Raw genomic sequence first — 72,089 nt, 5'->3', positions numbered from 1 at the left:
CCACGCTTACCATGCCTGGTTGAGACGATCGTTCTCCCGATGCTGCTAGAACTACATTATCTAGCAACGTCGGGAGCGCGCACAAACAGAGCAGAGCGGCTTGATTGACATCGAGCCGCTCGCGCCCCCTTTTAGGAAAGATAACCAGCACTAGCTGTGTTATCTAGTTGGAAAAAAAGGTAGTTAGGGAAGGAATTTTTTTTACAAATGTTTACATCCCTAGATTTAGAATTTTATTTAGGTTTAGGATGCGTTTAAAAAAAAATATGACTCAACTTGGGAATAACCCTTTAAGAGTGCAAGATGCAAATAAGTGTTTAGTTGACTGTGTACAATACATTCTAATTTGAGTGATGGAACGAAGTTATTCTCCGTATTTCAGTATATTTTTATTCTACAGTAAAGTGAGACCTTACTCCCAAACTACAAATGATACCAGTGCCTACTCTCTAGATGTATTTGTACTACGTTATCAGTGTACAGGCATACTTTACCCTCACTATGTGGAACTGATTGAAGGACAATGGAAAAATATATTTTTTAGTAACGTGTTTCTTGTTTTTCCTTAGCATACACATTACCCTCAGTTTGCAAGTGCTCGGTATACAGGACATTCCCGAAGGGGAAAATATGGAGATGCTCTGCTGGAATTGGATGGAACTGTGGGTGAGCTGGCGAAGTCTGTGTGGGAAATGGGTATTCAGGACAACACACTGATCATCTTTACTTCTGACAATGGGTAATGTCATCGAATCGTATGAAGTACTAACGTTCCCAACCACTGTGAAGGTGGTAAAGCTTTGTGTGACGAGGAGTTATGGTTCTTGTGCATTCTAAGTCGTATTCGTTTTTGCGATTTTGTATTCTTAGAATATGGAGCCTTTGAAACTGAACAACCTAAACCAGACCATACACAGAAACATGTCTTTGCCATCCTCATACCCTCCTAACAGACACACACCTCCCCGCAGCTGCACTGTAACCCCAGGAATATGATACTTCTCTCATCTAAGAGGAAATGGCACAAACACATGGAGGTTTTCCGATATTTCTGAAAATCTCTGCAATATCGCCCATTGAGATTGTTAGACGCGCTTCATAGTTCCCCATACATGGCCAGATTCCCTGCTTTAGTCCTCACATCAAGGCTCAAGTATTGAACACTATATCCAAAGCATTTGATATACATATAAAGACTGTATTTACCCTTTGGCCATTTATAGTAGAGAATATTTTAGTTTTATTTCTTTTGTTTTTAAAGCAGGCCTCTCAGCACAAAAGCATGTTTCAGCATTTGCAATGATACCTTAAAAGGGTTGTCTCATGATGGCAAGCCCTTCTGTAAAGATAGCCACCTTGGTGATCAAGTAATCTCTGCGGTTCTGGCTCCTGTAACCCCTGCATTTAGTCATACATTCCCCTGCATTGGAGCAAAGGAATGGCCAACCATGTAATACATGGACAGCCCAGGTCCATCTGAACAGGAGCTGCTCTTTCATAGCTGGTATATATGCTTTAAGAGGGCATATGGGCAGAGCTGGTCTTTAGGAGACATCCCATTTAAATTGCAATGAAAATATGCATGGCCCACAGAATAAATGCTTGTGTTATCTTAAGATATAGGGTATTCTTTTCACATGGATAATTGTATCCAAGTTTTCTGATAATAGTGTAAAGACCATTAAGTAAGGTATTTCATATTGAAGGTAGGAATAACTTGCTGAATAGTTATTTTCAACGTCTCATCTATATGTAAGTGAATAAAAACAATAATATATATAATCTAGATCTATCATATGTATGCATAGCGTTTTCTCCAAAAATCTTCTATTCTTTCTGTTTTTCTGAATGCTTTTGGGAGTAATCATTTATTTTTTTTCCCTCTACATCAGACCTGAGACCATGCGTAAGGAGAGAGGGGGTAGCTCTGGGCACCTAAAATGTGGCAAAAGTACAACTTATGAGGGAGGCTTACGAGAACCTGCTATTATGTACTGGGAAGGGAAGATAAAGCCAGGTAACACCAAAGCATATCTAGAAGTATATTGACAAAAAGGGAAAGAGTTATATCATGATTAAACGTAATTTATTTCTAAATACAAGGTATGTAGAATAAGAACACTTTGACTTCTAGGGCTCATTCAGACGAGCGTGATTCTCATCCGTGTGCTGTGCATTGAAACAAAGCACACGGACCCATTGATTTCAATGGGGCCATTCACACATGCGCAAGTTTTCACGTAGCGAGTTTCCATTGCATGACACTCACTGCATGTCCTATATTAGTGTTTTCACCATGGGACACCGTGTGCTGTCCGTGTTTCACGCATCAATTACATTGGAAAATAAAAGTGTTTGCACGTGCGTGTAAAACACATGCCACACGCAAAGCACACCGATGCAAAAACGCATGCACATTGACAGGTTTAACGTGCTTTTTTTTTAAGCGCGTAAATCTGTCACGCTTGTGTGACTGTAGCCTTCGGCTACATGCACACGTTGCATAATTCGATGCGGCAAATACGCTCGTAATACGCAACGTGTGCATTGAGCCTTAGGGTCAATGCACACGTTGCGTATTACCTGCGAATTTGCCACTTGTAATTTAATGCGGCAAATCCACAGCGTAATACAGTACCAGCGAAGTAAATGAGATTTCAAGAAATCTCATCTACACGGTGCAGCTTTTTTCTGCACGTAAATTGACAGCATGTCGCTTTTATCGTGTTTCCGCTTGCGAATTGTATCTGACTAATGCTACAGAAAAACGCACCAAAATCCGCACCGATTTCTGCATCAAAATGTAAAAAAACGCATCAAAAGACGCACCATTATATGCAGTTTTAGCTGCGAAATTGCATGCGTATACCTGCGGATTTTCCACATCAAATTACACAACTTGTGCATTTAGCCGAAGGGTAGGAACACACACAGCATAAACACTGTTGATTAATTGCGGAAAATCCGCAGCGTATTACAGTAGCAGCAGTGTGGGTGAGATTTCAACAAATCTCGTCCCCAAACTGCGGTAAATATCCGCTGAAAAAAATGCACATAAATTGACCTGCGGTGGGGTTACTTCAACTCAGCATGACAATTCTGCGGATACGCAACTCTTCTGTTGCGGGTTTACCCATTGAATTCAATGGGGTGCTTAAACCCGCAACAAAGCAGTGTGTGTGTTGTGATGTTTGCGGCAGAATCACCGTGATGCGCCACAAACATCGCAAGTTATAATAAAGTTATACTTACCCTGCTTCTGCTCCAGTCCGACCTCCCTGGAAGATGTTGCAGGCCATGTGACCGCTGCAGCCAATCACAAGCTGCAGTATCACATGGCCTGCAATGTAATCCCAGGAGGCCGGACTATGCGCAGAGTATGAACGGATTATTTTTTTTCCAGCGCGGCTTCGCAGCAGAAATTCTGCCGGAAAAACGCATCACAATGTGGTGCTATTTGCCAGACGGCATTCCCTGCGTTGTTCAGGGCGGATACGCTGCGCAGCCTAACGCAGTGTATCCGTACTGCATACGTTGGGTGTGTTCCTACCATTAAGGTGCAGTCACATGTGGGAAAATTGTGTTGCAGTAATTTCTACTGCTACAAAAACGCACCATTTCCTGCAGTTTTTACGGCAGAAGATGGTGCGCATTTTGCTGCGTTCACAACGTTAGGAGATGAAGACACTTGGCCACTTTCCGCAGCAGGAATTGACATGCTGTGGTCCGAAAAAAGCGCACCGCAGGTTAATGTCTGCACAGAATTTTTACGCAGCTTGTGGATGTGATTTGTTAAATCTCATCCACTATGCTGCTACTGTATTCTGCTGCGTTTTTTCAGTCGGAAATTCCGGCTGGAAAAAAACGCGGCAATTCCGCAGCATGTGGATGAGCCCTTAGGGTACGATCCCATGTAGCAACAACTGCATGTGGGTGAAACCTGATCACTTGCAGTGGCTGTATGAATTTACTGTTACTACCCTGCAAAATCGTGCATCCATTGGCCATCACAAGTGAGCAGGTTTTTGGCCACATGCGTACGCCGCTATGTTACAATCAAAATAGTTTGACTACTTCCAAGGGTCTATTTGCAAGCTGTAGTCATTTGACCCCACCTTGTGAATATATCTTAATGCAGAAAAAAAACTGCGCATAGACATGAGTATGTATTGTTGTCCTAATCTGTAAAATTCTAACTCCCAAATGTCACCCAATGGGCTCATCCACACGCTTCAGAATTGCCGCGGTTTTTCTGTCCGGATTTTCGGACGGAAAAAACGTAGCGGAATACAGTAGCAGCATAGTGGATGAGATTTAACAAATCCACATGCTGCGTAAAAATTCTAAGCAGAAATTGACTTGCGGTGCCACATGGACCACAGCATGTCAATTCCCGCTGTGGAAAGTGGCCAGAATTGCTGCGTTTTTCAGAGGAGATGTCACCATCACATTGGAAAAAACGCAACAATTTACGCACTATTTTCATGCTGTAAAAAAACCGCAGGAAATGATGCATTTTTGCCACAGCGGAATGTCTGCGTCTTTCAACGAAATTGCTGCAGAAATTTTCTGCAGCAATTCCGTTGAGTGGACAAGCCCAATAAGTGGTCACATTCTGTTGTACAGCATATTGTCTGCTGATGGATCTGTGATCTATAAATGTGTGATGAATGTCCGTTATCTAAAATGTATGTTACAAATGTACGATTGATAAAACCGCACACACAGCTTTGTTTCATTTTGTTTGTGTGTAATATTTTGCCTGTGTTCACTTGTCTTTTAACTTGCATGAGTGACCTCTGAGCTGGCCAGCACTCTGGACATTCTGCCTACCGTAGCATCTTTAGCCGGTGCCCCTCTTCCCAAAGTCACATTGGATGGATATGATCTAAGTAAACTTCTTCTTAATGGTGAAAAGGTAAGTAGTGGAAAACTGTGTATTCAGACCGCTTTCCATATTTTATCATGATACAGCCTTATTCTTAAATGGATAGTATTTATTTCCGATTGCCTCTTGCTTGGAGTTCGCCTAAAGGCACTTTAAAAGACTCTTCGGCCATGAGAAACCAGATCCCCCTGGTCTTATGAAACCATGACGGAACTTTTCTGCTTTAAGGGGGATTTCCACCGTCGACATTGATGGTATATCCACAGGATATGCCATCAATGTCTGATAGATGCAGGTCCCAGTTCTGGCATACAGATACAATTATAATCTGTGGTGACTGATGCCATTGTTGGGCATCCGTCACATCCTTCGTTTAACGTATACGTCGGGTGCTTTTCCCAGGGTATACGTCAGAGACTATAAAACGCAGTGTGAAAGGGGGCTAAGATGCTATTGAAAGGCTTTAATAAACCAATGTCTCACACATTCTGTGAACATCTTGTACGTCATTTACAATAGGCAATCATTCAGCTTGTATTCTAATTATGGGTTTTGTTAAAGTTGAGCTTCTATTTCATTGACTGAAATTCGACTGAACAGCATTTCTAATGCATTAGGAAAGATTCTCCCCCTTCTGGGATCCGTTCGACTGTTTTTTTTTTTTTCTTTTAGAAAAGGGCAAATTAAAACCACGCTATGGTATTTTTATTTTTGCCTTTTCTGTTTTGGCGCATAGCTCTTTTTCGCTCCTCTAATGGGTTTTTCCCTTGCACTGTACATTTAAATGGAAATGACTTGGGAAGAGTTGCTGAATCATTACTGATAATGTAGGTTACATTGTGCTAATGTTCTTTTCCAGTTCTTTACAGTTACTTTGACAGTATACTTGCAAATAAACAATTATCTCCCAGTTGGACTTCTGTCCTGTAACTAAGAACGCAAGATGCCTACTGCGTCTGCAACAGTTCTCTGAGCAGTGAAGATATCTTAAATTATACTGCGCTATCATCCCACAGCTAGCACGAAGGCAGTTTTATGTGGTCATAAACTATATAGACCATAAACCTCTTATTGATTGCCTTGTCCTGTTTATTACTGGTAATATATACATATATCAATCGGCATTTCCACCAAAAAAGAAAATATGTAAATATAAATCCTTTGTCATCTGGGCTGAAGTCTTTTAAAAAAATATTTAACTGCACACTAATAATAATCTGGTTAAAAAGCCGATCTAGACCTGCGGAAGCTCACTTTGTTCAATCTAAAATATATATTCTGTTTGTATGTCTTATTCTACTGGCTATATATATATATATTTATTTTTTTTGGTGAAAGTATCACAAGTGCTGATGTGCAATACTGGTTCTCTATGGGTACATTCACACGCAAATGAAAAATCCTTTCTATGCATCTGAATGGTGTTTCTGCAGCATGGTCATTTCTGCAAGCCTCATTTAGGCTATGTTCACACGGAGTATTTTGGGGGAGGAATATCTGCCTCAAAATTCAGTTTGGAACTTTGAGGCAGATTTTCCTCTCCCTGCACGCCGATTTTCGCGCCGTTTTTCGTCCGCGGCCATTGAGCGCCGCGGGCATAAAACAGCGCGAAATACGCTTTCTCTGCCTCCCATTGAAGTCAATGGGAGGTCAGAGGCGGAAGCGCCCGAAGATAGGGCATGTCGCTTCTTTTTCCCGCGAGGCAGTTTTACTGCTCGCGGGGAAAAAGACGCCGACGCCTCCCATTGAAATCAATGGGAGGCGTTCTCGGGCCGTTTTTGTCGAGTTTTGCGACGCGGTTTCCGCGTCAAAACTCGGCAAAATACCCCGTGTGAACATAGCCTAAGATGTATGGAATGGATTTTTCACCTGAAATTTCTGAAATGAATTTACTGCATTTGAATATACTCTAAAAGCTACAGGGGTCATTACGAATATTCATAGAATTATTGTTTCTTTATATAAAGCTATGTTTAGGCAATTGTAGCTTTTCTCCTTCTTTTTTTATTTTTTTTCCATTTTGTTTAAGCTTTACAAATGTGTCTTTAATTCTGTGCAAAGTCTAACCATGTGTTTTTAATGTCCTCTAGAGTCCAAGGAGCAATTTTTACTATTATCCTCCATCTATTGATCCAACCAGAGGGATCCACGCCCTGAGGATGGGAAAATACAAGGCTCATTTCTATACACAAGGTAATTACTGATCTCTGTACACAACAGTTATGGAATTTCTGATTCATAGATCCTCTATGTTTATGGCTTTTGATAAAAAAAAAATATTTTTTTGTTACATTAATGTTAATGGACATCACATCAGTTGTCTATTACGCTTGTTTACAAAAGAGACCAACTGGGGAAATCAAATTCCACATGCCCCTTCACCCGGGTGCCATCAGCAGAATATATATATATATATATATATATATATATATATATATATAATATTTTTTCTTTTACATGGCAGTCAATAAACGCAGACAAATGTAGTGGATGAAAAAAGCCATAGCGCAAATAATCACTTTACAAAATGTCCAAGAGATATAGAAGTAATAAGGAATACAATAGAATGACTTTGTAAGCAAAAAAAATACTATTGTAAAAGAAAAGAAAATGTATTAATCACGACTCCTGCATCAGCTTGAATAAGCTTTTTAATGATTTCAGCAAAATATCAAAACCGCACCTCTGTCTCCGTCTAGCTCCTCAGATGCTGTGGTCGCCATTGACCACACTATCTAAGGGGTTGAATGGCTGGTATCAGACATTTATTTGTTACAGCAGGAGCCCGGTTGTCAATCCCTGCCAGGCTCCTGATGTTGATTTGCATGGGCACAGCTGCTGCGCCAGTATGATCTACCAGATGTAAGTGTAAGTCATCGAGCCCTTAGGCAAGGAAAACTATGATGTGCACCAAGGATTGAATACTACTACAGGTCATTGAGCCTAAAAAACTGGTGGAATGTTTCTTGTAAATATTAGTTCATCCAAAAGGTGACTTAACTTATTGTTAACCTATTTTAAACTGTACATCCACCTTTGCAACCAATTAAATTTTCTCTAATGCATCTAAAATAAAAAATGAGTAACTTTGTAAATAGTGCTGGTTAAAAAATCTCTGTCGCATTTTTCCAGGGGAGTCTAGTTGAAGTGCTGTGGTGGGCAACAAAGTCACATTTTCTCTGAGACTGTTTTGATTACCTGAGGTCTGGTGTCTTATTCCTTTGAACCTATCCTTAACTTGTCTTACCATGTTTTACATATCCCCAAAGGAGCATTTCACAGTGAGACCACTCCAGATCCAGACTGCCACATTACTGCGCTGCTGACTGAACGTAACCCGCCTCTGCTGTTTGACCTTGACACAGATCCTGCTGAGAACTACAACTTGCTGGAACGATTTATCCCTAAAGAGCTAGAACCAATTGTAAACGCAATCCAGAATGAGCGTGAAAGATTTCTACAAAATATGACTTATGCAGAAAGTGAGATTAACAAAGGCAAGGACCCATCCTTGAGACCATGTTGCAACCCAGCATGCACTCCTAAGCCAAAATGTTGCCGCTGTTAATTCTGCGGTAAACCTCAGTTGATTTTCTGAATGTGCTTAAGGTCGTGTGTCTGTTTGAAATCCAGATGTCTTGGGAAGCCTGCAATCCTAAGAAGTTATGGTTGAGGATGCGACTCAATCTCTTTTTCTGTTCTCCAGTGCTCCAATCAGTTTTTACTATTTCTTAGAGGTTTTCCAAGCGAAGACTTTTATAATGTGCCTAGCAGCGAGCAGTCATATGTTAATGTAACTCCCATTCATTTCAGTAGAGAGTCATTTTGACTGTGTGGCCACCTCCGCATCGAAAACTGAATTGGACTTACTCGTACTTGAGATTGGTGAGACTCCCAGCTGGCAAATCATCACAAGTATGACTTAGGACTCCTTCACACACACATTTTTTTTTTTTTTTTCAGTGTTTTAAAAAGCATGTAAAAAACGCCAAGCATCTTTTTAAATGCGCTTTTTATGGCATTTTTATTTTGTACAGTTATTTTTCCCTGACATTTTTAAAGTCTTATAGAGAATCGCATAGGTGAAATCAAACCTAACTAGAGCATGCTGCATTTTTAGAAAAAAAAAAAGACTGAAAAGACGCTACAAAAACACCACAAATCAAAGGGCTATGTATGTAGGCTTTCTCATATTTTACTATAGACTTTAAACATACATCTGGCCGCTGTATTTTTGGACAGAAAAAAGCCACTGAAAACGCCAGTGAACGATGTGCTTGAATCCAGCCTTAACGTGTCGGAGTCTGCCTTGAGAAAAGCCCTTTAACTTATCTTTGTACTCCTAATACGCTTCATGAACATCTCCCACCAATTTCTTAAAGAAAAAGAACATAGGTGAGAAAGCAGGTCCTCCAAGCAATACTAATGTTGTTCGGTTTTGAAGCGTACCTGTCATCCATCAATGCTACCCTGTTTTAAGGGCAGCATAGTATGGGGACAGATCCACTGCGCTACTACCCAACACGGAGCAAAAAGTGGTACAAAATAGAGGCTACAAAAACAGAATACAGCAAACTCCTAGTTATGTGTCTACTGTATTCGCGAGTAGAGCGCTCCTCCTCTCACACTCTCCCCCTCACTGGTGACTGACAGGTTGTCGTATATACATGCAGCGGTCAGTCACTGGTGAGAGGGTCAGGAGGAGTGCTCCCCTAATGAATACATGCTGGCTGTATTCTTTGCTAGCTGCTATTACTCAAACGGCACAATATTATTATTTTTTTTTATATAGTTTGATAACATATTAACTTTTAGTTGGTGTACGTGCAGTCAGTGCCCAGATATCTTTCCTGACAAGAATGCAAATTGGACCGAGAAGTGACATGTTTTTCTGGTTTGTAGCCAATCACATCATAAGTAAGCATCTCTATTTGCTATTTGATTGGATAATTACATTAAGGACTCTACTCTGGGACTCTGAAAATTTGCTCCGGTGGCCTGAATCGCACACAGTGTCTACTTGCATTCTTCACAGCATTTTTTGTGGGGTTTTTTTTTTCCTCAAAAATGCTGCGGCAAGATGTCACTTTGTAGGTGCTCATATTTTATTATAGGGTTCACTGAAGTGACAACTGAGTAAAATATACCTTTTAATAGTAACTCATTTTAAAAACAGGGGGGGGGGGGACGGGGGGGTTAGTGGTGTTTTTGTACCATGTTCTGGGTGTGGTGGTTTTTTTCTGTCATTTTTTTTTTCCCCATAGGCTTCTCTATAGGACTTCAAAAACACCAGAAAAAAACGCATGTACAAGATGTTACAAAATAAGAAACGCATGTAAAAAAACATCTTTAAAAAAACATCTTTAAAAACACTTGAAACTCATGGCATTTTTTACGTGTGTTTTAAAGATGCTGAAAGTGTGTGTGAAGGAAGTCTTAAAGGGGTTGTCCGAGATATCATCATATTTTCAAAAACCCCTTTAATGCATGTAATTTATAAATGCAAATACATTTGTAATATACTTACATTTCCAAAGTGGCCCCGTTTCCAGATCCTGCCGTGGAGAACTTGACTGGTGACGTCACTCTCTGCACTGGCTCCGCCGCTTTGTTGATCTTGAATTCTTTGCCGGGTATACGACACGTCACTTGTGACGTGGTGTATATCGGCTTGTTCTGCTTCACAGCCCGTAACGCGCATGCGCTGTCACTGTTGTTCTCGCGGTCCCTGCTGTTCTCGAGATAACAGCAGAGGCCGCGCATGCGCGTTACAACAGAACAAGCCGATATACACCAAGTGGCGTGTCGTATACCCGGCAAAGAATTCAAGATCAAGAAAGCGGCAGAGCCAGAGCAGAGAGTGACGTCACCAGTCAAGTACCCCACAGCAGCATCTGGAAACGGGGCCACTTTGGGAAAATGTAAGTATTTATAAATTACATGAATTAAAGGGGTCTTTGAAAATATGATGGTATCTCGGACAACCCCTTTAAGCTGAGTTTACACGCCACAGATTTGTTGTGGATTTTCATCGCAGATTTTACCCTTTGCAATGCAACAGAGTAACGTGTGTAAAATCCGCGACATGTGAATTCAGCCTTAGGCCTCATGCACATGACCGTAAATTATTATGGATCAGTAATTGCGGCTAAAAATACTGATCCATTCATTTCTATGGATATATTTACTGATAAGTGTCTGGGCCGTAGAAATGACCTGCAAAAAATAGATGTCCTATTTTTTTTGCATTTACGGACCATGCTACTATACTTATTACTGTGAGCATGGTCCACAAGTGCGTATGACACTCCGCGGCCCGTTCATGCAGTATTTACTGAACGTAAATACTGTACGAACATGTGCATGAGGCTTTACTGTTGGCTAGGAGGCTGTACACTCTGAGAAATACCAGTCTGAGAAATAACCAATTTCCTGTACAATGATTTACACTTTATTAATCAATAAAATCTTCTGTACAGTGGAGAGCACCGCCATCTAACTCATTAACACTAGGCATCTAAAGATCATCTTGAAATTTGTGACATTCAAGACCTTATGCCCAAAGCTATTACAGTAATAACAATAAAAGCTAAAAATGCTGCTATGATTATTGGGTCATGTACTCACATCTTTAATGTCAACGGTTTTTTGGTGACAACAATAACTAATAAAACTGGATATCTTGTGTATTTTCAGTGTTCTTCTTTCACCAAACTAGAATATCTATATAAAGATCATTTATCTGCTTTTAAATAGAAAATCTTCTGGTTACATTTTTCACTTTTTTTTTTTTTATTAACCCCTTAATGTCCAGGCCTATTTCTTCCTTAAAGGGGTTTTCCCATCAGGGACATTTGACATATCCACAGGATATGTCATAAATGTCAGATAGATGCGGGTCCCACCTCTGGAACCCGCACCTATCACTAGAATAGGGCCCCCTAGACCCGGTTCTAGCTTTTTGTGCTCACGCTGACCCCTGGCCACTTCCTGATTACGCGGTCGGGAGTTACGGAAACCGTGTAACACTCTGAGCTACGCTGTTTCCGTACCTCCCATAGTAGTGAATGCCCGTTACGGAAGCAGAGTAGCATGCGAGCTACGCTGCTGTTTTCTCCTTCATGGTCGGAAATCAGCTGAAACACAGAGGTAGAATGGGGTTTAGGGGCCCCGTCCTAGAGAAAGGTGCGGGTCCCAGAAGTGACACCACCCTTAACCACTTCCCTCCGCAGCCATATTTTTGGTTTTTCATTTTCGCTTGTTCCTCCCCACCTTTCAAAAGCCATCTTTTTTTTTGTCTATTTATAGCCGTATGAGGGCTTGCTTTTCGCAGGATGAGTTTTAGTTTTTTACAGCACCATTTATCATAAGGCTGGGTTCACACGACCATGTTACGTCCGTAATGTACGGAACGTATTTCGGCCGGAAGACCCGGACCGAACACAGTGCAGGGAGCCGGGCTCCTAGCATCATAGTGATGTACGATGCTAGGAGTCCCTGCCTCGCTGCAGGACAACTGTCCCGTACTGTAATCATGATTACAGTACGGGACAGTAGTTCCACGCAGAGGCAGGGACTCCTAGCGTCATACATCACTATGATGCTAGGAGCCCGGCTCCCTGCACTGTGTTCGGTCCGGGTCTTCCGGCCGAAATACGTTCCGTACATTACGGACGTAACCTGGTCGTGTGAACCCAGCCTAACATATAATGTACTAGGAAGATGGCAAAATGGGAAAAAAAACAACTATTTCCCCATTGATTTTTGGGTTTTGTTTTTATTGCGTTCACCGTTCGGTAAAAGCAACACCCTAACTTTATTGTGCGGGTCAATGTGATTAAGTGATACCAATTTAACTTTTTTTTTTTAATGTTTTACTACTTTTACAAGGGAAAAACTAATTGTTAAAAATAAAATTTGTTTTGTCGCCGTATTCTGAGAGCCTTAACTTTTTTCTGTCGCAGGAGCGCTGTGTGGGCTTGTTTTCTGTGGGACGAGCTGTAGTTTTTGTAGGTACAGTTTTGAGGTGCATACGACTTTTTTTTATTTTTATTTTCCCACTCCGTTCATCATGTGGGTTTTGTTTTTTGTTTTTTTTTCTTTTGGGATGAGGGGGGGGGGGGGGTTTGGACTGTAACATTTTCTATCTATCGTGGGGAACGTGCGGGCCGTGTAAGGCCCGTGAGATCATTTGGTCCGGACCGACCTCACTCAGACCAGGCTGCCGCTGCGTCATTCGCTACTTGGCTCCGTCCCCCTACTCACTCACATTTTGGAGAAGGGCGGACGGAGCGGCGGTCCGAGTGAGGCTGATCGGACTGGTCCACTCTTGGGCCAGCATGCGTCACCTGACTGGACCACTCCCGTCACAGCATGGCCTGACCTCACTCTGACCGCCGCTGCTGCCGTGTACATTTAGGAACAGGAGGAGGGCGGTGGTCTGAGCCAAGTATGGCGGCGGTCTCAGTGAGGCCAGTGCGTGCCGGTCCGGGAGTGGACAGTCCAGTCACCTGACGTGAGGTCAGGTGACTCAGGTCAAGTGACTGGACTGGTCCACCCCTGAGTCGGCACGCATTGACCTCCTCACTCAGACTGCCACATGCTCATTTATTAGTAATGAACGACATTACTTGGCTCCCTCCTCCTGCTCCTGACCTAAAATTTAGAAACTTACCTGAGGCTGGGTTCACACACCCTATTTACGGATGTAATTCGGGCGTTTTAACCTCGAATTACGTCCGAAAATACGGCTCCAATGCGCCGGCAAACATCTGCCCATTCATTTGAATGAGCTTTGCGATGTTCTGTGCCGACGGTCATTTTTTTTACGCACCGCTGTCAAACGACGGCGCGTAAAAAAGACGCCCGCTTCAAAGAAGTGCCTGTCACTTCTTGGGACGTAATTGGAGCCGTTTTCCATTGACTCCATAGAAAAACAGCTCCAATTATGTCCGTAATGGACGCTGCGAAAAACGCGAGTACATGCCATTACGTCTGAAATTCAGGAGCTCTTTTCTCCTGAAAACAGCACCGTCATTTCAGCCGTAATGGACGCTGCCGTGTGAACATACCCTCAATGTAGCTGTAGTGTAGACATAGGACCTGTCCTAAAGGCATGAAGTGAGGTCAGGTGACTTAAAGGGTCTTTTTTCCATCAATTACATTTTATGATATCCACAGGAAATGTCAGATAGATGCGGGTCCCATCTAAACCCCGTTCTACCTCTGTTGTGGCTAACTTGTGTAATTTCCGACCATGAAGAAAGAAACAATGTAGCTCGGTGAGCTACGCTGTTTCCGTAAACCCCCTAGAACTGTTACGGAAACAGCGTAAATCGCATGCTACACTGATTCCGTAACTGCCATTCACTACTATGGGAGCTACGGAAACAGCTCAGCGAGTTACGCTCTTCTTCTTGGTAGGAAATCAGCTGGAAACACAGAGGTAGAATGAGGTTTAGGGGCCCGTTCTAGAGATAGGTGCCAGCATCTATCTGACATTAAAGAAAAGACTGATGCAACTTTTTTCTTTTGTGTCCACTCCTGTGTTTGGCTCAAAAACAGAACCAAAATCTGCCACAAAACGACATAAAAAAAAATGTGTGTGATCCTGGCCTTAAAATGACAGGCAGTCTAATAGGACATGCCTCTTGCACTGCCTAATAGGCATACAGTTGTGGCAGGCCTGAAACCTTATGTTTGCCCCCCCGTGGCCATGGCAACCCTTTGGTAGTCGATGACAGAGGGAGCCCCTCACTCTGTCAAACTTCTTAAATGCCATGGTCATTATTCACCGCAGCGTTTAAAAGGTTAATAGCGGTTACAGCATCGGTGTCAGTCACAACCGGGCTCCCGTAGTGCTTGCGCAGGCACAACTTCCATGCCTGCACGATCACCGTCACATGTACAGCAGCACCTTCCTGTGACGTGCATGTATGTGAAAATGCGGTAAAGGGTTAAAAAATATCCAACAGGATGCCTATACTATTATAATTGACTTATATGGTAAAATAACTAGGATCTCTTTGGATCCTGTTTTTCAATAGGACAGAAAAATAAGACAGGCTGTTTTTCTTGAAAAAACTGATCCAGACGTAAACCTGTCAAATGGATTATAACAGGACGCTTTTCAAATAGATGCTTTTCCCACATAAAACTGAGTCCTGTATAGGATATCAGTTCATAAAAAAAAAACAACTGGGCGTCCTAACAGGAGCTATAAACGTGGTATGAACTAAGCCTAAATAAGATTTTTCTGTGGTAACATTATTTCCCACTTTAAGGCTGGATTCACACGAGCGTGTGCGTTTTGCGCGCGCAAAAGGTACATAACCGCTCCGTGTGTCATCACCATATGATGCGCGGCTGCGTGATTTTTGCGCAGCCGCCATCATTATGACACTCTCTTTGTATGTTTGTAAACAGAAAAGCACGTGGTGCTTTTCCGTTTTCATTCATAGTTTTTACTGCTTCCGTATGCTGCGCGTGATTTTCACGCACCCATTGACTTCAATGGGTGCGTGATGAGCGAGAAACGCACAAATATAAGACATGTCGTGAGTTTTACGCAGCGGACACACTCTGCGTAAAAATCACTGACTGTCTGAACGGCCCCATTGACTAACATAGGTCCGTGCGGGTCGCGTGGAAATCACGCGCGTAGCACGGATGTATATCACGTTCGTCTGAATAAGCCCTCAGGCTGGGTGAATTAAAGTTGAATGGGAATGACATGAAAGTCACGGTTGCAATGCAACATCTAATTTTCTATATGGAAAAAAGTCCATTCCAAAATGGTTGGAAACATTACCCTAGTCACAAGGTCCCATGCAACTTTTTCTCCTGAGGAAACTGAGGTTGCTTTACAACCATGACTTTAAGTCGCCGTATAGTCCCATCCTAAAAGACGATCCTAATTGAGCGTTTATACAGCATGTTGTTGTACCTAGCCTTGGCTCTGGCCACACAGGAAAGGCGAAAACGCATCGAAGCACTTGTACTATTGCAGACAATTTTCTGGTGTAAATCTGGATTGGTCAATGGCACGTGCATCATGTTTCTTCAAGTTTGTGCAACATTTTTAATGTCATAAAACTTTGGATAGCCTACGTCTGATCAGACCAGAGGATACATGTTCAAAAAGTCATAGATGCAACATTTCATTTATTTTGTGACCGGTTTCGGTGAGCATGCTTCGAAAATATATACTAATTTTACTTGCAGCTATGCGATATTGAGAATTTGGCACACTTCCAACTTTGTGTTGGCACAAAACCGCTTTTAATACATGGGCCCCTTGTGTGTATGAGAGAATTTTCATATGTGGATTGCCAACTATGTGTTCAGAAAGAAAATAAATTCACGTATCAAGAGTTATTCTATTATTAAAACAATCAACATAATGATTGTGCTTGGACAATCCAGAAATATTGTATGCGCATAAATATTTCATTCATTCTTTCTCCGGAAAAGCCAGTTTATCCCATATAAAAACAGCGTCTGAGTAAGTTGAAACATGAAAATTGTTTTGTAATTTGACTACGAAATAAAACAAAAATATACAGTAGGTTTAACTTGGTTTCTAAGTGCGTTTTACCATAAACCTCTCTGAGGGCCTTAATTCCATTATTATGTCATGCTATAGAACAGGAGCTTCAACAATGACAATTCACCGATATGTCACAATACCACCACATCCATCATTCTGAACGGACTCCTACTTACAGTGATTTTCCTTCCTATCATGCGGAAAGACACAAAGTGGCAATGAAGCTCCAGGTGTTTATACATGTCACCACCATTCTACTGTGGCATTTTATGGATTATGCCACTGCCTTTCCCTACCCTGCCAGTAAGTTTGCGTGTATATAACTAAACATGGGAAAAAATTACAAGTGGGTTCAGAGCGCACTGATCATGTTATATCTTAGTCCAAACCTGCTGACACATCGATAGGGCAAACATTGGGGGACGCATATCAAAACTTGTACAAAGGAAAAGTGAAGTAGTTTACAATGGCAACCAATCAGGTTGCTGCTTTCGTTTTCCTAAAGGCCCTTGAAAAATGAGAGGTAAGGTCTGATTGGTTTCCATGGGCAACTGCTCCACTTTGTATCAGTTTTGATATATCTACTCCATTGTTTCAAATCTCACATGTGGCTCAGTGCATACTAAACAGACAGACAATATCAATGTAAGATAAACTAGTTTGGCATCCAAACACATATGTAGCAACATATGTAACGTGAATATACACATTCTTAAAAACAAGTGAGTTTGCTTCAATCACGTAAATCACAAAAATAATCCACTGAGATCAGCGACAGGTAGCTATTTCTAGCTTGTGTATTCAGACTTCTTAGGTGTAATAACATATCAAGTGTGATACAGTATATTCTAGTTATTGGTTTTGTGTTTCAATTATTGTCTTCTCAGTATTTATAAACTTTATCTAGGTGTACAATTTGCATATCTCTGCCCTCTGTCCCTAAATGAGGATTAACTGCCTTGTATTTTGGTTGCATATGGGACTAAACTATCCAAATATCTCGGAAAAAGTTGCCCATGGCAACTAATCAGGTCACTGTTTTCCTTTTCAAAGACCCTCTGAAAAATTAAAGGTGGAATCTGATTGGTTGCCATGGGCAACTAATCCACTTTTCCTTTGCACCAGTTTTGATAACTCTCCTCCAATGTCGTTTTTTTTAATAACTTGAGCCCCATGCATTAAAATCCGTAATGATAAAACTGCAACCAATCAGATCACTTTTTTTATTTTATAATCTACACCTGAAAGAGGAGAGCTGCAATCCTATTGGTTGCTGTGGGCGACGTCTCTATTATTAGCACTAGTTTTCAGAACTGATGCCCATTGTTTTATGATTTTGTGAAAAATTATAGTTGCCATCAATCAATCAAATATTTTTTATGTAATTTCCTGAGCTGCAAAAGTCAACCTCTCCAGTTATGACAAAATATATTTATCTTTAGGTCTAGTTCTAACAGGAAAAGGAAGCAGATGAAATAACCAAGTGTAAAGTAGTCTGCCGACTGGTGGAACATAGCTGTAAACATGATATAATTGTTAGTGACATGAACACAGCATTCCCCTATGATATCAGCTGCTTTCTTTCCGATTTTCCTTTGTCTTTTTTTTAACTCTGATCTACAGGAACAAGATTTAACTCTATAGTGTGAGATATATTTATCCTCCCTTTTGGGAGAAAATTACGTACATTTTTTTAACTGTACAATTCTACCTTAAAAGTACATAAAAGGGCTTTCAATGTTGTAACGGTATTACACCTGTATAAAGTATTATTATCTATAGAAATTTGGTTTCAGTCAACTGGAAAATCCTCTCCCTTTTATACACTACTCATGTTGTGACTGTGCCATATTCCGATTTTATCATAGTGACATTCCACACCTACAAAAGAAAAATAATAAAAAAAATCAAGTTGTCAAGCACCTGAACAATGCAGCCTGAGCCTTTATCCCAAAAGTGTAGAAGTTGCAAGGAGAGGAGTGAATTGATTATTTTAGAATTTGAACAGTGGCCAAGAGCACATGAACCCCACTGAAATGCCGCACACATTAACCCCTTCCCGCTTTGGCCACTTTTGACCTTCCTGACAGAGCCTCATTTTTCAAATCTGACATGTTTCACTTTATGGGGTAATAACTTCGGAATGCTTTTACCTATTCAAGAGATTCTGAGACTGTTTTCTCGTGACACATTGGACTTTATGTTACTTTCAAAAATTTTCTCGGTACATTTAGTATTTCATTGTGAAAAACACCAAAATGAAGTGAAAAATTGCAAAAATGTGAATTTTTCTAAATTTAAATGTATCTGCTTGTAAGACAGGCAGTTATACCACACAAAATGGTTCCCAATTAACATACCCCATATGTCTACTTTAGATTGCCATAGTTTTTTGAACATCATTTTATTTTTCTGGGACGTTACAAGGCTTAGAACTTTTGCTGCATTTTCTCACATTTTCAAGAAAATTTCAAAACGCTATTTTTCAGGGACCAGTTCAGTTGTGAAGTGGCTTATAGGGCCTTATATATTAGAAACCCCCAATAAGGTCACCCCATTTTAAACACTTCACCCCTCAAAGTATTCAATACAGCATTTAGAAAGTTTTATAACCCAGGATTTAAACCAAAGTAGAGGTGAAATTTACAAATTTCATTTTTTTTGTTGCAGAAATTCATTTTTAATTCATTTTTTTTTTGTAACACAAGTTTTACCAGAGAAATGCAACTCAATATTTATTGCCCAGGTTCTGCAATTTTAGGAAATATCCCACATGTGGCCGTAGCGTGCTACTGGACTGGAGCACAGGCCTCAGAAGCAAAGGAGCACCTAGTGGATTTTAGGCCTCCTTTTTATTAGAATATATTTTAGGCACCATGTCAGGTTTAAAGGGTTCTTGCAGTACCAAATCAGTGGCAATATCCCAAGTGACCCCATTTGGGAAACTACACCCCTCAAGGAAGTTATCTAGAGGTATAGTGAGCATTTTGACCCCACAGGTTTATTGCAGAAATTATTGGAAGTAGGCTGTGAAAATGTAAATCTACATTCTTTCAAAAAAAATGTAGTTTTTTTTTTCTCATTTCCACAAGGACTAAAGGAGAAAAAGCAACACAGCATTTGTAAAGAAATTTCTCCCGAGTAAAACAGTACCCCATATGTCGTACTAAACGACTGTTTGGACACACAGCAGGGCTCAGAAGGGAGCTGAAATTTAGCAGGAATGGTTTGCGGAGGCCATGTCGCATTTGCAAAGCCCCTGAGAGACCAAAACAGTGGAAACCCCCCACAAGTGGCCCCATTTTGGAAACTACACTCCTTGACGAAATTATTAAGGTTATAGTGAGCATTTGGAACCCGCAGGTTTTTTGCAGAAATTATTGGAAGTAGGCCGTGAAAATTAAAATCTACATTCTTTCAAAGAAAATGTAGGTTTAGCTAATTTTTTCTCATGTCCACAAGGACTAAAGGAGAAAAAGCACCACAACGTTTGTAAAGCAATTCCTCCCGAGTAAAACAATACCCCACATGTGGTCATAAACGGCTATTTGGACACACGGCAGGGCTTAGAAGGGAAAGAGCGCCATTTGGCTTTTGGAGCTCAAATTTAGCAGGAATGGTTTGCGGAGGCCATGTCGCATTTGCAAAGCCCCTAAGGGACCAAAACAGTGAAAACGCCCAAAAAGTGACTCCATTTAGTGAGCATTTTGACCCCATAGGTGTTTCATAGATTTTATTAGAATTGGGCAGTGAAAATAAAAACAATCCTTTTTCTTCAATAAGGCGTAACATTTTTCATTTTCTCAACAAATAAAGGAAAAACATAATTCCAATATTTGTAAAGCAACTTCTCTGGAGTACGGAAATACCCCATATATGGTCATAAACTACTGTTTGGGCACACGGCAAGGATCAGAAGAGAAGGAGCGCCATTTGGCTTTTGGAGTACAGATTTTGCTGGATTGGTTTGACACCATGTCGCATTTGTAAAGCCCCTAAGGTACTAGTACAGTGGAAACTACCCAAAAGGGACTCCATTTGTGATACTACACCCCTTGAGGATTAATCTGGGTGTGTAGTGAGCATTTTGACCCCATAGGTGTTTCATAGATTTTATTTGAATTGGGCAATGAAAATAAAAATTTCATTTTTTTCCAATAAGACGTAGCTTTAGCGCAAAATTGTTCATTTTCTCAAAAAATAAAGGAGAAAAAGGACCACAACATTTGTAAAGCAATATCTTCCGAGTATGGCAATACCCCATATGTGGTCATAAACTGCTTTTTGGGCACACGGCAGGTCTCAGAACCGAAGGAGCGGCATTTGACTTTTGGAGTGCAGATTTTGCTGGATTGGTTTCTGGTTGTTATGTCGAATTTGCAAATCCCCTGTGGGACCAAAACAATGGAAACCCCCCAGAAGTGACACCATTTTGGAAACTACACCCCTCAAGGTATTCACCTAGGGGTATAGTGAGCATGTTAACCCCGCAGGTGTTTTGCAGAAATTAGTGTGTACTCGATGATGCAGAGTGAAAATGAGATTTTTTTTCCATAGATATGCTAATAGGTGGTGCCCAGTTTGTGCCACCATAACAAGACAGCTCTCTAATTATTATGCTGTGTTTCCCGGTTTTAGAATCACCCTACATGGGGCACTAATCTTTTGCCTGGACATTCGACAGCGCTCAGGAGTGAAAGAGTACCATGTAAAATTGAGGTCTAATTTGGCGACTTACAAAGTATTGGTTCACAATTGCAGAGGCTCTGATGGGAAATAATACAAATAAACCCCTGAGAAGTGACCCCATTTTAGAAACTACACCCCTCAAGGCATTTATTAAGGGGTGCAGTGAGCATTTTCGCCCCACCGGTCTTTTCCATAAATGAATGCGCTGCGGATGGTGAAAAGTAAAAATTTAAATTTTTCCCCAGATATTCCAATTCAGTGGCAGATATGTCATGCCCAGCTTATGCCACTGGAGACACATATCCCAAAAATTGTTAAAAGGGTTCTCCTGGGTATGGCGGTGCCATATATGTGGAAGTAAACTGCTGTTTTGGCATTCTGTAGGGCTCAGAAGAGAGGGAGGACCATTTAGCTTTTGAAGCGTAGATTTTGCTTGGTAGTAGTTTTGTTTGGAGTTTTACTGGTATTTCAGTTTCTAATGTGGGGGCATATGTGAGCTGGGCAGATTACATCAGGGGCATAGTCAGGTGGTATAATAATGGGGTAAACAATAAAATAATCCATAGATGCGTGTTATGCTGTGAAGCAATTCTTACTGCACAGGCCGGAGTCGCACTGATAAATGATGTTGTTTCTTACCCCCCTTTTGGTCCACTCTCCGCACCTCTGGAGCTTGGGGAATTGTGCTAGGAAAGTATCGTCCTGCTATAATACGGGAACGATCGCTTCCAGCAGATATGTTTGGGCCCTCCCCTTCCTGGTTCCCTAATTTTAGGGCCCCGATGAATCGCCTCTTGAAACAGAAGAAATGTTCCCCTCGGGCCGGCACAACTGCATATTTTTATTTCTTGACTTATTGGAGCCTTAACTAATTTTATTTTTTCATAGACGTAGCGGTATGAGGCCTGTTTTTTTTGCAGGATGAGCTGTAGTTATTATGGGTACCATTTTGGGGTACATGCGACTTTTTGATCACTTTTTATCCTATTTTTTGGGAGGCAAGGTGACCAAAAAACAGCAATTCTGTCATAGTTTTTTTAAAGGTTTTTATTATACAGCGTACACCATGCGTTATAAATTACATGTTAACTTTATTCTGCGGGTCAGTACGATTCCGGCGATACCTAATTTACAGCACTTTTTTATGTTTTACAACTTTTTGCACAATAAAATTACTTTTGTAAAAAGAATGTATTTTTTTCTGTCGCCATGTTGTGAGAACCATAACTTTTGAATTTTTTCGCTGACGGAGCTGTATAAGGGCTTGTTTTTTGCAAGACGAGCTTTAGTTTTTATAAGTACCATTTTTGGATACATTCGACTTTTTGATCAGTTTTTATTTCAATTTTTGTAGGGCAAAGTGACCAAAAAACAGAAATTCTGGCATTGTTTTATAAGTGGTTTTTTTAACGCCGTTCACCGCGTGGAATAAATAATATAATATTTTTATCGTTTAGGCCATTACGGTCGCGGCGATACCAAATATGTATGGTTTATTAATTTTTTTCAATAATAAAGGACTTGATAAGGGAAAAAGGACGATTTTGTTTTATTTTATTACTTGAAACTTTTATTATACTTTTCTTTAGTCCTACTAGGGGACTTGAAGGTCCAACTGTCATATTTTTTTCTACTACATGTAGTGCAATGTATTAGATCTGTCAGTCATTCACTGACATCAGGTAGTTTAGGCTTCGCCTCCGGGCGGGGCCTAATCGGCTTCCGTAATGGCAGACAGGAGGCTATTGTTTGGTCTCCTGTTGCCATACTAGCAGTCGGTAGCCGTGCGATTGGAGGGCACAGCTGCCGATCTGCTAACAACCACAAAGATGCATTGATCGCTGCATCTAAGTGGTTAATGGCAGGGATCGGAGCTAGCTCCGGTTCCTGCCATAACAGGTGGATGTCAGCTGTAACATACAGCTGACATCCACCGATGATGACACCGGCTCATCTCCTGAGCCGGTGCCATCTTGTCGGCGGCTACGGAAGCCTTTCAGCCCCCATCTCCGGGCGGGGCTGAAAGCTTTCTGTGCTAGGCAGACCGGGAGGCCACTATTAGGCCTCTGGTTGCCATTGCAGCCATAGACACCGCGGCAATTTCATTACTGGGGTGTTGATGAGCTGCAAACACCTAAAAATGCAGCGATCACGTTTGACCGCTGCATTTAAGGGGTTAATGGCGGGGATCGAAGCTAACTTTGGTCTCCGCCATTACAGCAGGGTGTCAGCTGTATGATACAGCTGACATCCGGGGATGATGGCACCAACTAAGCTTCTGAGCCGGTGCCCTGGATTTGTCGTAAGTATAGGACTTTTTGCGGGAAGCACTGGCTTTCCATGACGTATACTTACGACAAATGTCAGGAAGGGGTTAAAGTGCAAGACCCACTTAAAAAATTGCTGCTCAAATGGAGTTAAACAGCTCAAGTCTTTCATGGGCTTCTTAATAAATGTTTAGCATCTCACTCCAGCTTGATTTTTTTTAAGACTAGCACACTTAATACATCCGCCCCTATTACCTTTATTTACCAGGGACCAAGACCACTCTCATTCTGCTTCTGAACTGGGGCCCCAATTCAAGACATTTTAAAGGGAATCTAGAAATTTACCAAGACTGTGTACTAATAAATAATGTTTAGACACGATTGCTAAACTGTTTTAGGCTCTTCATAAGGCATTGTTGAAGATTACTGGGGCTATGTTCTTTATTTTCTGCCCAGCCACTAGTGGCAGACTTTCATTCCTCCTTTTTTATTTTGCTAATATTCAAAATATCCTTTACAACCATACTGTATTGTGGTTAAAAGGGTTGTCCCAACTGATGAAACTTTTCTCAATATCTGACTCAACTGATCACTGCGAGTCAAGCTCTTGAACTCCTCAGCGATCAGCAGCATTGCCTAGAAAGGCTGCAGGTGGCCACCCAGTTCTGGGAAATGTAGTATTACATATCATGCAGCAGCTTTTCACACTCACAGCTAATAGAGATTGGTCCCCTCTATGACACCATCATCAATACCTAGAGAATAGGACACATGGATATCTGGTTGCGTCAACCCTTTTCGGCTGAGATCACATGGGGCGGATACGCTGTGTAAAAGCACGCAGCGAATCCACCCTGTGCGACGAGTGAATTCCAGGTGAAAACCCGTGCCAAACTCTGGTGCAGTTTTTCGCCTGTAATGTCTGCTGCGGAAAACTGCAGCACTTAGCCGGCATGCCCCCTGGGATGATGTTTCATCTCAGGAGACCGCTGCAGCCTGTGATTGGCTGCAGCGGTGGTCACTTGGGATGAAGACTCATCCCAGGAGACCGGCCCTCTGACGTCATCCAGGCCGGCCTCTTGATATGACTATTCATCCCATGTGACCGCCGCTACAGCCTGTGATTGACTGCAGCGGTCACATGGGATGACGCGTCATCACAGGTGGCCGCCCTGGAGGAATAAACACAGAATCCTGGGTAAGTATAAGATTTATTTATTTTTTGAGTTGCATTTTTTGTGAATCGCTGTAAACCTGCCGCAAAAAAAACGCAACAACTGCTATTTGTTGCAAGTTTTACCCCCCATTAAATTCAATGTGGAAAACCCGCAACAAATAAGTAGCACTTACGCAAATACAATTGACATGCTGCGGAATAAAATCCGCACCACAGGTCAATTTCTGAGAGATTTCCGCTCAGTATTTACGCAGCGAGTGGATGAGCTTTTATTAGTCTCATCCACTTTGCTGTTACTGTATTTGCTGCGGATTTTCCGGAACAAGTTCCGTTGCGGAAAATCCGCAGTATTTACGCAACGTGTGAACTGACCCCTAAAGTATGATTTTCCGGGATTTTGTAAATAAAGCTAAATTAAAAAGGCGCTAAATGTGTTCTATAGAAGAAAGCATTTTTTTTTTAATATGCATCTCATCCATACACGATTCTTTATGGACCACAGAGTAGTATGGATGAGAAGGTATCAAAAATAAGTTATTTACCAGCAATCAGCTTTGATTCCATGCCTAGTGCTCGGTTATTTTAGACCTATTTATACAATTCTGGAAATCCCTTTATTCTTAACAATTCCTTTTATTTATGTAATATTATAATAGAGAATAAAATCTATTTAAATATTCTCTTCCACTGTAGCATGTGGAAATCGTCCTTTGGCAAGCCATGAATTTGGATCACGCATTGTTGGAGGAAAAGATGCCCTCCCTGGGACCTGGCCGTGGTTAGTCAGCATCCAGCAGCCCATAGATGAAGAGACTTTTATACACATGTGCGGAGGCTCAATCTTGAACACTCGCTGGATTCTAACAGCTGCCCACTGCTTAAAGGATCAAGCCAAGTAAGAAACACCATCACTCGCACAATTACAAATATTCTAGGCAGACAAACGGGAAAGTTCAGGTGCAACTCACACTCAATAAGTTTAGTGGTGCTCAGTGCAGGCCTAGGAGATGGTAAAGTCAGTCCACAAATTCCAATTCTGCAAGAAATAATTAGCACGGCACTCACCCAATTACTTTCATATTTGTATTGCCTTTTCAGTGCATATCCAAAAGATAAATTTAGTGCAGGAGCTGGCAGGGCTCCTTCTCAAAATCCGTCAGACACCGAACTCGCGTCACACATGACACATAATGAAGCGTCATGAAGAACGCGAAACGGCCGTCTAGCTTACATCAGACATATAAATCTGTATACAAAAGCAGAATCTGAAAGTATCCAGACGTATAATGGGCCAATATGTAAAAATTTATGTAAAAAGCAGATAAACACATCAAGCTGGAGACAGAGACTCATTGACAAAGAGTATATAACTAGCCCTAAATAAAATGTTCTTCAATAATATAAATAATAAAAACATTAAAACTACATGTGTTGGCCCTTTAAAAATGAATGATGAAGAAATTGTGAAAGTTTATGAGGAAAAAGCTACTTTAGTAAACATTTTTCTTTCTACTGTGTTCACAGAGAAGAATAAAATGTCAGGTGAAATGCAGAGGTATAAACTAAATTATTCATGAAAGTATGTTCACAAGGGCTATTTTCAGCCGTTTTTTTTGGCTATAAACGCCACGAAAAAGGCTAAAAATGTGGAGGCTGAATGCCTCCAAACATCTGCCCTTTGACTTCAATTTGAAAAACAGCGTTCCATTCCCACGGGGTGTTTTTTACACGGCCGTTTTTAAAAACGCCTCGTAAAAAGAAGTGCATGTCACTTCTTGAGCCGTTTTTCATTGACTAAATAGAAAAGCAGCTCCAAAACAGCCTTAAAAAACGCTGCAAAAAACGTGAGTTGCTTAAAAACCGGCTGAAAATCAGGGGATGTTTTCCCTTGAAAACAGCTCCGTATATTCAGCTGTTTTTTGCTAAGCATGTAAACATACCCTTAAATGTCACCATGTAACCCAGGAAGAAGTGCAGCTCTGCCTTAAAAAGATTAAAATAGACAAATCACTGGGTCCAGATAGAATACACCTGCGAGTTCTAAGGGAATTAAGTACAGTAATAGACATTCTATTAATTCTAATGTTTAAAGCGGCTCTGTCACCATTTTATAAGTGCCCTATCTCCTACATAATGTGATCAGCGCTGTAAAGTAGATAACAACAGTGTTTTTTTATTTTTAAAAACGATCATTTTTGAGCAAGTTATGAGCAATTTTAGATTTATGCTAATTACTTTCTTAATGCCCAACGGGGCATTTTTTAACTTTTGACCAAGTAAGTGGGCATTGTGAAGAAAAGTGTATGATGCTGACCAATCAGCGTCATACACTTCTCTCCATTCATGTCCATTTGTACTCAGCACAGTGTGATCTTGCGAGATCATGCTGTGCTGTCACATACACCCACATTAACTTTACTGAAGTGTCTTGAGAGTGAATAGACATCACCTCCAGCCAGGTCGCGATGTCTATTCACACTCCTGACACTTAGATAAAGTTTGCTGTCAGCATGCTGTCATTCACAGCATGATCTCGCGAGATCACGCTGTGCAGCGATTAAGTCTCACACAAACTTTACCGAAGTGTCAGGAGTGTGAATAGACATCACGTCCTGGCTGGAGGCAATGTCTATTCCCTCTCAAAACACTTCAGTAAAGTTAATGTGGGTGTATGTGATAGCACAGCATTATCTCACAAGATCACGCTGTGCTGATTACAAATGGACATGAACGGAGAGAAGTATATAACGCTGATTGGTCAGCGTCATACACTTCTTTTTACAACGCCCACTTGGTCAAAAGTTAAAAAACGCCAAGTTGGGTATTAAGAAAGTAATTACCATAAATCTAAATTTGCTCATAACTTGGTCAAAAATTATAGTTTTTCTAAATAAAAAACACTGTTGTTATCTACATTACAGCGCCGATCACATTATGTAGGAGGTAGGGCACTTATAATGTGGTGACAGAGCCTCTTTAAGGATTCTATCATGACAGGGTTTGTTCCAAGGGACTAGCACATAGCAAATATTGTGCCAATATTCAAAAAGGGATTCAAAAGTTAGCCCGTAAACCAGGGGCGTAACTAGGAAAGACTGGGCCCCATAGCAAACTCTTGACCGGGGCCCCGCCCGGGTGCCACAAGCAGCCCCCCTTATAAATAGTGCCCCCTGTAGAATGTGCCATACAGCCCCCTGTAGACAGTGCTATATAGCCTCACCTATAGACAGCGTCACACCCCATTTGTAGATAGCGCCACACAGCTCCCCCTTGTGTATAGTGCCACACAGCTCCCCCTTGTGTATAGTGCCACACAGCTCCCCCTTGTGTATAGTGCCACACAGCCCCCCTTTGTGTATAGTGCCACACAGCCCCCCCTTGTGTATAGTGCCACAAGGCAATGGCGCATCCGAGAAAGTTTTATCAGCCAGGGAGATGTCACTCAAACATGGAAAGGTGGGTTTGGAGGCAGGACTATGTGACTCTTTAGGATAGCGGCCTTGCCCCATGAACCTCTAATGAGTAATTCGCATATAGAGTGCATCGTTTTAAAAGTGTATTTTAAAAATTTTGCTGCATCTGAAAAAAATATACAGGGGAATATTGTCAGGTCATGTATTACCGCATGGTGGCGGTTCAAGGGGTTAAAACTACCTGACAGATTCCCATTAAATATACAATGAATTGAGAACAATTCCATCTGCCCTGCAATTTTGTTATTGTAAATATATCCTATATAACTACAGATCCAGAACCAAGATCTGACATATATACAGTACCATAACCAAGCTCAGTACATAAATACAGCACTAGAACAAAGCTCATACATATATACAGCACCAGAATCAAGCTCAGTACATAAATACAGCACTAGAACAAAGCTAAGTACATATATACAGCACCAGAACAAAGCTCAGTACATAAATAAAGCACTAGAACAAAGCTCTGACATATATACAGCACCAGAACAAAGCTCAGTACATATATACAGCACTAGAACCATGCTCAGTACATAAATACAGCACTAGAACCAAGCCCATACATATATACAGCACCAGAACCAGGCTCAGTACTTACATACAGCATCAGAACTAATATCCGTACATATATACAGCACCAGAACAAATACAGCTCAATTTAGTGCAACCCCTGCCGCATAGGTTTGTACGGCGTAAAACTACAGCTTCCAGCATGGCCTGAACAATGGTGAGGATATGCTGAGAGATGCTGTTTCACAAAAAAAAACATATTATAATCATCTCGCTGCAGATCAAACAGTGACTACAGTACTGATTAGAGGCAGAATAAACATTTACATCAAGTGACTCACCGGTGATGTCTCAGATTCTAGTTCTTTTCTTCTACCTCCAGTCCAGACCTCTATGATGGATTTCTAACGGCCATGCCCCATTTCTGCAGTTTTCCGCTCAGATGTCTTCAGCTTCTCACTTTTAAAACATTTCTGCACCTATAAACAAAGTTAAAATTCTCAACACTTCTTGCACCTCTAACTATAATAGCGCCATACACTGTGTCCCTGATTATAATAGTACCATACACTGTCACACACACACCATGCCCCCTGTAGATAGTGCCCCCACAGCCACCGTGCTGTCCTACATATAGCTTCCCCTATAGGTAGTGCTCCACGTATAGCACACTTCTGTAGACAGTGCCCTACATATAGCCACCCTGTTGCTAGTGTACAGGTAACCCACCCCTGGATATAGTGTCCCACATATAGCCCACCCCTATAGAAAGTGCCCTAAAAATTAGCTCCCCTATAGATAGTGCTCTACATATAGCCCACCGCTGTATAGTGTCTCACATATAGCTCCCCCTGTATATAGTGCCCCACATAAAGACCCCCCTGTAGATAGTGGCCCACATATAGACCCCCCTGTATATAGTGGCCCACATCCCCACATATAGACCCCCCTGTATATAGTGGCCCACATATAGACGACCCCCCTGTAGATAGAGCCCCCACTATAGATAATGCCATTAACAGTTTTATGAGAAAAAAAATAAAAAAAAACTTTACTTACTCACATGATCCTGTTCACTGGCGATGCAGATCTGCTCTCTTCTGAGCGAGTCTGCAGGAGCTGAACGAGCGTCGTCCAATGAAGTTGATTGGCGGGCCAGAATGACTTGCCCCGTCAATCAGCGCCTTTCAAGCATGGAAGCTAGCCAATCAGCATCATTGTAAGGCGCTGAATGGTCGGAACAGGCCCGGCCAATCTGCGCCAATACATGTATTTGGCTGTCGCTAGCACCGGGGCTCCCTCCGGTGCTAGCGACGCCTCTAGGCATGAGAGGGCCTGTGTCACTCGGCCCATACTTGTTGGAGGCTCGGCAGCGTGGGCCCCATAGCTACGGCTGCTACCGCGGTAGTTACGCCACTGCCAGAAACTAAAGACCTGTAAGTTTAACCTCTATTGTGGGTAACATGTTTGGAGGTTTTCTAAGAGATTCTATCCTGGAGTATCTCAATGAGAATAAAGGCATAACTCCACATCAGCATGGGTTTATGAGGGATCGGTCCTGTCAAACTGCTCTGAGCAGCTTCTATGAGGAGGTACATTCCAGACTGGACTGCAGTAAGTCATTTGATGTCATATACCTTGATTTTCCTAAAGCTTTTTATACTGTGCCACATAGAAGGTTGCTACATAAAATGAGCATGCTGGAACTGGGGGAAAATGTGTGTAAGTGGATAAGTAACTGGTATAGTGATAATAACCATCCTCTGTTTTCTAACGGTACATACTCCGATACCGTTACTAGTGGGATACCACAGGGGCTAATATTGGGCCGTATGCTGTTTAATATATTTATTAAGGACCTTATATAACCTATAGATTTTCGGGTGCAATTAACACAAAAAAGTGTAGCGGAGAAAATATAAATTTTATTGACATATATCACAAACATTTAAAAATGAGTCATACAGAGCATGAAAAATAAAAACGTTCAAAAATCGCAGGGAGTACAGGTGCGAAAAAAATGGGGACAAAGTCCAGTGAGTGTAGCAACCAGACTAATTACATTGTTGTGTGGTCTGCACAAAGCTCCAAACTGATGTTTTGTAACAGGCAACAAAGTGCAATGACACTAATGTAAAGTAATGAACAATATGCAAGTCTGTAGCCTAACTCCAGTCACCCATATAACTGCTTGAAAAGCTAGAGAGTAAAGGTAAGTATTGCTTAGAAGTGAATGCATCCCGCCGAAACGCGCGTCGGGTTTGACGGTCTCTCATCGCAGGGATACCATCAATATTATGGGTATGTTATTTAACTCTTTTCTCCCATGCTGCTTGTGTTTACTATAAACATTCACTTCAAAGCAATACTTACCTTTACTCTCTAGCTTTTCAAGCAGTTATATGGGTGACTGGAGTTTGGCTACAGACTTGCATATTGTTCATTACTTTACATTAGTGTCATTGCACTTTGTTGCCTGTTACAAAACATCAGTTTGGAGCTTTGTGCAGACCACACAACAATGTAATTAGTCTGGTTGCTACACTCACTGGACTTTGTCCCCATTTTTTTCGCACCTGTACTCCCTGCGATTTTTGAACGTTTTTATTTTTCATGCTCTGTATGACTCATTTTTAAATGTTTGTGATATATGTCAATAAAATTTATATTTTCTCCGCTACACTTTTTTGTGTTAATTGCACCCGAAAATCTATAGGTTATATACTAGTCATTGAGGGTCAATGCACCAAGTCAACTTGGTTTTACATATAGATCTTGCCTCAAATATAGCATTGTCCGCTACACTGCGTTACATTCTGTAGCAAGATCGTTTCCTGTCTGTACCAATAGGTGTTTTGTTTATTAAGGACCTTGTAGAGGGATTGCAAAGTAAAATGTAAATTTTTGCAAATTATACTAAACTGTGTAAAGTAATTAACACAAAGGAGGACAGTATTATGTTACAAATAGACCTGTAGAAGTTGGAGGCTTGGGCAGAGAAATGAGGTTTAACACTAATAAATATAAAGTTAAGCACTTAGGAAGGTAAAATATGTGTCACGATTACATACTCAATGGAAAAAAAACACTGGGTACAACTGACTTGGAAAAGGACGGGAATTGTAGTTGACAGTAAACTTAATTGTAGCAACCAATGTCAAGTAGCAGATGACAAAGCAAATAAGATCATGGGATGCATCAAAAGCTGCATAGATGCACATGGTGAGAACATAGTTCTACTATTTTTTAAATCACTAGTAGGTCAGCACATGGAAAGACCGCACATGGAATATTGTGTACAGTTTTGGGCACTAGTGCACAAGAAAGGCATAGTAGAGCTTGAGCGGGCAGCCGCAGTTTATAGGAGGCAGGGTTAATCTGTTGCAGAATCTCAAAAGGACCGAGGAACCTGGGAGCAAACTTGTATGAAGGCACTTTCAAATGAATGTTCCGTGAGGACAGCCAGACTTTGGTACCTGGAAGATACTGAGGCAGCTCTCTTCTCTTAGTAAACGCCTTTCGCTTCATGCGATCGACAGCCAGCAAAATAGAGGACCGTGTCTGTTGCCAGAATTGCAGAAAGTCCCCAAATGCAGAGTCAGCAGCGGGTACCTGAGAAGTAGTAGACACTGGAAGAGGGACTCTAGGATGTTGACTGTATACAATGTAAAACGGAGTGGAAGTGGTAGACTCGCTTGTGTGGTTGTTGTATGAGAACTCGGCCCATGGAAGAAGCTGTACCCAGTTATCATGCTGTAAGGAAATTAAGTGATGGAGATAATAATCCATGATCTGGTTGATCCTCTCGACTTACCCATTGGACTGGGGGTGATAGGCTGAGGAAAAGTCCAATCTCACATCCAGGAGTTTACAGAGAGCCCTCCAGAATTTCGAGGTAAACTGAAACCCCTGATAGGACACAATGTGAAGGGGCAAGCCATGCAAGCGGAAGATGTGATGAATGAAGAGACTCGCGAGTCGGGGTGCAGAAGGTAGGCCGGTCAGCGGGATAAAATGTGCCATCTTAGAGAACCGGTCCACCACCACCCAGACAGTGTTGCATCCTGCTGAGGGAGGAAGGTCAGTGACAAAGTCCATCGCAATATGCTACCAGGGGGCATTGGGTACAGACAGAGGTTGAAGCAGGTCGGCAGGCTTGGAGTGAGTAACCTTGTTAGAAGCACACACCGTGTGCAAGTAGAGACAAAGTCCACAACATCCTTGGTCAGCGTGGGCCACCTGAAGTGACGAGTAGTCAGGTCTTGGGTTTTACGAACACCAGGGTGCCCAGCCAGTTTAGAGCTGTGTCCCCATCTGAGAATTCTTCTCCTGTCTGCCAACCGAACAAAAGTCCTCCCCGGAGGGATGTTTCTAACCTGCAAAGGATTGGCAGTGACAATGCAGGACGGGTCTATAATACTTTGAAGATACTCCACCGTGTCATCCGTCTCAAATGACCTGGTCAGGGCATCGGCCCTCACATTCTTGTCAGCGGGACGGTAGTGGAGCACAAATTGGAAACGGGTGAAGAACAGCGACCACCTGGCTTGATGGGGATTTCGTTGTTGAGCGGACTGAAGGTAGGTGAGGTTCTTGTGGTCGGTGTAGATCAGGATGGGGTGAGCTGCGCCCCCCAGCAGATGTCTCCACTCCTCCAGAGCCAATTTGATAGCCAGTAGCTCCGGATCTGCAATAGAGTAATTGCGCTCTGCAGAAGAAAAAAAGTTTTGAGAAGTAGCCACATACTACAGCCTTTCCTTTGGAGCTCTTCTGGAACAGAAGTGCACCTGCACCAACAGAAGAGGCGTCCACCTCCAAAAGAAATCTGCCGAGATACGTCAGGATGATGGAGGATCGCTGTTGAAGTGAAGGCTTTTTTGAGACTAATAAATGCAGACTCTGCCTATGTGGTCCACACCTTGGCGTTCACACCCTTCTTGGTAAGGGTGTAAATGGGATATGTCAGTGATGAGAAGTTTGGGATAAACTGCCGGTAGAAATTGGCGAATCCCAGGAAACGCTGTATGGACCTCAGGCTTTGAGGACGTGGCCACTCCAGGACAGCTCTCACTTTCCCAGGATCCATCTTGAGACCTTGATCCGAGATGATGTAGCCCAGGAAGGGCAGAAAACTCTTCTCAAAGACACACTTCTCCAGCTTGGTGTATAAACAATTCTGCCTTAATCGTAGCAGAACCTGACGGACATGCCTCCGAAGAGTCGTCGGATCTGAGGAGAAAATCAAAATATCATCGACTCGGAAGATATTATTAACGAATTCCTGGAAGACCGCGGGAGCGTTACACAGTCAAAATGGCATTACCAGGTATTCATAGTGCCCATCTCGAGTGTTGAACGCCGTCTTCTACTCTTCACCTTGACAGATTCGGATCAAATTATAAGCCCCACGCAAGTCTACTTTAGAAAAAATTCTGGCTCCTCGTATACGGTGAAATAGTTCAGATATAAGTGGCAACGGGTATTTGTTCTTGACCATGATCTGGTGGAGACCACGGTAGTCAATGCAGGGTCGAAGGGATCCATCTTTCTTTTTAACGAAGAAGAACCCAGCCCCGGCCAGGGAGGAAGACTTTCGTATGAAACCCCTCTCCAAATTCTCCTTGATATAGGCCAACATGGATAGAGACTCTGGCAAGGAGAGAGGATATACTCGGCCACGGGGGAGAGAGGCATTAGGAACCAGTTCAATGGGGCAGTCACAAGTCCGATGTGAAGGCAGCGTCTCAGCCTCCCTTTTGCTGAAGACATCTGCAAACTGAGCGAACTGGGGGGGCAGTCCCGCGAATGACTAAGGCAGAGGAGGCTGGACAGGAGGAATCTGCAACAGACAACGACCAAGGCACTTGGAGCCCCATTGGAGAACCTCTCCAGAATTCCAGTCCAGGACTGGGGCATGTAGTCGAAGCCAAGGCAGGCCCAGCAGAACAGGATTGATGGCTTTGGGCAAAACAAGGAAATAAATTAGTTCAGAATGAAGAACTCCAACCTGGAGCTTCAATGGCTTGGTTTTAGAAACGATGGGATCAGGCAGAGGCAGTCCATTCACTGAGGCAACAGCCAAAGATGTCTCCAGAGAAACTGTGGGCAACTGAAGATGATCCACTAGCTCCTTTGGGATGAAGTTTGCTGCAGAACCAGAGTCAAGAAAGGCAGAAACTTGATGCGTCCTCTCGCCAGATACTAGGGTCACAGGAATAGTCAGCTTGGAACAGAATGCTTTATTAGGTACCGTTCCACCTAGGGTTGTCTCTCCAACCAATCCTAGGTAATGGGGTCTCTCTGGCCTCTGGGGACACACGCACAATAAGGCTTCCGAGGCCGCAATACAGACAAAGTCCAGAAGTGTGTCTGCGTTGTTTCTCCTGGATAGACAATTTGACATGGTTCATCTGCATAGGATCTTCTGGTGGGACGACTGAGGAGGATAGTAAGGATTGCTGGAAAGTAGAATCCATCCTAGGAAGTTCTCTCTCCAAGAGAACCTCTTGGGAATGCTCCCGGATCCTCATGTCAACCCGGGTGGCAAGTAGGATAAGATCGTCCAGGGTAGATGGCAGATCGCGAGTGGCCAGCTCGTCCTTAATCCCCGAAGACAGTCCCTGCCACCAAAGCCTCGTTGTTCCAGGTTAACTCAGCAGCCAGGATACGGAACTGAATGGCATACTCGCCCACGGAGAGGTCTCCCTGGTGTAGGATCAGCAGAGATACAACAGCCGAAGAAACCCTCCCAGGTTCCTCAAAGTTCGAGCGGAAGGTCCGTAAGAAGCACTGCAAGTCAGCGTCATCTGAAGAGAAGGACCTGGCATGTAGTCTGAAGTGGATCAGGCACTGATTCAAAAATCCCCTGCAGGTCCTCGGGTCTCCGTCATAGCGTGGAGGTAGCGGCAAGAAGCCCAGGGGATCGGCACTCGTACAGACAGGAAGTGTAGCAGGAGGAACAGCGGGAATGGGTGCGGTGATGACTGCGGTTGGAGAAACCAGCCGATGGGCAATGGCGTTCACCGACAGGAGGAGTTGGTCTTGCCGTGACTGGAGGTCTTGCATCTCGGTCAGCACGGCTTGTGTCGTCAAGGTCTCCGCTTGACCAGCGGGGTCCATGGCCTGAGCGTACTGTCACGGTGTGTGGGTATGTGGACCCACCAGGCCGCACTGCCGTAGCAGGGAGGCAGCTGGCCAAACAACAGGGAACCCCAGCAATACAAAGTCCCGCACAAGGGTACCGGGACAGTCCAGACAGTGGCCGCAGCTCTGGCACGGATGGAGATGGGTGCAGCAGGCAACGCCAGACGTGGCGGATGACAGCAGGTGCCACAGGTTGTGCCAGACGTGGCGAATCCCTCTGGACGTGGCAGATGACACAGGATATGGTGGATGAGACAGGTGCAGTAGACACGACTCCAACTAGTAGGCACAGGAACAAGAACACAGCACAGGATACAGGAACAGGTAACATGGCACGGGTAACAACTGGAACGGGAAACACTAAGGGACCATTTGCAAGACAGACTTGGGAATTACTAACAACGCTCAGGCAAAGATCAGAAGGGTTGGGGCCTTCTTATAGTCCAGGAAATCATGTGTGTTGATGATGATGATTTCCTTAATGTGCGCGCACTGGCCCTTTAAGAGAGGGCATGAGCGTGCGCGCGCACCCTACGGGACACAGCAGACTGGAGCGGAAGTGAGCACTGGCGTCTCCTGGGAAGGAGATGGGGACCAGCGCTCACAGATCCGCGGGCCGTCGGGTCTACTCACCTCCTGACGCCCGCAGCCATGGACGATTCATGGAGTGCGCTCAGCCCGTGAGCACGCTCCATACTTCCCCTTGGCGACATAGGGGTTAACAAGGGGGCATCCTCTATTTCTACACAGACATACAAGAGGATTTAATACTGTAAGAGTAGTAAGACTATGGAAACTCTCTGCCAGAGGAAGTTGTTATTGTAAATTCACTGAAAGAGTTTAAGAGGGGCCTGGATGCCATTCTTGAGTGTAATAGTATTAGGGTATGTTCACACGGCAGCGTCCATTACGGCTGAAATTACAGAGCTGTTTTCAGGAGAAAACAGCTCCTGAATTTCAGACGTAATTGATCGTACTTGCGTTTTTCGCGGCGGCAATTATGGACGTAATTGGAGCTGTTTTTCAATGGAGCCAATGAAAAACGGCTCCAATTACGTCTCAAGAAGTGACATGCACTTCTTTGACGCGGGTGTCTTTTTACACGCCGTCTTTTGACAGCGGCGCGTAAAAAAAATTCCTGTGTGCACAGAACATCGTAACCCCATTGATTTCAATGGGCAGATGTTTGCCGGCGGTTTGGAGCCGTATTTTCGAACGTAATTCGAGGCGTAAAACGGCCAAATTACGTCCGTAAATAGGGTGTGTGAACATACCCTTACAGGTTATGTTTACTAGATTATTGTAGATGGGTTGCTGGCTTTTGCCTCATGGGGGTTTTGCCTTCCCCTGGATCGACATTGCAGAATAGTAGGCGGATGGGTCTTTTTTTCGGCTTTACAAACTATGATACTATGAATAGAACTCAGTACTATTAGACTTCGATTGTGCAGATATATGTCAAAAGTGTGTCTTTTTTGGCATGTATTTGGCAGGTTAACATCTGGATACTATTTGATACAGAACTTAAACAAAACTAGGCTTTTAAAGCCACAAAAAAAATATTTTTAAGTATTTAAAAATATATATTTAAAAAAAAAATGGAAATTTATGTGGGTATATGTTCTTACAGTATATGTTTGGATTAATTATAAGCAAACAAAAAGAGGCAAAAATAACTGTTTACCAACTGTATATTTTTTTTATGGATACATAACGATACATATACAGCAGGGGTCTCAAACTCGGCCGGGTAAATGGGCTGCACATAAAAAAAATTCAAGTTGACATTTCTTTCAAATTTGAAACAATACAATATTATTGTTAATCAATTAGTTATTTGAACTATTAGAACAATACTACATTACTATAATAATACTACATTACTATAACAATACTACACTACTATAACAATGCTACATTACTATAATAATACTACATTACTATAACAATACTACACTACTATAACGATACTCCATTACTATAACAATACTACATTACTATAATACTAGATTACTATAACAATACTACATTACTATAATGCTACATTACCATAACAATACTACTTTACTATAATAATACTACATTACTATAATACTAGACTACTATAACAATACTAACTTACTATAATAATACTACATTACTATAATACTACATTATTATTATTATTATTATTATAATAATAATAATAATACTACATTACTATAATACTACTACATTACTGTAACAACAATACTACATTACTATAATAATACTACATAACTATAACACTACATTACTATAACAATACTACATTACTATAATGCTACATTACCATAACAATACTACTTTACTATAATAATACTACATGACTATAATACTACATTACTATAATAATAATAATAATACTACATTACTATAATAATACTACATTACTATAATAACAATACTACATTACTATAATAATACCACTAGGTTTAACCTTACTGGAAATTTGCGAGTTTATTCCACGTGCTTATTTTAACAATCCAGTTTTCCCGTTTAAGTGTCGCTAAATGCAGTCTGGCGGCTCAGTTGGGAGCGTTAGGCAGATACAAGAATGTCGAGATTGGGCAGCCCGTTCTTAGATCGTGCCCCAATGCTCTCTGTAGATATTGCCACAGTGCCCTTTGTAGATATTGCCACAGTGCCCTCTGTAGATATTGCAACAGTGCCCTCTGTAGATACTGTCACAGTGCCCTCTGTAGATAATGCCACTCCCCCCGTAGATAATGCCACACCTCTCTTAGATAATGCCACAGTGCCCTCTGTAGATAACGCCACAGTCCCCTCTGCAGATAATACCACAGTGCCCTCTGTAGGCACGGTCACACTGCCCTCTGTAGATACTGCCACACTGCCCTCTGTAGATAATGCCACACTGCCCTCTGTAGATAATGCCACACTGCCCTCTATAGACATTGCCACACTGCCCTCTGTAGATAATGCCACACTGCCCTCTGTAGATAATGCCAGAGTGCCCTCTGTAGATAATGCCACACTGTCCTCTGCAGATAATGCCACACTGCCCTCTGTAGATAATGGGGTGTGACGCCAGACAGCCGGACACTGTGCTATGGGTAAGACTGTTATTTGGTATCCAGGATATGTTGTATTTTGTACCTCTGTGTTCATGTGACTGGCATTGTCCAGCCACTTCACCTACCATACCTTGTGTTTGGTGGGTGATGGCCTGACATGTGCTACCAACACATGTCATCATAGGTTTGTGAGCTTTACCTGGGCTATCACATAAGTGACTCCCCTATCAGTATTTCAAGTAAAACTCTTATATACATTTTGTATATATACATCCATCTTCGTTTCTTGCCATATATGTATTACATGCATATAATCATCTCAGACTTATGCTGTTTGGTTTCCATCTTCACACCCAGTGGTCGCTATCATCTCTGTAACTTTTTTAAAGTAGTGCTGTGCTCGGGGAGTCCTCAGCGAGCAGAGGAGCTCCCTCTGCTCTTCCGCTCTGAACTAATCCTGAAGCGGGGAGCTGACGGTTCCTTGCTTCAGCCTTTGGTTTAACTGTATCTGCCTCATGAGGACACATTTACAGTTGACAGCGGGACATACCTCCGGCTGCCCGGGACAGCGGGACACTGCCCAGAACCCGAGACAGTCCGGCTGAATCCGGGACGGTTGGGAGGTATGCCCATGGGGGAATGTGGCGCTATCTGCAGGGGTGTTTGTGTGGGGCAATATCTACAGCGGGGGTTGCACTATCTATAGGTGGCTGTGTGGCCATTGCTCATCTACCACCAACGGACTGCGCTCCTTCATGACGTCAAGAGGGAGCGCCGGTGCATTCCTCCTTCGTCCTGCTCTCTCCTCTCCCAAGGGAGCTACGGTGCCCCATGAGCCGCAGATCACAGCCTCAGGGGCCACATGCAGCCTGCGGGCCGAGTGTTTGAGACCCCTGATATACACCTTTCTTTTGCACTATAGTTTTTTTTTTATATACAATATAAGTTCTTGAGTATACATTTGCATCCTGCTGTATACTTTTTTTTACAGTATAATTTATTAAACCGTATACCTCTAATTTATAAAAGTTTTCGCTGCAGATGTTTTCAGCATAAGGTTTGTTCAAATTTTAAAACACTTTGCTGCTACTGTAATGCAGAATTTTCGGACAGAATTCTGTTGTGGAAATTTCAAAGCGTTTACGCTACGTGCAGGGCCGATTCTAGTTTTTCTGCTGCCTGTGGCAAAAAATTTAATTGCGCCCCCCAGATTTTGATTAACACCCCCCTGGCTGTTCTACATCACTAGCAGACTCCTCCAACTCTTGCGGATGCGCCGCTACCTTGTACTGGCTTGCGCGGTGCAAAAGGGCAGAGTACAACTTGCTGCGCTGTGTGTGCCCATGTAGTACAAGGCAATGGCGCATCCGAGAAAGTTGGAGTAGACTGGAAGTGATGTATAACAGCCAGGGGGATGTCAATCAAACATGGAAAGGTGGGTTTGGAAGCAGGACTATGTGACACTTCAGTGTAGTGGCACTACCCCATGACCCTTTTTGGGTAATTAGCATATAGTGTACTCAGTACATAAATACAGCACCAGAACAAAGCTCAGTACATAAATACAGCACCAGAACCAAGCTCAGCACATAAATACAACACCAGCACAAATACAGCTCAATTTAGTGCAACCCCTGCTCTATAGGTTTGTACAGCGTAAAACTATGCTCCCGGCATGGTCCAAACAATGGTAAGGATATGCTGGGAGTTGCTGTTTCACAAAAATAAATCATACCACCCATCATCTTGCTGCAGATCATACAGTGAGTACAGTACTAATTAGAGGCAGAATAAACACTTACATTAAGTGACTCACCAGTGACGATGTCAAATTCTAGTTGTTCTTTTTCACTTTTCTTCTCCACCCGGTCCAGACCACTAAGATGACTTCTCCCGGCCACAGCCCATTTCTGCAGTTTGCCGCTCAGATGTCTTCAGCTTCTCACTTTTCAAACATTTTTGCACCTATAAACGAAGATGAAATTCTCATGGTACTACACATAGCCCCCCTGTATATGGTGCCCCACATATAGCCCCCCTGTAGATAGTGTCCCACATATAGCCTCCCCTGTAGATTGTGCCACACATATAGCCCCCTGTAGATAGTGCCCCACATATAGCCCCCATGTAGATAGTGTCCCACATATAGCCTCCCCTGTAGATTGTGCCCCACATATAGCCCCTCTGTATATTGTGCCCCATATATAGCCCCCTGTAGATAGTGGCCCACATATTTCCTCCCCTGTAGATTGTGCCCCACATATAGCTCCCTTTGTATATAGTGCCCCACATATACCCTCCCTGTAGATTCTGCCCCACATATAGCCCCCCTGTAGATAATGCCACTCACACTTTTAAGCGGAAAAAAAACAACTTTACATACTCACCTTGATCCCGTTCCCGCACCGTCCTGTGTCAATGCAGGCCTGCTCTCTTCTGAGCAGGTTTGCTGGGGCTGAACGATGGCGCTGATTGGCAGGGCAGAATGACTTGCCCCGCCAATCACTGCCTTTCAACAACAGAAGTGGTGTGATGACGTCATCGCGCTGCAAGCATTGTTGAAAGGCACTGATTGGCGGGGCAAGTCATTCTGCCCTGCCAATCAGTGTCATTGTAAGACTCTGAATGGTCGGAACTTGCCCGGCCAATCAGCGCTTATGCATGTAATTGTATCTGTGTCCTTTAGACGAAGGTACAATTAATGCAAGAGGGAGTGGCGGCGGCTGGTTTCAGTGGCGCCGCTGCCCCCTCAGAGAGGCATCAGGCCACTACCAGAGGCGAGAAGCTCATCTCGCTTCATGGACGGTGCGGCCCTGGCTACGTGGGAACCAAGCTTCAAGACTGTTTCACACCACATTTTCTTCTCATACAGTAAACTATTTTTTTCTTAAAAAAATAAAACATATGGGAAGGTATTACTTTTTTAAGACACACATTTCTGACAAACATTTAAATTAATCTTGATAAATACATTAAAAAAATACAAAAATATTGCGGTATGCTGCATTGGATACCATATGTACGAGGTATTCTCCTCATTGGTTCTAGTGTAGAATATATCCGAACACTTGCACTCCACTCCATACTAAGGAGCCATACAGTCTTCCATACAGTATCTGTACACAGGGATCTGCCGTGTGCATGAGCCCTTAGGCTAAAGGTATCATACAGGGCCGGCTCCAGGTTTATGTGTGCCCTTGGGCGACTCAGACTTAGTGGTCCCCTTTGCTGGGAAACTCACGGCGGCAGTAAAATGCCAAAAATCGTCACTTTGTGCCCTTATATAGATCTAAGGCCCTGTTTATGCCCCCATATAAAAGTTAGGCCCCCAGTTTGTACCCCAATAAATTTAGTACCCTCTGTAGATAGTGCCACACAGCCCCCCTCCCAGGTAGTGCTATACAGCACCCTCCTCCCAGGTAGTGCCACACAGCTCCTGACGTCACTGTCTATATATGGACAGTGTTGTCAGGGGCAACCCCAGATCCATAGTACTGGGCAGAGCACTACTAGCACTCTGCCTGGGTGTGGCATAGCTAAAGGATCATGGGCCCTGGTGCAAGAATTCAGCTTAGGCCCCCCTACCCAACACCACCAGACCCCTGCACACGCCTATGCCCATCTGCCTTGCCCGACAGATCCCATGAATGCCCCCACAGTATAATGACCCCCCCCCATAGCTGCCCCCCTCACATTATAATGCCCCCCATAGCTGACCACCACAGTATAATGCTTCCCATAGCTGCCCCCCACAGTATAATGCCCCCATAGCTGACCACCACAGTATAATGCTTCCCATAGCTGCCCCACAAAGTATAATGCTCCCCATAGCTGCCCCCACACAGTATAATGCCCCAGTAGCTGACCACCACAGTATAATGCCCCCCATAGCTGCTCCCACAGTATAAATCCACCGCACAGTATAATGCCCCCCATAGCTGCCCCTCACACAGTATAATGCCCCCATAGCTGCCCCCCTACACAGTATAATTCCCCCCATAGCTGACCACCACAGTATAATGCTCCCCGTAGCTGCCCCACACAATATAATGCCCGCCATAGCTGCACCATACAGTATAATGCCCCCATAGCTGCCCCATACCGTATAATTCCCCCCATAGCTTCACCATACAGTATAATGCCCCCCATAGCTGCACCATATCATACCTACAATACTCTTATCTTTTTTGACACAAAAGTATTTAACATTGCATAAAGTTGTTCCGCAATAGTGGCAGCATCTTATTTCTCCACTTTAGTGTTTCAAAGAATTACTCATCTCTTTGAATCTTTGAAACTGTAAATTGCATTGTAAGATTTTTATTTTTTTTAATCAAATTTATTACCTGCTGCAGTTTTATATTAACCATTAGCCTTGGACTTTGTTATACTTTAGCATTTAAATTAGGCTTCTAATGAAATTCCATTTCAGATAACTGACACAGCATTTTTACATGTATTTATCACTGTGCTTAGACATGTTATATCTGTGTTCTTGTTGGTTTTTTTTATTTTTATATTTGCTAACAAGGAGCAATGTGTGGTAGGCCTTTAACATCAGCGGTGGGTTCTGTTCGGGGTTTCCGTTCATCCATCCCATCGGAGGAACAGATGAACGGAAAGCCAAACGGAAACCACAGCTTCCGTTTGCATTACCTTTCATTTCAATTGTAATGCTACCATTGCAAATGGTTTCCGTTTGTTTCCGTACCGTAAGATTTCCGTTTTTGTAGCGGAAACAATAGTGCAGTCGACTATGCTATCGTTTCCGCCAAAAATTGTAACAATGGTGGAGATTTTTTAATACAGTGTTAAAGTTATACAGAATAAAACTGGTCCAAACAGACAGAAACTGTGCCAAATTAATCACAGTGGCACACGCTATATAATACATATGGCACATCTTACTATAGTAATGTCACATGATAACTTTGTGCAATAGCTGTCAATAGACTTGAGGGTACAGTTTCTATCCCGTCTATCGTTTATGCTCAAGTGTGACCATGGTTCTTCTTTGACAAAAGTTTTCGTGTCCAATGCAATTCAAACATCAACTTTCTGTCTTTTCTTTTTATTGCTTCATCTTGATTTGAAGCAGATGTTTCAAAGTTCTTATAAGGCCAGGAACACACATAGGTGGGAATTTAAAGGGGTATTACAGTCTCAGACATTTATGGCATATACACGAGGATATGCCATATATATTCGATAGATGTGGTCTTACCTCTGGGATCCACAACGTATCTCTATCCCAAAAGTTGCAGCACTTGGCTATTTGTTGCGGGTTTTACATCCCCATTGTATTCAATAGGGGAAAACCCAACAGAAAAACAACGAAAATGCAGCATAATTTGACATTTAATCCCTTAACGACTTATGACGAAAATACACGCCAGAGAGCGGAGGGGTGGGGTAATGATTCGAGCGGGCTGAGCCCGCTCTATACGCCGCAGCTGTCAGATGCGTATTACAGCTGACACGCTGCTCCAGCGGCCAGGAACAGTAATCGTGCTGGTCCCGGCCATTTAACATGTTAAATGCCGCTGTCAATAGGGACAACGGCATTTAAACCGTTAGAAGTTAAACCCAACGCCCCCCCCCCCCCAGTAGCACGATGGGGGAGCGCAGATGGTTGTCATGGCAGCTCGGGGGCCTAATAAAGGCCCTCATGTCTGCCTTCTGTCTGCCGTCTGCCTCTGTCTGCCTCTGCTAAGCCATACTTCCGGCGTGGCTTAGCAGACGGCTGTAAAAATGACAATATACTATCAAACAATCTATTATACAATCTAACGATCGCTGATTCAAGTCTCCGAGGGGGACTAATAAAATGTATAAAAAAAAGTTAAATAAATTTTTAAAAAGTGCAAAAAAAATACAAAAATATTAAAAAACTCCCATTTTTCCCCAAGCACAATGTAAAAAAATAATAATTATTGGTATCGCCACGTCTGTAAAAGTCCAAACTATTACAATATATCATTATTTAACTCGCACAGTGAATGGTGCAAATTTTTTTTTTAAACACCTGAATTCTTTGCCCACCTTAGCGCTAAAAAAAAATTAAATAAAATGTGATCAAAGAATCATATGTACAAAAAAATGGTACCAATAAAATCTACAGCTCGTCTCGCAAAAAATAAGCCCTCACACCGCTCAATCGACAGAAAAATATAAAAGTTATGGCTCCCAGAATGCGGTGAAACAGAACAATTTTTTTGTAGTTTCTTCTTTGTAAAAGTAGTCAAACATGAAAAAACCTATATAAATATAAAACCTATATAAATTTGGTATCACCGTAATTGTATTGAGACACAGAGTAAAGTTAAGTTATCGTTTTTACTGCAGAGTGAAAGCCGCAAAAACAAAACCCAAAAAACATCATTTCCACCCCACAAATATTTTTTTTTCCGTTTCCCAGTACATTATATGGTACTTTAAATGGTGCCAATAGAAACTACAGCTCCTCCCGCGAAAAAATAAGCCCTCACACCGCTCTATTAACGGAACAATAAAAACTTTATGGCTCTTGGGGAGTGAAAAACGAAAAAATTTAAAACGAAAAATGGCTGGGTTGTCAAAGGGTTAGGCGGGATTCACACGACCGGGTCGCGCCCGAGTCCGAGTGCCGGCCGGTAAAATCGGCCATTCTGCCCGGCCGGTTTGCATAAAGTTTACATCCGTGCCGGGCCGGGCAGATCTGGACAGTGACATCAGCGGCAACTCCTGAAGGGGAATCCCCATGTGTTCGGGGATTCCGCTTCAGGAGTTTCCCCTGATGTCACTGCCCAGATATGGAAAGAGACATCAAGCGCTCTGTCCAGGAGCGGAATCCCCGAAAACACGGGGATTCCGCTCCTTCAAGGAGCTAAAGTGCGGCTAGCACATAGCAGAGCGCTCTGCTATAGTGGCGTTGCTACAGTAGTAGCAGCAGCAGCAGCTGCTAGCGGCGCCATCGAAGGTGTCGCCGGGCCAGGGCGCTTTTAAAACAAGCAGGGGAAGGGAGCCAGCGCAGCGCTCCCTTCCACCTGCTGTACACCCCCGACCCTGCCACACCGTGTACAGCGATGCCATTCGTCAGAATGGCATCAACTCCTCCTCCTCACATGCACTCTGCGCTGTGAGGAGGAGGAGATAGAGCGCAAGCGCCGGAAAACCCGGCCATCAGTCGGGACACATCCCGGTGATGGCCGTGTATTACCCGGCCCCATAGACTTCTATGGGAGCCGGGCGGCCGGGTAACCGGCCGAAGATAGAGCATGTCCTATTTTTTGACGGCCGGTTTTCCCGGCCGTCAAAAAATCGGTCGTGTGAATAGCCCCATTAGGGGTCTATTATTCCTAATGCAGCCGGGTGCCGGCCGATTTATGAACGGCCGGCACCCGGCCGGGAAACCCTGTCGTGGGAATGAGGCCTTAAAATCCACACCGCAGGTTAATTCATGAATGTTTCCGATGCGTTTTCTTTCCCGCAATGTGGGCATGAGGTTTTCTAAATTTACTTTGCTGCTACAGTAAATGCTGCAAAATTTCCGTTGCAGAAATTCCGCAGCATTTACGCTACATGGCAACCTGGTCTAAATGTTATCTAGACTTAAATTTTCACGAGACTACTGCACCAACTTCACTATGAACCATAATCTGTCAATAATGTAATGATCACATGCCCTTTCCTGTAACGACCGGCCTTTTCTCCTTAAAGGCGATGTTCAGGATTATAAAATCATACACTCTTTCTTCCAGAAACAGTGCCACACCTGTCTATGAGTTGTGTCTGGTATTGCAGTTCAGCTTTATTTAAGTAAATAGGGCTGAGAGCAATGTGTGGAAAGTGTGGCACTGTTTTTGGAAAAAAAGCAGCCATGTTTTTCTAATCCTGGACAACCACTTTAATGGAAAATTAAGCCCTGTTTGCATGGCCATCTTGGGCTAAAGTACTTTGACGTCCCGTGGCCTGGCTTCGGGTTAAGAATTATGTTATAGGGCTTGCGTAATAGATATTTCTGCTTTTCACCTCATATCACCCATGTCTCTTGATTTGCCACATAACCACTTATGAGGCTCTCCTGGCTATTATCATTGTAGGAAATGTGGCGCAATGTCGCTTATAATACCAGGTTGGGCATATAAAGGCATTCAGAAGAGAGCACTGTATTGCTTGCTACAATATAATTTAGCAAGGCAGATAATTTATATATCATTGGGATAGTGCAGCAAATACAATTGGGCACCGACCACGATACATCAAACATAACTGTCCTTCTGGGAATCTGCTCTCAACAGCTTTTGACACACAGCATGACATCTGTAAATGCAGAAAACACAGGTTCATTGGTTGATGAAACAAACTAACCAGACAGATATTCTCTCAAATCTCAGTGGAGACTGTACAGTAAGAAAGAGTCAAATGGTATGAAAGGCAAGAGCAGAGCTGACAGAAGCCGGCAGATGAAAAACTAGGTCACAGAAGAAACGCTCGTTCTGTATCTGAATGTCACTGTATCTGTTGGTGGAAATTCTATGGCTCTTTTAAACCCATGGTTCACATTTCTGAACTTATGCATATATTAAGAATGTGCAATTGTGTACAAATGGAGGTACAGTACTAAATTACTTATTGACTTTTTTTCCCCAGTGAGGATAATTTATCATATTTTGTATTTAATTAAAATAGACGTAGTACCAGATAATCTAAAATAAGACCTTATATGCACTGTGCAATTCAACATTGAACATTATGGGAGCATCATGTATTGCAGATACCCATTATCCAGTAATGCAGTCACAATTCTCTGCAAAATATGTCCTTAAAGGGGTTTTCCACAAATAAAAATTGATGGCCTATCCTCAGGATAGGCCATCAATAGCTGGTGGGTCGGGGTCCGACTCCTGGGACCCCCGCTGATCAACTGTTTTGAAGAGGGTGCACACTTTTAGTAGCGATTCACAGAATTGCAGCCTTCTTCTCCCATTGAAGTGAATGGGAGAAAAGGCTGCAATATTTGTGAATAACCGCTAAATGCATGTCGTAGACTTAACAGTGAGCAAGAAGAAATGAAGGGAAAGCAGTGCTCGTTTTCTTCAAAACAGCTTTTCGGCGGGGGTCCCAGGAGTCAGACCGCAACCCATCAGCTATTGATGGCCTATCCTGAGGATAGACCATCATTTTTTATTGCCTGGAAAACCCTTTTAATTATGAAACCTCATGTATCAAAACTTTTTTATTGAAAACGTGTCCTTGTTGCCCATGTCCACCAAAGCTCAGTGTTTATTTTAATTTTATAATATGTTATAGAAATATAAAATACTGACTTTGGCTGATTCCTATGGACTATTAAGTCAATGCGTACCATTGTCTACCTATAAGGCTGGGTTCACACGTTATGGTCGATTTGCGGCAAATCATCGGTAAAAAAATGCAATTTGACCGTGACATGTTAATCCAGTCTAAATATATATATACACGTATGCTCAGTATTGTCATCTATTGGGTATATCTACTAATTTCTTAATTTCTATTGATTCAGCTATGTCTACTCTTGGAGACTGGTGTTCGGAGGCAATCAACTGTCCACTTTCGGCCCAGAAATGCAGATTTGTGGGATATCTAAAAAGATAGTACATGAAAATTATGACTCCAGAACAGAATGTAATGACATTGCCTTGCTTTCTGTGGATCGGCCAATCTCTTACAATAAACACATTCAACCAGCATGTCTTCCTCGAAAAACTTCAGATGTTACACTCATGACTGATTGTTACATTGCTGGCTGGGGTGTACTGGAAGAAGAAGGTAAATCTGATATTTTTTAGCAAGATATAATAATTGTACTACTTATCTATTAAAGGGTCACTCAACCTCCATATATACTTTAACCCCTTCTTGCCCAATCACATACAGTTACGTCGTCAGCGCTGATGTGTTAGTGCCTTCTCACGTAACTGTACATGATGGTGATGGAGCGGGCTCAGAGGCTGAGCCAGCGACATCACCAGCGGTTGTCAGCTGTATATTACAGCTGACACCCCGCTATAAAGGGCAGGACCGGAGCTAGCCTCTGATCCTGCTGTTTAAACCCTTAGACGCATCGATAAAAAGCGATTGCTGCATCTACGTGGTTTCTAGCCTGTCGGCACCCCTGCGCCGCAGTCCCTGGGATGCCAGTGGTTGCTATGGATACCAGAGGCCTAATAATGGCCTCCGGGTCTGCCAAGCACGGAAGCCTTTTAGGCCCCGCCCGGAGGCGGGGCCTAAAAGGCTTACTGTCAATTCCAAGAAGATGGCGCAGGCTCAGAAGCTGAGTGTCAGCGAGTGTCAGCTGTTTGTTACAGCTGACACCCTGATGTAACCTCCGATCCATCCGATTAACCCCTAAGATGCAGCGATCAAAAGCGATCGCTGCATCTAAATGGTTAGATTGCACCCAATGGTTGCTATGGCAACGAACGGCAGCTGCGGAGTTGCCGATGGTTGCTATGGCAACCGGAGGCCTAAGAATGGACTCCTGGTCTGCCTAGTACGGAAGCCAATTAGGCCCTGCCCACAGGCGAAGCCTAATAGGCTTGCTGTCAGTGAATAGCTAACAGCTATAATACACTGCACTACGTAGGTAGTGCAATGTATTAGAATAGCGATCAGGGCTTAATGCCTTCAAGTCCCGTAGTGGGACAAAAAAAAGTTAAAAGAAAGTTAATAAAAATTTTAAAAAGTTAAAAAGTTTCAAGTTAAAAAAACAATAACTGGCTTTTTTCCCATAATAAGTCTTTTATTATAGGGAAAAACTGAAAACATTAAGAAAAGTACACATATTTGGTATTGCAGCGTCCGTAACGACCCAAACTATAAAGATATCATGTTATTTTCCCTGCACGGTGAATACTGTAAAAAAATTAAATAAAAACAATTACAGAATCTCTGTTTTTTGGTCACCACCCCTCCCAAAACAGAATAAAAAGTGATCAAAATGTTGCATGTACCCCAAAAATTGTACCAATAAAAACTACAGCCTGACCTACAAAAAAACAAGCCCTCACACAGCTTTTTTGACAGAAAAATAAAAAAACTTATGGCTCTCAGAATATGGTGAAAATAAATGATTTTTTTTTTAAATTTGATTTTATTGTGTAAACGCTGTAAAAACCCCAAAAACAAACAATATACATATGGTATCGCCGTAATCGTATAGACCCACAGAATAAAACATTTCATTTATAGCGCACGGTGAACGCCGTGAGAAATAGAGAATAAAAAACATTGTCAGAATTGCTTGTTTTTGGTCACCTTGCTTGCCAAAGAAAGTGATCAAAAAAATCACATGTACCCCAAAATGGTACCAATGAAAACTACAGATTGTCCCGCAACAAATAAGCCCTAACACAGCTCCGGTGGAGAAAAACGAAAAAAGTTCTGGCTCTCAGAATATGGCGACACAAAATGTGCAGAGCGTTCCAAAAGGGGGATAAGATTGGGCACCATTTATCAGTGCAACACCGGCCACATATCTATGAATTATTTATTTACTGAATTATTATACCCTCTTATTATGCCCTGATGTACTCCGCACGGCTTACATATGCCCCCACATTATAAACTGAAATACCAGCAAAACGCCGAACAGAACTACTACCAAGCAAAATCTGCGCTCCAAAAGCCAAATGGCGCTCCCTCCCTTGTGAGCCCTACAGCGTGCCCAAACAGCCGTTTACGTCCACATATATGGCATCGCCATACCAAGGAGAACTCGCTTAACAGTTTATGAGATATTTGTCTGCAGTGGCACCACATATTGGGCACTAAACGGGCATATCAGTGGAAAATTGCAATTTTCACTTTGCTTTTTGCCCGTACACCAATTCACCAGAATCTGCGCTCAAAAAGCCAAATGGTGCTCCTTCTATTTTGAGCTCTGCCATGTGCCCAAACAACAGTTTAGGGCAGCACATGGGGTATTGCCATACTGGGGAGAAAATGAGTAACAAATTGTGTGGTGTTTCTCCTATTACCCCTCGTGTAAAATAAAAAAAATGGAAGCTAAAACGACATATTTTTTGAACAAATTCTATTTTTCATTTTCACTGCCTAATTCTAATAAAATCTATGAAACACCTGTGGGGTCAAAATGCTCACTACACCCCTAGATGTATGCCCTGAGATGTGTAGTTTCCAAAATGGAGTCACTTACCAGCGGTTTCTACTGTATTGGTACATCAGGGGCTCTGCAAATGTGACATTGTGCCCAGAAACCAATCAAGCAAAATCTGCATGCCAAGTAGTGCTCCTGCCATTCTAAGCCCTGCCGTATGTCCAAACAGAAGTTTATTACCACATATGGGGTATTGCCGTACCCGGGAGAAATTGTTTTACAAGTGTTGGGGTGCTTATTCTCCTTTATTCCTTGTAAAAATTCTATGTTTTTTTCAGAAAACCAGTAGATTTTCGACTTTACAGACTAATTCCAATAAATTCAGCAAAAAACCTGTGGCGTGTAAATGCTAGCTATACCCCTAGAAAAAATCCTTTAAGGGTATAGTTTCCAAAATGGGGTCACTTTTGAGGGATTTCAACTGTTTTGGTCCCTCCAGTGCTTTGCAAACGCAACATGGCACTGAACACCATTCCATCAAAATCTGTGCTCCAAAATCCAAATGGCACTCCTTCCCTTCTGAGCCATGCCGTGGGTCTAAACAGCAGTTTATGACCACATATGGAGTATTGCCTTAAATCAGGAGAAATTGCTTTTCAAATGTTGAGGTGCTTTTTCTCCTTTATTCCTTGTAAAATTTTGAAAATCCTATGAATTTTTCAGACATTTTTTATTTTTTTACTTTTACAGACTAATTCAAATAAATTTAGCAAAAAAACTGTGGGGTCAAAAGGCTAACTATAGCCCTAGATACATTCCTTATGGAGTGTCCTTTCCAAAAGGGGTCAGTTTTGGGGGGTTTCCACCGTTTTGGCACCACAAGACCGCTTCAAACCTGACATGGTGCCTAAAATATATTCTAAAAGAAAGGAGGCCCCAAAATCCACAAGGTGCTCCTTTGCGTCTGAGGCCTGTGTTTCAGTCCATTAGTGCACTAGGGCCACATGTGGATTATTTCTAAAAACTGCAGAATCTGGGAAATAAATATTGAGTTGCGTTGCTCTGGTAAAACTTTCTGTGTTACAGATTTTTTTTTATTACAAATGAATTTTGGCAAAAAAAATTTATTTGTCAATTTCAAACCTACTTTACTTTACTTTCTGTGAAACGCTTGAAGGGTTAAAACACTTTCTGAATGCTGCTTTGAATACTTTGAGGGGTACAGTTTTTAAAATGGGGTGTTTTATGGGGGTTTCAAATATATGGGCCCGTCAAATCCACTTCAGAATTGAACTTATCCCCGAAAAAATAGTCTTTTGAAATCTTCTCGAAAATGTGAGAAATCGCTGCTAAAGTTGTAAGCCTTGTAATGTCCTAGAAAAATAAAAGAACGCTCAAAAATTATACAAACATAAAGTAGACACATGGGAAATGTTAATTAGTAACTATTTTGGGTGGTATTACTGTAAAGGATCTGCCAGGCACAACTTCTGTGTATACGCCCATAGGTAATCAGTCTGCACCTGAGTCTATGTCTCTGAGACTGACTCCAGCATCCACCACTCAGGATGGCAGGCTTAGGAGTGGGAGAGCCTATCGCAGCCTGGCCAGACGGAGCTAGCTCCCGCCCTCTGTCTATTTATACCTGCCTTTCCTGTTCCTCCTTTGCTTGTGATTCTTCTCGTGTGGTTTCCTGGCCCAGCTACAGCTTCTGACTATTTGATCCTGCTCCATACTGACCCTGGCTTTCTGACTACTCTCCTGCTCTGCGTTTGGTACCTCGTGCACTCCTGGTTTGACTCGGCTCGTTCACCACTCTTGTTGCTCACGGTGTTGCCGTGGGCAACTGCCCCATTTCCCTTTGCTTTGTGTTCCCTTGTCTGTTTGTCTCTTGCACTTACTGAGCGTAGGGACCGCCGCCCAGTTGTACCCCGTCGCCTAGGGCGGGTCGTTGCAAGTAGGCAGGGACAGAGTGGCGGGTAGATTAGGGCTCACTTGTCTGTTTCCCTACCCCCGTCATTACAATTACTATCTGTTTTACAATCAGATACATTTTAATTTAGAAAAATCATAATTTTTGCACATTTTCTAAATTTTTGTGTTTTTCACAAATAAGCAATGAATTTATCGACCACATTTTTTCACTAACATAAAGTCCAATATGTCAAGAGAAAACAATCTCAGAATTGCTTGGAGAGGTAAAAACATTACAAAGGTATAACCTCATAAAGTGAAATGTCAGATTTGAAAAAAATTGGGCTGGTCCTGAATGCCAAAATGAGTTTGCTCCTGAAGGTCTTCATATGTGATGACATCAGAGATCTGGCTGACAGGGATAGGACATTCTGAGTTAATAGGGGGACCCTCATCTATTATCCAGAGCAGACTGTGGCTACAAAGAGTTTATCTTGCTCTTAAGTACCTTGCTTTACATGGACAGCCTGTTGAGTTCAATGGGCACAGTGTAATGCATAATTTCCCTTGTGGTGGCGCTGCAGGGAATTGAACACTTGCTGCCAGGGGTTCCCATACAAATTACAGTTGATCGCTGAGAGTCCCAGCAGCTGGACACTATGTTATCAACTTATTGTTGGATGACCCAACAAAAAGAGATCATCCAAAGCAGACAACCCCTTCAATTAACCCGTTCTAGGTAATGTCCCTAGACCTCCTTCTAGGTATGCTTTTTATTTTTACATACTTGTGATATTTTCTGCTTTCTCTCATTGATGCAAGAGAGGAAAAATGCCACAAAAAGCCAGCATGTAACAAAAATAATTCTTTAGAAAAACATTTAAAAAAAAGCTCTGTGTATACCATGCCAAATAGGTAAGTAATATTATCAGAGGAACAGAAAAAAAACACATTTTATAATAATTTTCACAGTCATATTTTTTTGAGGCAAGGAAAAAAAATTTAATAGTTAAATATTGCCATAGGCAAATCCTCCTTAATCTGCAAACTTCAAACTCCTGCTTTAGTAGTCTATAATAAATATTCAGAATTTCTCCCCAAGCTCATTAAAATATACAGGAATGTCTTTTCCTAAGCTCACTATATCCTCTGTGGAGTTCATGCTTGCACCACTGAACTTGAATGGTGAAATTTGGAGTACTTTATGAACCTGGTGCAGACGAGATCCTTGAATGTATCTAGTGATCTAATTGCGTAAACACCTCAGAAAATGCTCTACAGGAGGTCCTTGTATAGTATGATCAGAAGAGGTTAGCGTCCACTTGATGAGACAACCAGTGGCAGATTAAGTGTACCATAGGCCCCGGGCTGTTGACACAACTTGGGCCCCCTCTTCCCCCTCACACGCAGTTCAACCCCCCCAACCCGCTGACACTGTACCCGTCAGTACCACTGACCTGACGGATACATGTTTTAGCACTAGATACAGCTGCTCTGTATTCAGGATATAAAGCAGTTGTATCTCAAAAAGTAAAAATAATTTTTAATAAAAAGTATTTAGAAAGTTGCACCAAACACACTGATAGACATTTTTATTAAAAAAATAATAATAATATTTTTTTTTTTATAACAACTCTCTTTAAAGTGTAACTAAACTTTTAACATGTCATAGTGATATGTCAGAACTTTTAATCGCTGGGGGTTTGAGCACTGGGACCCCCACTGATCACTAAAGTGAAGCGGCAGAAGCGCACGATTGAATGCTGCGCCGCTTCGCTACTGATCGGCATTCCTCGGAGTGGTGCACGTCCGTACACCGCTTGCTCAGCTTTCCGAGAAAAGCAGATCAGAAACGAAGCGGCACAGCGGTCACCTGAGCGCTTCTGCCACTTTGTTTTAGCGATCCATGGGGGTCTCAGTGCTCGGACCCCTTCCGATCAAAACTTCTGACATTTGACTATGACATGTCAGAAGTTTTTTAGAAGTTTAGTTACAGTTTAAAGGGGTTTTCCCGTCAGGGAAATTTATGACATATCCTGTGGATCCTGTCAGATAGGTGCAGTTCCCAGAGGTGGGAATCGCATCTATCTCTAAAACCGGGCCCCTAAACCTTGTTCTACCTCTTCCTGCTATCGCTGCCTCTCAGCCATTTCCTGACCATGAACTTTCCGTAACTCATAGTAGTGAATGGCAGTTACGGAAGTAGCGTAGCATGCGAGCTACGCTGTTTCCGTAACTACCATACAGTTCTATGGGACTTACAGAAACAGTGTACCAGAATCAAGCTCAGCACATAAATACAACACCAGAACCAAGCTCAGTACATATATACAGAACCACAACCAAGCTCAGTACATATATACAGTACTAGAACAAAGCTCACTACATATATACAACACCAGAACAAAGTTCAGTACATAAATACAGCCCCAGAACCAAGCTCAGTACATAAATACAGCCCCAGAACAAAGCTCAGTACATATATACATCCCCAGAACCAAGCTCAGTACATAAATACAGCACTAGCACAAATACAGCTCAATTTAGTGCAACCCCTGCTGTATAGGTTTGTATGGATACAAATACAGCTCCCAGCATGGCCCGAACAATGGTAAGGATATGCTGGGAGTTTCTGTTTCCCCCAAAAAAATATCATACCACCTATCATCTCGCAGCAGATCATACAGTAACTACAGTACTGATTAGAGGCAGAATAAAAATTTACATTAGGTGACTTCATTTCAGATTCTAGTTCTTCTTTTTCTCTTTTCTTCTCCATCCGATCCAGACCTCTATGACTTCTCCTGGCCACGACCCATTTCTGCAGTTTTCTGCTCAGATGTCTTGGGCTTCTCACATTTCAAACATTTCTGCCTCTATAAACAAAGATAAAGTTATCATGGTGCCGCACAATACGTCCCTATATATAATAGTACCATACACTGCACCACTAAATATAATAACGCCATACACTGTGTCCCTGATTATAATAGCACCATACACTGTGTCCCACACACACACATAGTGCTCCCTGTAGATAATGCCCCCATAGAGCCACCTGTAGATAGTGCCCCACATGTATCCCCCCTGTTGATAGCGCTCTACATATAGCCCCCTGAACATAGCACTCTACATATAGCTCCCCCTGTATATAGTGCCCTACATATAGTCCCCCTGTAGATTGTGTCCCACATAAAGCCTCCCCTGCAGATTTTGCCCCACATATAGCCAGCCCCCTGTAGATTTCGCTCTACATATAGCGATCCCTGTATATAGTGCCCTACATATAGTCCCCCTGTAGATTGTGTCCCACTTAAAGCCTCCCCTGTAGATTGTGCCCCACATATAGCCCCCTGTAGATGGCGCTCTACATATAGCTCCCTACATATAGTCCCCCTATAGATTGTGTCCCACATAAAGCCTCCCCTGTAGATTGTGTCCCACATAAAGCCTCCTATGTAGATTGTGCCCCACATATAGCCCCCCTGTATATTGTGCCCCACATATAGCCCCCTGTAGATAGTGGCCCACATATAGCCTCGCCTGTAGATTGTGCCTCACATATAGCTCCCCCTGTATATATACCCTCCCTGTAAATTCTGCCCCACATATAGCCCCCCGTGTAGATAATGCCACTCACACTTTTAAGCGGAAAAAATACTCACCTTGATCCCGTTCCCGCACTGTCCTGTGTCAATACAGGCCTGCTCTCTTCTGAGCTGGTTTGCTGGGGCTGAACGACGGCGCTGATTGGCAGGGCAAAATGACTTGCCCCGCCAATCAGTGCCTTTCAACAACAGAAGCGGCGTGATGACGTCATCGCGCCGCTAGCATTGTTGAAAGGCACTGATTGACAGGGCAAGTCATTCTGCCCTGCCAATCAGCGTCATTGTAAGGCTCTGAATGGTCAGAACTTGTCCGGCCAATCAGCGCTTATGCATTTAATTGTATCTGCGTCCTATAGACGAAGGTACAATTAATGCAAGAGGGAGTGGCGGCGGCTGGTTTCAGTGGCGCCCCCTCAGAGAGGCAGCAGGCCACCACCAGAGGCGAAAAGCTCATCTCGCTTCATGGACGGTGCGGCCCTGGCTACGTGGGAACCAAGCTTCAAGACTGTTTCACACCACATTTTCTTCTCATACAGTAAATAATTATAAGTATTACTTTTTTAAGACACACATTTCTGACAAACATTTAAATTAATCTTGATAAATACATAAAAAATACAAAAATATTGTGGTATGCTGCCTCCCCTGTAGATTGTGCCCCACATAAAGTCTCCCCTGTAGATTGTGTCCCACATAAAGCCTCCCCTGTAGATCGTGCCCCAAATACAGCCCCCCTCCTGTATATAATGCCGCCCACACTTTTTAGTTGAAAACAACAAAATTTACATACTCACCGTGATCCCGTTTCCACGCCGTCCTGTGTCAATGCAGGCCTGCTCTCTTCTGAGCAGGTCTGCTGGGGCTGAGCGACGCCATCGCGCCACTTGTGTCGTTGAAAGGCGCAGATTGGCAGGGCAGAATGACATGCCCCGTCAGTTAGCGCCTTTCAACAAGTTGAAAGGCGCTGATTAGCGGGACAACTCATTGTGTCCTGCCAATCAGCGTTATTGTAAGGTGCTGAATGGTCGGGCACGGAACGACCCGGCCATTCAGGGCTTATGCATGTAATTGTACCTGCGTTCTATAGACCCAGGTACAAATAGTGTAGGAGGGGGTGGTTGCGGCTGGTTTCAGTTGCGCTGACGCCCCCTCAGAAAGGCAGCAGGGTGGAGGGTGCGGCCTTATTCCCTCTCAGCCCGCCCCTCCTCCCCATTAGCGGCGCTAACGGGGTGCAATGTAGTTTTTTTTACATTTTTTAAAAATTATGTGCGGTTCATGGCCGCCCGAACCACCCGTATGATAATCCGCCACTGTTCACAACAGTTGTTAATATAGGAGGATTAATGCAAATGTATTAGGGCCTCATACCACAGTAAGGATAGATTTGGCAGCCAGATGTTTTTTTACGCTGATATTGTCAGGGAAACCGTGTCGGAATCAGCGTAATAAAATGACGAAACTGCCTCCAATTGATATCAATGGGAGGCAGAGGCGTATTCTTCCGTGGCGATTTTTTTCCCGCTCGCGGTAATAAAAAGCAGCAAACTCTTTTTTGCCGTGGTTACACCTCTGACCTTCAATTAAAATCAATGGGAGGCACAGAAAACATTTTTTGCAGCGTTATTTGCCCGTGGCGCACAGCGAAGATGCAAGAAACTGGAGTCAGGTCAAAATCTGCCTCAAGATTCCTGAAGAAATTTTGAGGCAGATTTTTCTGCCTGCAAAAAAACTCAGTGTGAATGGGCCCTTACCAATGAAAAGTATAACCATATTAGACCCTTAAAAGCATTATACATGTAAGAATTCTATGGATATTAGAAGCCACCAGGGAGTTCTGTGACCATATAATAGCACTAGGCGGCAGACTGAGTATTTATACAGGTCATAGAACATTGAGGATTACTCCTTATAATACATATCTCATCTGTTAGCAGAAACTATTTTTTAAGAGATGGGGCAGGGGCGTAACTAGGAAACACTGGGCCCAAGAGCAAGCATTTGACTGGACCTCCCTCCCCTCCTCTTGGTGCCACACACAGCCCCCCTTATAGATAGTGCCCCCCTGTAGATTGTGCCACACTGCCCCCCTGTAGATTGTGCCATACAGCCCCCTGTAGATTCTGCCATAGAGCCCACTGTAGACAGCGCTATACAGCTTCCCCTGTAGTGTCACACCCCCCTTGTAGATAGTGTCACACAGCCCTCCCTGTAGATAGTTCCCCCTTTCCCCCTTGTAGACAGTGCCATACAGCCCCCTTGTAGATAGTGCCACCCATCAACCCCTTGTAGTTAGTGCCATACAGCCCCCACCTCCCCCTTGTAGACAGTGCCACTCACCTCCCCCTTGTAGATAGTGCCCCCACCTCCCCCTTGTAGACAGTGCCATAGAGCCCCCCACCTCCCTCTTGTAAACAGAGCCATATGGCCCCGACCTCCTCCTTGTAGACAGTGCCATACAGCCCCCATCTCCCCCTTGTAGACAGTGCCATACCGCCCCCCCACCTCTCTCTTGTAGAGTGCCCCCAACTCCCCCTTGTAGACAGTTCCCCCACCTCCCCCTTGTAGACAATGCCATACAGCCCCCCACCTCCCCCTTGTAGACAGTGCCATACAGCCCCCACCTTCCCTTGCCATACAGCCCCCCACTTCCCCCTTGCCATACTGCCCCCCACCTCCCCCTTGCCATACAACCCCAGCCCCCCCCCACCACCCCCTTGCAGTCAGTGCCCCGAAACAAATAAAACAAAAAAATGATACTCACCTAGGCCCTGTACCCGCCACAAAAGGAACTGCTCCACAACGCCGACAGGAGCCTTGCGTAGGCCGGTGTGATCCAGTGACGCCATCTTGCCGGCCTGCGCAGGGATCCTTTCCCTGCGCCTGATAGGTTGCAGCGTAGTTAATGGCAGAGCAGGGAGATACCTACCTGCTATGCCATAGTGTTCAATAGTATCTGCAATACCAATAAAATACCAATAAAAACTTCAACCCATCCCAAATATGAAACCCTCATACAGCTCCAGCGACAAAAAAATTATGTTATGTTATGACTATGAGTCTCGGAATGCAGCTAAACACTAATTACATTTTTCCATAAACATGATTGAACATATTGTACAAAAGTACTAAAATAAAAAAAATTATACTGATTTGGTATTGATGTATTCATACCAACCTATAGAATATAAGTAACACATTTTTACCGCACAGTAAACAGTCAAAGAAAACCACAAAAAACAATGGTGGAATTGCTGTTTTTTTATGCACCCCTTCCCAGAAAAAACCTTAATAAAAGCTAATTAATAAATTATATGTACCCCAAAATGTTGCCATTGTAAAATACAACTCGTCCAGCAAAAAACAAGCCGAAATATCAGTGTGTTTTGTGCAACTTAGTAAATACTTTTTATTAAAAAAATATTTTTACTTTTTGAGATACAGCTGCAGGATCCAGCTGTAATCGATAGCATATAAGCTATAAACTTATATGTGATCGTTAACAGCTCGATCCTGCAGGACCCGCTGTCACTAAATCCAGAGGCGTAGCTAGGTTCTCCAGCACCCGTGGCAAAGATTGAGTTTGGGGCCCCCCCTACCTCTTTCCCGACATCTCCTTCCCCCTCGCCGTGTTTGTTTTCTCTACGAATCAATGACATGTCATTTCTTTTCCAAATTTCTTTTTATGTAACTCGAGCATAAAAACATTTGTACATTTTACAAGCAATATAGTTCTATACACAACACCACAACCAAGCTCAGTACATAAATACCGCCCCAGAACCAAGCTCAATACATATATACAGCACCAGCACAAATACAGCTCAATTTAGTGCAACCCCTGCTGTACAGGTTTGTACGGCGTAAAACTATCTTCCCAGCATGGCCCGAACAATGATAAGGATATGCTGGGAGATGCTGTTTCACAAAAAATAAATCATATCATAATCATACCCCCCATCATCTCGCTGCAGATTATACAGTGACTACATTACTGATTAGAGGCAGAATAAACATTTACATTAAGTGACTCACCGGTGACGTCTCAGATTCCAGTTCTTTTTCTCCATCCGGTCCAGACCTCTTTGGTGACTTCTCCCGGTCACAGCCCATTTCTGCAGTTTGCCGCTCAGATGTCTTCAGCTTCTCACTTTTCCAACATTTCTACACCTATAAATAAAGTTATCATTATACCACACACTGCGCCCCTAAATATAATAGCGCCATACACTGCACCTCTAATTATAATAGCACCACACACCGTGTCCCATACACACACACTGTGCCCCCTGTAGATACTGCCTGCCATAGAGCCCCCTGTAGATAGTGCCCTCATATAGCCCACCCCTGTATATAGTGTCCCACAAATAGCTCCCCGTATAGTGCTCTACAGATAGCCCACCCCTGTATATAGCCCCCTGTAAATATAGCCCAGTCCTGTATATAGTGCTCCACATATAGCCCCCTGTAGATATAGCCCACCCCTGTATATAGTGCTCCACAGATAGCCCACCCATGTATATAGCCCTCCTGTACATATAGCCCACCCCTGTATATAGTGCTCAACAGATAGCCCACCCCTGTATATAGCCCCCTGTAGATATAGCCCACCCCTGTATATAGTGCTCCACAGATAGCCCACCCCTATATATAGCCCCCCTGTAGATATAGCCAACCCCTGTATATAGTGCTCCACATATAGTCCACCCCTGTATATAGTGCTCCACATATAGTCCACCCCTGTATATAGCCCCCCTGTAGATATAGCCCACACCTGTATATAGAGCTCCATAGATCACCCACCCCTGTATATAGCCCCCTGTAGATATAGCCCACCCCTGTATATAGCCCCCCTGTAGATATAGTCCACCCCTGTATATAGTATCCCACAAATAACTCCCCCTATAGTGGTCCACAGAAAGCCCACCCCTGTATATAGCGCCCCTGTAGATATAGCCCACCCCTGTATATAGTGCTCCATAGATCGCCAACCCCTGTATATAGCCCCCCCATTAGATATAGCCCACCCCTGTATAAGGTGCTCCATAGATAGCCCACCCCAGTATATAGCCCCCCAGTAGATAGACACCCCGTAGATAAAGCCCCCCTGTAGATAAAGCCCCCCGTGTAGATAAAGTACCCCCGTAGATAAAGTCCCCCTTGTAGATAAAGCCCCCCCCGTGTAGATAAAGTCCCCCGCCGTAGATAAAGTCCCCCTTGTAGATAAAGCCCCCCCCCCCGTGTAGATAAAGTTGCCCTTGTAGATAAAGCCCCCCCTGTAGATACAGCCACACACTTTTTTATTACAATAAAAAAAAAAAAACTATTCAAACTCACCTTAATCCCGTTCTCACGCTGGCCGGCAGCAATGGAGAACTGCTCTCTTCTGCGCAGGTCTCCTGGGGGTTGAACGAAGCATGAAAGACGCTGATTGGCTGGGCAGAATGACTTTGCCTGTCATTCAGCGCCTTTCAGCAACGGAAGCGCGACTCGTACAAAAGAGCTGAATGGACGGGCACTGAACGTACCCGTCCATTCATTGCTTCTAATTGTACCTGTGTCCTATAGACACAGATACAATTATAGTGCAGGAGGAGGTGGCGTTGGCGCCCCCCTCTAAGTTGCGCCTGGGGCACATGCCCCGCCTGCCCCCCCTAGCTACGCCCCTGACTAAACCCGTCAGTGCCGCTGACTTGACGGATACAGGTTTCAGTACTAGATACAGCTGCTCTTTATACAGGATAGCAGCTTTGTCTCAAAAAGTAAAAATGATTTTTAATAAAAAGTATTTAGAAAGTTGCACAAAACACACTGACATTTTTATTTAAAGAAAAACCAATGATTGCAAAGGTTTACATAGCTTATTATAGGGGTTAAAGTAATAGTGGCAAGACAGAACTATTTCCTGCAGGCCTAGACTTGCCTGGAGAAGGAGCAGCAGGAGACGTAAACTGGAATTTTTACCTTCGCAATTCACAGCAGGGAGTCATCTTATGGTGATGTCATGAACTTGCAGTTGAGATTGACTTATGTGCCCTAGCTGTGTTGTGATCTCGAGCTAAAGCTTTCTTCATTCAGCTATTAGGGTATGTGCACACACAAACTCAAAAACGTCTGAAAATACGGAGCTGTATTCAAGGGAAAACAGCTCCTGATTTTCAGACGTTTTTTTATCAACTCGCGTTTTTTTTACGGACGTTTTTCTATTGAGTCAATGAAAAATGGCTCCAAAAACGTCCCAAGAAGTGACATGTACTGGTTTTTCGCGGGCGTCTTGTTACGTGCCATTTTTGAAAAAAGGCCGCATAAAAAACGCCCCGTCTGAACAGAACGCCATATTTCCCATTGAAATCAATGGGTAGATGTTTGTTGGCGTTCTGCTTCTGTTTTTTCAGGCATTTTTCGAGGTGTAAACACCTCCAAAATAAGCCTGAAAACACTACGTGTGCACATACCCTTACTTGTAAGCGGCCCTTTTGTGATAAGTCATTAAACAATCAATTTCTGTTCCTCTAACGTTGGAAGTTCCAAAAGTTGTTATACTTATATGGTTTGAGATTATGGTGTCTCACATCATGAGTTGAAGGTCTCATAACTTATACTGTTTCCCTTGTAGCCACGGAACCTTCAGATATTCTTCAGGAAGCTCGTGTAGAGATGATATCTAATAAGCGTTGCAACAGCACTGCATGGTATAATGGCGCAGTGGGTATCTACAACCTATGTGCAGGCTATGATGCAGGAGGCATTGACAGTTGCCAGGTAATCATAATGTGATTGTATATAGTCATTGCTATTTTTAAGATCCATATGGAAAGCCTTTAGGTATTTGTCTTGATGTATTTTCTCTTCTCCACTATAGGGTGACAGCGGGGGACCACTGATGTGTAAAGAACCTAAGGCTAAAATCTTTTCAGTGGTAGGATTAACTAGCTGGGGATCAGGCTGTGCACAGGCACGAAGCCCCGGGATTTATACCTCCACCCAATACTTTCTCAACTGGATCCTGGACAAAATTGAATACAACCCTACCAACAAGAAACATGAGGACATGATTTCTTCTCATCTCGGATAAGTCATCTAGAGGACAGGAACTATATTTTACATGTCAGTTACACCTTGAACATGTTTTATTTTGAAAATAAATAACATATCTGCAGAAATATTAACTCGTATGTTTCAATGTAGCAGAAGGCAAAGCTGCCAACTTCGGAAAGTACACTAACAAATTAGCTCTTTAGATGAATTTCAAGAATTACAGCAGCATGTCTCACAGAGTCTACTAAAGTAAAATATTTTTCAACAGGTCCATATATGTAAGGGAAACAAGCCCCTTCGGGGCTTAAAATGTTACACTTATTGGAACAGTGGCGGCCATAGGTGACAGAGGGCCCCCGTGCAAAAACAGTTTATGGGCCCCTTGATCTCAAATCAGAGAGCAACCATCTTATCATAGTGTATCCTCCTTATGTCTCCCCACCAATCCACCAATAATTGTAAGCTTATTTATTTAGCTTAGTCCCTTATATGTAATCTAATAGACAATAGGATTCTGCTAGCTGCTTTTTAAGGTAGCAAAGGGCCCCCTTATCTGTTGGACCCCTACGCAGCTGCACTGGTTGCACATATGGTATGTTGGCTCCTGAATTAGAAAAACAAAGCATTGTATGTATTTAATGATTTGTTGTTTTTTCATAGAATTTTCTAGGCTCTGATCCTGCTGATTAACCCCATAGATGATGCGATCAAGCGATCGCTGCATCTAGGTGGTTTCCAGCCTGTTGGCATCCCTGCGCCGCCGTAGCTGGGATGCCGGTGGTTGCTATGGCAACTGGAGGCCTAACAATGGCCTCCAGTCTGCCAAGCACGGAAGCCTTTTAGGCCCCGCCCGTAGGTGGGGCCCAAAATGCTTGCTATCAGGGCCAACAAGATGGCACAGGCTCAGAAGCTGTTGGTTACAGCTGACACCGTGACAACGGCAAGGACCGTAACGGCAAGGATGGTTGCTATGGCAACGATTGGCAGCTGCGGAGTTGCTGATGGTTGTTATGGCAACCGGAGGCCCCTGATCTGCTAATATGGAAGCCTATTAGGCCCCGCCCACAGGCGAAGCCTAATAGGCTTGCTGTCATTTAATAACTAAACCGCTCTAATGCACTGCACTATGTAGGCAGTGCAGTGTATTAGAATAGCACTCAGGGCTTAATGCCTTCAAGTCCCCTAGTGGGACAAAAAAAAAGTTAAAAGAGAGTAAAAAAAAAATGTTAAAAAGTTAAAAAGTTTCAAGTTAAAAAAAACAATAACCGCCTTTTTCCACATAGTAAGTCTTTTATTATAGGAAAAAACTGAAAATATTAAAAAAAGTACACATATTTGATAACGACCCAAACAAAAAAATATCACGTTATTTTCTCCACTCGGTGGACACAGAATAAAAAGTGATCAAAATGCTGCATGTACCTCAAAATTGTAGAAATAAAAACTGCAGCCCGTCCCACAAAAAACAAGCCCTCCCACAGCTTTTTTGATGGAAAAATAAAAAAAGCATATGGCTCTCAGAATATGGCGACACAAAAAATAAATTATTTAAAAAAAATAATAATTTGATTGTGCAACGCTGTAAAATATAAAAAAACTATATACATGTGGTATCGCCGTAATTGTATCGACCCGCGGAATAGAGTAAATATGTCATTTATAGACCATGGTGAACGCTGGGAAAAAAAAAGAATAAAAAACATTATCAGAATTGATGTTTTTTGGTCACCTTGCTTGCCAAAACATTGAATAAAAAGGGATAAAAAAATCGCTTGTACTCCAAAATGGTACCCATGAAAACTACAGATTGTCCCGCAACAAATAAGCCCTCACACAGCTCCAGTGGAGAAAAAATAAAAAAGTTCCGGCTCTCAGAATATGGCAACACAAATTGTGCAGAGCGTTCCAAAAGCAGATAAGATTGGGCAACATTTATCAGTGTGACACTGGCCACATATCTGCGAATTATTTATTTACCAAATTATTATACCCTCTTATTATGCCCTGATGTACTCCGCACAGATTACATATGCCCCCACATTATAAACTGAAATACAAATAAAGCCCCAAACAGAAAAACTGCCAAGCTAAATCTGCGCTCCAAAAGCCAAATGGAGCTCCTTCCCTTCTGATCCCTACAGTGTGCCCAAACAGCAGTTTACGTCCACATACCTGGGAGAACCTGCTTAACAGTTTATGATATATTTGTCTGCAGTGGCATAAACTGGGCACCACATATTGGGCACTAAAATGGCATATCAGTAGAAAATTTTAATTTTCACTTTGCACCATCCGCTGAGCATTCATTTCTAATAAATAAAAGAGAACCCTGTGGGGTCAAAATGTTCACTACACCCCTTTGACTTGAGGGGTGCAGTTTACAAAATAGAGTTCACTACTTGGGGGTTTGTGTTACTATTTGACCTCAGAGCCCTGCAATTGTGGGCCAATAGTGTGAAAATCACTAAAATATACCTCAAATGCGCATTGTGCTCTTTCACTCCTAAGCCATGTCGTATGTCCATGCAAATGATAAATGCCTTGAGGGGTGTAGTTTCCAAAATGGGGTCACTTCTCAGTGGTTTCTAATGTACTCTGGTACCTCAAGGCTCTGCAAATGCGACATGGCGCCTGTACACCAATCCAGCAAAATATGTACTCTAAAAGCCAGAATGGCGCTTCTTCTATTTTGATTTCTGCCATGTGCCAGCAGTTTAGGGCCACACATGGAGTATTGTCATACACAGGAGAAATCGAGTAACAAATTGTGTGATGTTTTTCCTCCTATTACCCCTCTTGAAAATAAAAAATTTGGAACAAAAACTACAGTTTTGGAAAAAAAATTATTTTTCATTTTCTCTGACTAATTCTAATAAAATCTATGAAACACCTGTGGGATCAAAATGCTCACTACACCCCTAGATGAATGCCGCGAGAGTTGTAGTTTCCAAAATGGCGTCACTTCTCAGGGCTTTCTACTGTACTGGTACTTCAGGGGCTCTGCAAATGCAACATGGTGCCTAAAAACCAATCAATCAAAGTCTGCATGCCAAGTAGCGCTCCTGCCATTCTAAGCCCTGCCGTGCGTCCAAATAGAACCACATATGAAGCCGGTGTTTCAGTCCATTAGCAACCAGTGCCACATATGAGATATTTATAAAAACTGCAGAATCTGGGCATTAAATATTCAGTTGCGCTTCTCTGTTAAAACTTTTTGTGTTACAGAAATGCATTCCAAATGAATTTCGGCAAAAAAAGAAAGAAATTTGTACATTTCACCTGTATTTTGCTTTAACCCATTCCCGACATTTTTCGTATGGATACGTCATGGAAAGCTAGTGCTTCCCGCATTTTGCCGTATCCATACGACAAATGCTGGACATCAGCTCAGAAGCTGAGCCGGTGCCATCATCATCGCCGGATGTCAGTGGTGCGTTTATGTTGCGTTTTTAAACTGCAGCAAGTCATTTTTCAATAGAAGTCAATGGTGAAATTTGTGTTATGGACAGACTGCTGCTATTATATTACAATGTGTTTTTTGTGCAGTTAACGGAATCTTCATAATGTCCGACTGCATGCAGTTAATGACCACGCTGCCAAAGTTGTTGCTGAACTGCTTGCGTTTTTGCTAAGGGTAAAGCCAGACGGTGCGGCCATGTTGCGTTTTTAAACCGCTGCAAGTCACTTTTCAATAGAAGTCAATGATGACATTTTTGTTATGTACAGAATGCTGCTATTATATTACAATGTGTTTTTTGTGCAGTTAACTGCATCTTCATAATGTCCGACCGCATGCGGTTAATGACCGCGCTGCCAATGTTGTTGCTGAACTGCGTGCGTTTTTGCTAACAATTCTGCAATGCATTGTAATGAACTATATACAGGAAGCACCTAACAAACGTCAACACGGGTGAAAACTATGTCCACCAATTATTTCCTTTAAAAACGCAACAGAACTGCAGCATTACAGAGACAACAACAACAAAACCGCGTCAACGATGCACTATGTGGCCTTACCCTTAGATGCAGTGATCGAAAGAGATCACTGCATCTTAGCGTTTGCTAGCAGATCGCCAGCCCTGATATGCAATCAGGACTGACGACTGCTGCTATGGCAACAGGAGACCCATTAACCTCCTGCTCTGCCATTACGGAAGCTGATTGGGCTCTGCCGGAAGGCGAAGCCTAATCTGCTTGCTGTCAGTGAATAACTGACAGATCTATTTAGGGATCTAATGCATCGAAACTTCGATACTGTTTCGATACTGTGCATCCCCAAACGGTTCGATACCGTTATTTCAAGTATTTCGATACTTAGCTGTGCGGCCGCACAGCTGAGTATAGTAAAACATGAATGTTTGAGAGCGGGGCTGCGGCTGTATGATACAGTCATTGCCCCGCTCCTGAGTCCTGACAACAAGTGCGCGCCGTCAGGATGATGCATTGCGGCCGGCGCTGTACTAATGAGCGGCGGCACTGAAGACAGAACGTGGCGGGCACACTACAAAACACCCCCGTGTTCTGTACCCAGTGTCTGCGCCGCCGCTTATTAGTGCAGCACCGGCCGCATCACCTCATGCTGACCGCGCGCTCACTTAATGTCAAGAGCGGAGCAATGGCTGTATTACACAGCCGCAGCCCCGCTCTATAACGGCTGAGATCAGAGAAACCTCTCCTCTCCGCCACTATTCTCCTGAATGCTGCGATCAAAGCTGACTGCAGCATTCAAGAGGAAGTGATAAGGGGGATGCCCCTTGGATCGCATCACAAGAATCCCTGTGACGCGATTGAGGCACATACCATATATGGGCAGACGGCCCAGGGTCCATTGAAGGACCCCAGGGCTGTCCTACCATATTTCCTGTTGTTAGGGCATACTTGGGTATGTCCTGACAACTGCCTGTGTACTATCAGTACACAGGCTAATGTACTGGCATATAGATATATGCCAGTACATTCAAGTTTAAAAATAAAGTAAAAACATAAAGTAATGTTAAATTTAAAAAAAATACACATACACCTTTTTTACAATAAACATTAAAATAAGTCTCAATACATAAAATATTCACATATTGGGTATTTGGCGCGGCCTTAATAACCTTCACAACTATTTTTTTGCATCATTTATGATTAAATGAAAACTGCTTTTTTTCACTTATTGTGGGGCACGAGGTGTGATGAATTTAACCTCCATGTAATTAACCCCATCATGTACCTTACACATTAACCCATTATGACTGAGAAACTTTATGGGATTATTACTATTAATGCGAGGCACATTCAAAATTCATCACACCTCGCGCCTCACATCAGAAAACGGAATAATTTTTTGAAGTTTTGAATTGGTTTAGAAATTGCAATACTAAACGAAGTATCGGTATCCAAGTCCAAATTCTGGTATGGTGACATCCCTAGATATAATACATTGCACTACGTAACACAATCGCCCTTTTCCCTTATCAAGTCCTTTAATATTAAAAAAAAATAATAAACCATCCGTATTTGGTATCGCCGCAACCGTAATGGTCTGAGCTATAAAAATATTATGTTATTTGTTGCACGCGGTGAACAGTGTAAAAAAAACCTGACAAAAACGACACCAGAATTTCTGTTTTTTGGTCACTTTGCCCTACAAATATTGGAATAAAAAGTGATCAAAAAGTCGCATGTATCCAAAAATGGTACCTGTAAAAACTATAGCTCGTCTCGCAAAAAACAAGCCCTCATACAGCTCCATCGACGAATAAGTTAAAACGTTATGGTTCTCACGACTTGGCGACAGAAAATAAATTAGGTATCGCCGGAATCGGACTGACCCGCAGAATAAAGTTAACATGTCATTTATAACACATGGTGAACGCTGTATATATAAAAAAAAAAAAATATGCTAGAATTGCAGTTTTTTGGTCACCTGGCCTCCCAAAAAATAGGATAAAAAGTGATCAAAAAGTCGCATGTACCCCAAAACGGTACCAATAATAACTACAGCTCGTCCCGCAAAAAAACAGCCCTCATACCACTACGTCTATGAAAAAATAAAATTAGTTAAGGCTCCAATATGTCAGGAAATAAAACATATGCAGTTGTGCAGATCAGAGGGGAACATTTAGTCTGTTTCAAGAGGCGATTTATCAAGGCCCTAAAATTAGGGAACCAGGAAGACCCATGTCTGTTGGAAGCGAGGGTGCCCATATTATACTAGGCCAATGCTTTCCTAGCAAAATTCTACAAACTGTAAAGGTGCGGAGTGTGGACCAAAAGGGGCATAAGAAAGGACATTTATCAGTGCGACACTGGCCTGTGCAGAAAGGATTGCTTCACAGCGTAACACACATCTATGGATTATTTTATTGTTTTTTTACCCCATTATTATACCACCTGACTATGCCCCTGATGTACACTACCCAGCTTACATATGCCCCCACATTATAAACACCAGCAATACTCAAACAAAACTACTACCAAGCAAAATCCGCCCTCCAAAAGCCAAATGGCGCTCCCTCCCCTCTGAACCCTACATCGTGCCCAAACAGCAGTTTACTTCCACATATATGGCATCGCCATACCCGGGTGAACCCTTTTAACAATTTTTGGGGTGTGTGTCTCCAGTGGCACAAGCTGGACACGACATATTTGCAAACTGAAATGGCATATCTAGGAAAAAATATACATTTTTACTTTGCACCATTGGCAGCGCATTCATTTATGGAAAAGACCTGTGGAGTGAAAATGCTCATTACACCTCTTAATAAATGCCTTGAGGGGTGCAGTTTCCAAAATGGTGTCACTTCTCAGGGATTTCTTTTATTATTTCACATCAGAGCCCCTGCAATTGTTAACCAATACTTTGTAAATTGCCAAATTAGGCCTCAATTTTACATGGTGCTCTTTCATTCCTGAGCCCTGTCGAATGTCCAGGCAAAAGATTAGTGCCCCATGTAGGGTGTTTCTAAAATCGGGGAAACACAGCATAATAATTAGAGAGCTGTCTTGTTATGGTGGCACAAGATGGGCACCACATATTGGCATATCTATGGAAAAAATCCCATTTTCACTCTGCAACATCGAGTGCACACTAATTTCTACAAAACACCTGCGGGGTTAACATGCTCAGTAGGTGAATGCATTGATAGGTGTAGTTTCCAAAATGGGGTCACTTCTGGGGGGTTTCCACTGTTTTGGTCCCACAGGCGCCCAGAAACCAATCCAGCAAAATCTGCACTAAAAAGCCAAATGACGCTCCTTCCCTTCTGAGCCCTACTGTGTGCCCAAACAGCAGTTTATGACCACAAATGGGGTATTGCTGTACTCTGGAGAAATCGCTTTACAAATGTTGGGGTTCTTTTTTTCTTTTATTTATTGAGAAAATGAAAAATTTTGAGCTACAGCTGCGTCTTATTGAAGAAAAGGGTTTGTTTTTATTTTCACTGCCCAATTCTAATAAATTCTATGAAACACATGTAGGGTCAAAATGCTCACTACACCCCTAGATTAATTCCTCAAGGGGTGTAGTTTCCTAAATGGAGTCACTTTTTGGGTATTTTCATTGTTTTCGTCCCTCAGGGGCTTTGCAAATGTGACATAGCCTCCGCAAAACATTCCTGCTAAATTTGAGCTCCAAAAGCCAAATAGCGCTCTTTCCCCTCTAAGCCCTGCCGTGTTTCCAAACAGCCGTTTATGACCACATGTGGGGTATTGTTTTACTCGGGAGAAATAGCTTTACAAATTTTGTGGCGCTTTCTCTCCTTCAGTCTTTGTGGAAATGAGAAAAAATTAGCTAAACCTACATTTTCTTTGAAAAAAGGGAGATTTTCATTTTCAGGGCCTACTTCCAATAATTTCTGCAAAAAACCTGTGGGGTCAAAATGCTCACTATACCCCTAGATAATTTCCTTAATGGGTTTAGTTTCCAAAATGGGGTCACTTGTCTGGGGTTTCCACTGTTTTGTCCCCTCAGGGGCTTTGCAAATGTGAGATGGCCTCCGCAAACCTTTCCTGCTAAATTTGAGCAGCAAAAATCAAATGGCGCTCTTTCCCTTCTAAGCCCTGCCGCGTGTCCAAACAGCTGTTTATGACCACACGTGGGGTATTGTTTTACTCGGGAGAAATTGCTTTACAAATTTTGCAGTGCTTTTTCTCCTTTAGTCCTTGTGGAAATGAGAAAAAAAATCGGTAAACCTTCATTTTCTTTGAAAAAATTTAGATTTTAATTTTCACAGCCTACTTCCAATAATTTCTGCAAAAAACCTGTGCAGTCAAAATGCTCACTATATGCCTAGATAATTTCCCTGAGGTGTGTAGTTATCCAAATGGGGTCACTTTTGGGGGATTTCCACTGTTTTGGCACCGCAAGAGCCCTTCAAACCTGACATGGTGCCTAAAATATATTCTAATAAAAAGAAGGCCCCAAAATCCTCTAGGTACTCCTTTCTTTCTGAGACTGGTGCTTCAGTCTATAAGCACGCTAGGGCCACATGTGTGATATTTCCTAAAACTGCAGAACCTTGGCAATAAATATTGAGTTGCATTTCTCTGGTAAAACTTTTCGTGTTACAAAAAAAACGGATTAAATGTGAATTTCTTCAAAAAAATATGAAACTTGTAAATTTCACCTCTACTTTGCTTTAATTCCTGTGAAACGTCTAAAGGGTTAAGAAACTTTCTAAATGCTGTGTTTAATACTTTTAAAATGTTTA

The 72,089-nt window shown here is 42.7% G+C and overlaps 2 protein-coding genes across 3 annotated transcripts in view; both read left to right on the top strand.

Annotated features, from left to right (window-relative positions):
• The window catches only part of ARSA (arylsulfatase A), a 16,139-nt gene extending 5,709 nt beyond the window's left edge, over window positions 1-10,430 (top strand). The window contains exons 5-9 of one of the 2 annotated variants that reach the window (XM_075857610.1): window positions 570-739; window positions 1,893-2,018; window positions 4,792-4,918; window positions 6,979-7,081; window positions 8,158-10,430. In XM_075857610.1, the coding sequence (XP_075713725.1) occupies window positions 570-739; window positions 1,893-2,018; window positions 4,792-4,918; window positions 6,979-7,081; window positions 8,158-8,456 (825 nt within the window). In that variant the 3' untranslated portion in view covers window positions 8,457-10,430. The remainder of the gene's footprint in view (window positions 1-569; window positions 740-1,892; window positions 2,019-4,791; window positions 4,919-6,978; window positions 7,082-8,157) is intronic. The other variant, XM_075857611.1, reaches the window with a different exon arrangement.
• Window positions 10,431-16,636: 6,206 nt separating this feature from the next.
• LOC142748005 (acrosin-like) lies at window positions 16,637-63,509 on the top strand. Its single transcript, XM_075855123.1, has 5 exons — window positions 16,637-16,739; window positions 25,263-25,464; window positions 48,281-48,546; window positions 62,972-63,117; window positions 63,218-63,509. The coding sequence occupies exons 1-5, from the start codon at window positions 16,655-16,657 to the stop codon at window positions 63,428-63,430; spliced, it is 912 nt and encodes a 303-aa protein (XP_075711238.1). The 5' UTR covers window positions 16,637-16,654; the 3' UTR covers window positions 63,431-63,509.
• The last annotated feature ends 8,580 nt before the right edge of the window (window positions 63,510-72,089 follow it).

The sequence above is a fragment of the Rhinoderma darwinii genome, chromosome 3 (genome assembly GCF_050947455.1).
Source record: "Rhinoderma darwinii isolate aRhiDar2 chromosome 3, aRhiDar2.hap1, whole genome shotgun sequence".
Classification (NCBI taxonomy): domain Eukaryota; kingdom Metazoa; phylum Chordata; class Amphibia; order Anura; family Rhinodermatidae; genus Rhinoderma; species Rhinoderma darwinii.
This window is presented reverse-complemented; position numbering and strand designations above follow the sequence as displayed.

Bases quoted from the DNA above. Each gene is read 5' to 3' on its own strand.
- LOC142748005 (XM_075855123.1), top strand. From the start codon at position 16,655: ATGAAGCTCCAGGTGTTTATACATGTCACCACCATTCTACTGTGGCAT. The intron at 16,740-25,262 runs GTAAGTTTGCGT...CTTCCACTGTAG, and splicing joins TGCCTTTCCCTACCCTGCCA to CATGTGGAAATCGTCCTTTG. The intron at 63,118-63,217 runs GTAATCATAATG...TCTCCACTATAG, and splicing joins GAGGCATTGACAGTTGCCAG to GGTGACAGCGGGGGACCACT.